This window comes from Erythranthe guttata, chromosome 8, assembly GCF_056151865.1.
Source record: "Erythranthe guttata isolate IM_541 chromosome 8, IM_541, whole genome shotgun sequence".
NCBI lineage: Eukaryota > Viridiplantae > Streptophyta > Magnoliopsida > Lamiales > Phrymaceae > Erythranthe > Erythranthe guttata.
In genome coordinates, this window is record NC_142540.1 from 24,481,247 (window position 1) to 24,553,335 (window position 72,089).

At 33.1% G+C, this 72,089-nt stretch overlaps 6 protein-coding genes and 1 pseudogene across 9 annotated transcripts; 3 read left to right on the forward strand and 4 right to left on the reverse strand.

The window, feature by feature from the left end:
* Positions 1-6,824: 6,824 nt before the first annotated feature.
* Positions 6,825-22,601, reverse strand: LOC148768892 (metal tolerance protein 9-like; annotated as a pseudogene).
* On the forward strand, positions 22,530-24,274 carry LOC148768893 (putative metal tolerance protein C3). Its single transcript, XM_088822499.1, has 3 exons — positions 22,530-23,276; positions 23,518-23,740; positions 23,834-24,274. Exons 2-3 carry the CDS (start codon positions 23,560-23,562, stop codon positions 24,121-24,123), a joined length of 471 nt encoding a protein of 156 aa, XP_088678625.1. The 5' UTR covers positions 22,530-23,276; positions 23,518-23,559; the 3' UTR covers positions 24,124-24,274.
* Positions 24,275-26,322: 2,048 nt separating this feature from the next.
* Positions 26,323-28,822, forward strand: LOC105965157 (homeobox-leucine zipper protein ATHB-16). 2 transcript variants are annotated; one of them, XM_088822500.1, is made up of 4 exons: positions 26,323-26,483; positions 26,588-26,866; positions 26,948-27,303; positions 28,035-28,822. In XM_088822500.1, exons 2-4 carry the CDS (start codon positions 26,836-26,838, stop codon positions 28,566-28,568), a joined length of 921 nt encoding a protein of 306 aa, XP_088678626.1. In that variant the 5' UTR covers positions 26,323-26,483; positions 26,588-26,835; the 3' UTR covers positions 28,569-28,822. The 2 variants fall into 2 exon arrangements, with proteins under 2 accessions (XP_088678626.1, XP_012845133.2); XM_012989679.2 differs by having other exon boundaries at positions 26,330-26,483; positions 26,755-26,866.
* Positions 28,823-48,090: 19,268 nt separating this feature from the next.
* LOC105964952 (E3 ubiquitin-protein ligase RING1-like) lies at positions 48,091-48,522 on the reverse strand. The gene has a single exon (XM_012989458.2). It carries the CDS (start codon positions 48,520-48,522, stop codon positions 48,091-48,093), a length of 432 nt encoding a protein of 143 aa, XP_012844912.2.
* A 128-nt stretch (positions 48,523-48,650) lies between these two features.
* Positions 48,651-51,285, forward strand: LOC148768894 (uncharacterized). Of its 3 annotated transcripts, none has more exons than XR_016033298.1 (4): positions 48,651-49,283; positions 49,511-49,824; positions 50,343-50,405; positions 51,066-51,285. XR_016033298.1 is itself a non-coding variant. In XM_088822501.1 (4 exons), exons 1-2 carry the CDS (start codon positions 48,976-48,978, stop codon positions 49,740-49,742), a joined length of 618 nt encoding a protein of 205 aa, XP_088678627.1. In that variant the 5' UTR covers positions 48,651-48,975; the 3' UTR covers positions 49,743-49,824; positions 50,343-50,405; positions 51,066-51,285. The 3 variants fall into 3 exon arrangements, 2 of the variants coding, with proteins under 2 accessions (XP_088678627.1, XP_088678628.1); XM_088822501.1 differs by having other exon boundaries at positions 49,433-49,824; XM_088822502.1 differs by lacking the exon at positions 50,343-50,405 and having other exon boundaries at positions 49,433-49,824.
* A 2,545-nt stretch (positions 51,286-53,830) lies between these two features.
* On the reverse strand, positions 53,831-54,322 carry LOC105964955 (E3 ubiquitin-protein ligase SDIR1). Its single transcript, XM_012989460.1, has one exon. It carries the CDS (start codon positions 54,320-54,322, stop codon positions 53,831-53,833), a length of 492 nt encoding a protein of 163 aa, XP_012844914.1.
* A 1,346-nt stretch (positions 54,323-55,668) lies between these two features.
* Positions 55,669-56,121, reverse strand: LOC105964956 (S-protein homolog 29). The gene has a single exon (XM_012989461.1). It carries the CDS (start codon positions 56,119-56,121, stop codon positions 55,669-55,671), a length of 453 nt encoding a protein of 150 aa, XP_012844915.1.
* Between the last annotated feature and the right edge of the window lie 15,968 nt (positions 56,122-72,089).

Here is a 72,089-nt window from a genome sequence, read left to right on the forward strand (position 1 = left end):
TTGCGCTGATCTCTTCTAACTTCACCTATCCCTGATGCAGTGGGGAACTTAAGCTTCATGTGATAGGTTGAAGAGATGGCCTTGAATGTGTTTATAAACGGTCGCCCTAGGATAATGTTATAAGGAGACGGTGCTTTGGTTAGAGTAGATGACCAACAAGCCAACTTGTGGCAGTGGTCTTTCATTTATTCTTGTAATAAATAATCATTTTTCGTATTAATGATAAAACACATTGGCATTCTATATATTTGTCCCTTGAATAAGCATAGATATGGTCCTTACCGTTATTATAATTACTTATATTTGATATGTTAGGATCATGAGATATTTACTTAAGAATTATAACTGTTAAACCGTGTTCCTAGTTGAAGGGTTACACCACCAATGAGGATTTCGGTCTTTCCCATTAAGAGACTAGCACTTAGTGTATGTGTGCTGTGGCTCATCAGTAAACGGTATTGTGATATCGGCATACATAAGTGGGTGCTCGTAAGTTGACGAGTTCACTAAACTCCCTCATCCTAGAAATCTCTAAGTGGTTCTCAATAATCGAGTAGAGATCTCTATGATATAGTTGTACACCATTAGTCCTTAAGACCTAGACATCACTGTGACTTCCCTAGAGGACCAGTTGTATAGTGACCTGTCCCTGAGTTCTACCGAGGACCACCTCAAGGTCCAGTGTTCGTGTAGTCTGAAATCTAGTGGGAGGTCTGTACATTGTAGTTGGGGATTCGATCGCTAGAATAGTCTTGGATGTCTTGTGTATTCTCATAGTTTGTAATCTTTAAGTCTTTGGCCAGAGCTGACTAAGTGATGATTAGGGAATTTGATTATCTAAGTCATGCACGTACCGATTACATCACATAGAACGATCGCACTGTTATCAAACTATAAAGGAGGTATCGATGAACCAATACCTCTAGTTCAATCAGGACATATGCATCGAAGGGATCGTACTGTACGTTAACTATATCACACGGTTCTTGCAGACACTTTATTTGTATCTAGGGAATCATGATGCGTAGTTGCTAGACGCCAATCTTGATTCATTGGGTGATAAAGTTGAAACGAGCTTCATCTTAATTATAACTCTAGGGACGAGTTTGAAGCACAAAGAGTTGTAAGCCCACGACTAGCTTACACCTGAACTATCGAGGGTCACACTGCTCCTGTACTCGAGTTCTTTGAATAAACGGTCAAAGATAAAACTGTTTAATCTTTGCATAATTGGAAGTCAATACAATTGAGTCCAACATTCATGATTGGGATAATTCCCAATTATGAATGAGAATGAGAAAAGGAAAGAACTAGGCGAACATCTCAGTGAACTTTCTAAATTGTGAAGTTTCCAATTTTAGCAGGTCCACTGAATTAGGGTTTCCAGTTTTAGAAATTGGAAACCGAGAATTGGTATTCGTAATGACTAGGATGTTTCAATGATTCTGAAAATGTAATTGTTATAATTCGCGGCTGGAGGTGTGTGCTTATCTTCCCTCCTTTTATTATCGGGCCGATCATCCTCCCTCTTTCTTTTGTGTGATCTAAGTTCGGACGTTTCCTTGATGCGTACGTACTTTTCGGCGCGCTGCAATAGTTCCTCCAGACTGGCCAGTGGTCTACCAGCTATCGATTCTTTGAACCTGGAGTGCCTTAGGTTCTGCTGGATAATGCTCGTCGCTACCTCGTGGCCAATGTTTGGCACTTCATGGACTGTTTGCACAAAACGTTGAACATAGCGACGTAGCAATTCTCTTTCTTTATGGACAATGGAGGATAAATGGGCAGTGGTTTTCGCGTACTTTTTATTGATGGCGAACTGGTTAAGAAAGCGATCGGTGAGTTGTCCGAAAGAGTCGACTGACCTCACCGGCAGTTGATTGAACCACTTCATGGCGTTGCTCGTTAGAGTAGTGCGGAATACTTTATAGTAGGCTGCGTCTCACTTGGGGTAGAGGTCTGCCGTGGCATAAAAAATTTCGATGTGCTCTCTGGGGTCGCTAGCAGATCGTGTCTCTCACTCGCGGAATGTGCGATTTTTTATTCTATTTTCAGGGTGAAATGACATAAATATCCCTTTATAAGAGGAAAAAAATAAAACCCGGTAATCCTGCATTTACCATCGGTGCCTCATTTATCTATTTCCACGTCAATATGGTTGTTGGAATAGCTAATCAAATGAACCGCTGCATCCTTTTTCCAAAGCAGCGCTGACCCTCCCGATCGACCCACACAATCAACCGCAAAACCAAACAAATTCCATCTCTTCTTCAGTTTCTCAATCATCGGCTGCCCTCGTTTCGCAGAGAAACACTAGGGTGGGGTCTGTTTTACGAATGATATCTCCGAGGGTGTGAATTGTTAAGGGAGCCCCGATCCCCTAACAGTTCCGAAATAAGCAATTCATAGCAACGAGAAGAGGAAAACCGCGGGTAGTAGATCTGGAGAGAGAGAGAGGATCCGACTTAGTCTATCACGGGAAAGATCTACAGAGAACGGAAAGAGGGATAGAGAAAGATTAGAATAAGGCAAGAAACAAAGAAAATGACAAGCGCCGTCAAAATCTAACCGAAACCCTAAACGAGAAGAAACCAGATTAAGCAAGGCAATAAAAACAAAAGTAAAGCCGACGATCGGAGATCCTAGAACATCTACTGACTCAAGCACCGAAAGCAATTGAAATCGAGGTACTGTAGCCTACTGGGATGATGAAAAAAGGCCTCTCACATAAAGAGAAAAGTGCCTCTCACATAGAGAGAAAAACACAAGAACTCCAATTACAATTTTTTTTATTGATCATATATTGTAATTTTATTTTAGAACTAATGTTCCAAAATATTGTACATAATAAATTTTAAAAAATAAGTATTAATATATAAAGTGTATGTAAAATAGTTTGGGGACCCTAAACTTTCGTAAAAATCCGGGGGCCCTTGGCGACTGCTTACTTCGCATCCCCTCAGAACATGCCTGAATTAGAGTCATCGTTATGCCCAGTAAAAAGATGTGACAAAGTTCGACGTAGCCAGCAGTAAGCGAAGACCGTTCATAATATAATTAACATGAATATCACAATGCAAAAAAGATATATATTTAAAAAAAAAATACATGCGTAGTAAATTGCAGCCTGATCACTACTATAATGAGTAATCGTACTGAAGAGGTTCGTGTTGTAAGCCTGATACACCTAAATGGGCCAGATTGGGCCATTTGCGCCGTATATAACCATGTGGGTCGAAATATTGGGGCCCTAAGCACGCCAGTTAAAGGGAAACGAGATTAATACTCTAATTAGGAGTCTACTATATGAATTAAGTATAAATAACACCTCAACTTGATAAAAAATGTACGTTCTAACAAATCTCTAGAGTCCTATTGATCTAGTGCTTTCTACCCTATCTTGTATGCTAGCATCTAACTAAAGCGTCGGAGGGGTTTTCGCCGGATCAACCCCCGACTTAGTTCACGTGTTTTGGTTTTACAGGTTTAATAGTCAAGTCTTTCTCTTTGCGTGTTTGGATCATCTACTCGCGTGTAAGAAACCTACCCCGTGTTACTGTCAAATCTATCAAGGTGATCTATACATCATCATTCTGACGCCGTCTTTGGGAATGCTAACTAGGTCCACTCCAAAATAACATCAGTCCGGCCCCACACCCCATCGTCCAGATGACGGAAGAGACCCTAAAGTTATTGATTGAGGATATCTACCCGCGCGACTGCTGAAGCCGTAGTTCGTTACATCACCACAGGAGACTGGGTTGACCTACCTAATCCCCCCATGAGAGGAGTCACGCCCTTGGAAATCAAGATTCACACTCCACCACCAATACTTAAACCAAAGAACCCACGGGCGAAATAGAAACCCCGCGCTCCCTCGCCAACAAGATGAGGGATCTCGCGATCGGATCCCCCAACCCCTCGGCCGCCACCAGCGAAGAGAGGAGCATCCCGATGCAGTGGATAGTCGTGCTTCTCACCATGGAAATGGAGGTAGGCAACAAGTACATGGTGATCGAGCCGCCCCACCCCACCCGACCGGATTGGGCTCAACGCGACTCAAAATATCGAGTTTGCTGGCAATCTAAGCAGAGACGTTACCGCGAGGTATCAAAATATCGAGTTTGCTGCAATTCGACGGAACTCTTTCATCAGTTGTTCTATAGCTTGTACGAATACTTCGAATCCTGAAAAATGAAGTTCATATAAACTTTCTTAAAAATCTCTAAGGAAGATTTTTTTTTAATAGGTATATTGATTATCTCTACATATTAAAAATATAGGATATTGTAGATATTTATGTTTTTCATAGACAAGTGAGTAAACCATAAAATTCCACCGACTATGAGATCGAGTAAAGAATCCAGGGTCAACGTTGTAACAACCAACGAGCCACTCCGAACCGTGGTCGGTTACATCGGACGACGAACCAAGCGAATCAACTAGCTCGAAGGACTTCAAGAGGGCAAATTGCGTCTCATAAATATTATTTCTCACCTAATTAACATATATGATAAATATTATTACAGCTTAAACATTAATATTTACAAGATCAACTTTCTTCCATTTTCTTCTCTTAAGTATATTATATCTTTCTTAAGAATATATTAGAATATTAACTAACAAAGATATATACAATATTCTAATAGTATTTAATTGCTTTATATAATATAATAAAATATATGATTTCCTATATGTAAACAGTATATAGAGAGAGACATATAATTTTAGAGAGAATCTTACCTTTAGTTTAACAACAATGGCGTCTCTGCATCCATACTCGATGACCAAGTGAATTTCTCTCTCTAAATTTCTTTCCTTTTTATTTCATTGAATTTTTATGAACAAGAGAAATAAATGCTAACAGTTTGAATAGATAGCTCTTGAAGAAGAACTTTGGTTTGAGCTCTTGAAGAAAGAGAGAGCAGAACTTTGCTCTATTTATTATTGGTGTTTACATGTAGTGCTGTTAAAATAAAGAAAATATAATAATTAATAACACGGTCAATTTTCTTGAAAGAAAATAAATAAATGAAAATAACATGGTAAATTTACAAATATAATAAAAAGAGGGCGAATTGCAAAATAACTCCTATATACTAAAATTACCCCCGACAAATTGACCGCCGTCTCCGCGTTGACTTTTTATTTACTTAATGTTTTTTTATTTTTCTGAATTTTTTTATTCGACCGGCTTGTGACGTTACCTTTTTTTTTCTCTCGAAAACTGTTTCCCGCAATCGTTGTTGACCGGCTGTTCACTAATTATTTGATTTTGACCCTTAACCCAACTTTGACTCCAATTTCCACCTTCGCCCCTGCCGGTTTCCGACGTTAACTTTCGTGTCCCCACACTTCCCCTCAAAACGGACACGCAAAACGAATGATCCGCACTATAACCAACATGATTCGATCCCTCATCTTTCAAGCTCATCTTCCTTCTACTTATCGGGTCGAAGCCATTCATATGGCCACCCACCTACTCAATATTTTACCTACCAAAACCACACAAAATCGGACCCCTCACGAAGCTCTTTACCTCAACAAACCTACATACTCTCATCTTCGAGTATTCTGATGTCTCTGTTATCCCAACCTCACCACCACCACACCACATAAACTCGCCCCTTGTTCTACTCCTTGTGTCTATCTCGATCACCCTTTCTCTCACAAAGGCTATCGTTGCCTTGATAGATCCACTGTCTACTGCGAGCAACCTCCCGGATTCGTCGATCCGTCTCGCCCCACTCACGTGTGTCGTCTCAACAAAGTCCTCTACGGTCTCAATCATGCACCCCGTGCTTGGTATAAGCGTTTTGCCTCTCACATTACCACCATGGGGTTCAGAGAATGCAAGTCCGACACTTCACTCTTTGTGTACTGTCGCAACAATTCACGCGACTGTCGCAACAGTTCATGCGCCTACCTTCTACTGTATGTTGATGACATTGTACTTATGGCCTCCACACCTGAATTGCTCCGCTGTATCATCGCTGCCCTTAATCAGGAGTTCGCATTAAAGGATCTTGGTGATCTTCACTATTTTCTCGGCATCTTAGTCACTCGCTCGTCGAATGGGCTATTTCTCTCTCAACGCAAGTACACCGACGAGATACTAGAGCGTGCACACATGGCTTCCTGCAAACCTTGTCTTACGCCGGCTGACACAGAGCAAGTTGTCTTCGACCACTAGACCCCCCGTTGTTGACCCTACACTCTATCGCAGCCTTGCCGGTGCACTGCAATACCTCACTTCTACTCGTCCCCACATTTTCTTTGTTGTGCAACAAATATGTCTATTCATGCATGATCCGAGGGAACCTCATATGGCTACTCTCAAGCGTATCCTTCGCTACATTTGTGGCACTCTCGACCACGGCCTTCTCCTCTCCCCCAATCCGGACCTCTCTCTTATCACTTACTCCGACGATGATTGGGGTGGCTGTCCTAACACTCGTCGTTCGACATCGGGCTATTGTATTTTCCTCGGCAACAACCTCATTTGTTGGTCCTCCAAACGACAGGTCACTACTTCTCGATCTAGTGTGGAGGCTGAATATCGAGTTATCGCAAACGCCGTCGCCGAAACGAATTGGTTAAGCAACCTACTTTCTGAGTTGCTCTGCCCACTTTCGAAAGCCACCATTGTCTACTGTGACAACGTCAGTGCCGTCGACCTATCCAGCAATCCTATTCAACACTCTCGTACGAAACATATGGATATTGATATCCACTTTGTCCGAGACAAAGTTGCTTTGGGACACGTTCGAGTTCGTCACGTTCCATCCGCCTACCAGTTACCGATATCTTCATGAAAGGACACCCTACTCAACTGTTTCAACAGTTTGTCTCCAGTCTCCACGTCCACTGTGGGGGTGTATTAGTGTATATATTATATTATTACTTATTATAGTATATATCTCTTAGTTACCTTGTGTAATAAGTTAGGTTTTCCTATATGTAACTATATATATATATATATATATATATATATATATATATATATATATATATATGATTAATATACATGAGAGACATACTTCTCTCTTTCTCCAACTCTATTTCTCTTATAGCTTCTATCAACAGCAAATCCTCAAGAAGCTCTATATTAACCTGTATCAATCAACACCAAATTAGCCAATTTATCTGCTCAATGAAGTTAGTACACATAACACATACATACATACATTAATTGTAGACAAAGTTAATTACCTCAACAAAGTAAAGAGCACCAACTGTGTAAGCACGAACCGTATCGACACGCTTGATCTTAGAATCGTGACTCAGAACAAGATAAGTAAGTTTCTGCAGTACTTCTAGAGCAGCTGATTGTCAAACTAGGGAAACTATAAAAACTATAGGGTAAATTGCATTTAACCCCCCTGTGGTTTCACCGTTTGGCAATTTACCCCCCTCTCATATCGATTTGGGCACTTAAACCCCCTGGGGTTGTCAAATTGTAGCGGCCGTCTAATAAAGTAACGGAAAACACTAAATGTCTGAAATGCCCTTTTTTATATACTATTTGTTGGTCCAAACCATGACTAAAACTCTTTTATTTTCTTTTAATAAATAAATATAATTCAAAAAGATTTAATTATAAATAACACAAATTTATAGGAGTAAACTACAATTTTCATAACTTCTTATTTCCATAATATCTTCTTTCCCTCACCATCAAATCGGTCATTACAGCATCTTCAAGAAAAGAAGAATAGGGAAAAAAAATCAAAAAATCCTCCAAAATATTCATAAACACTTCCCAAAAACAATCAGAAAACCCGATCAAAAATAAAGAAAGCGGCCCAGATTTTCACCTCAAAACCCATTGCTCGCAATTTTTTTCTTCTTCAGCTACATCTCTGCAACTTTCGGTTTTTCTTCGTGGTGGTTCATCCCCTTATCGTTTCTACGAATTTTTGATGTCTTTGTGAAGTGGTTGAATAGTATTTTGATAGTGAAAATTGAAACGGCGGCGTTTTGATGGTGGGCTAGTGGTGGTGGTCGGCAGCGTTTTGATAGTGGGCTATTGGTGTTGGTCAGCGGCGGTTTGATGGTGGGCTATTGGTGGTGGTCGGCGGCGTTTTGATGGTGGGCTATTGGTGGTGGTCGGCGGCGGCTTGATGGTGGGCTATTGGTGGTGGTCGGTGGTGTTTTGATGGTGGGCTATTGGTGGTGGTCGGCGGCGGTTTGATGGTGGGCTATTGGTGGTGGTCGGCAGCGGGTGGATGTTTCAATATCCAAAACCCTCATCTTCTACATCCACATTTCTTCGGCCCTGGTTTTTTTTTTTCGATTTTTGTCCTTTTTTTTTATTTATTTAGTAGATTTTGGTGGATAAATCCTTCAGCCCTTAACAAGTCTTTGTTTTAATTTTCTTCTGTAATTTTTAATTTATATACAGGTATATTTTTTATTTAAAAATAAAAGGTTTAATGAATATATGATTATTGAAGAAAAATATAAAGTCAGATATGTAATTTTGAAAAATAATTAATTTAGAATAAAAAAATATGTCATATAAATTTAAAACATAATTTTAATAAGAAAAAAATGAAAGATTGGTGTAATAATTTTTATTAAAGGCAAGACAAAAGGATAACATAGGTATTTTAAAAAAATAACCTTGGAAAATCTTCAACCACTTCAATTTTGGGCGAGTGAGATGCACTCACGGTTAACTTTAACGGATTTTTAGACGGCCGCTACAATTTGACAACCCCAAGGGGGTTAAGTGCCCAAATTGATATTAGAGGGGGGTAAAGTGTCAAACAGTGAAACCACAGGGGGGTTAAATGCAATTTACCCAAAACTATAATAATAAAATTGGAGATCACGGTCGAACTAATTAAACAGATGAATATGGTTCTTTAGTAACTACTTATTCTTAATTATGGTTCTTAATAACTTAATAGACTTGAAAGTATATGAGAAGATGAAACCTGCATTTTCGAGCATTGACCGTGACCAGTTCGTGATTGTGTACAAGGCTAAGATTATCGCCCCAGCCGAATCAACCACCAACAAAATTTGTTCGCACCAGCAAAATCTGTCCGCAAGAGCAGCAACAACCAATCCCACAACATTTGTCACCCATCGAAGTAATGGTCCTATGATCGATTGGGCATACGTAATTGGTGAGTTTCTGAAATAAATAAATAAAAAAAGATTCCTTAAAATCTTGAAACAGGGTGTTTTGTGTAAAAAAACAAAGATAATTAACCTTTGCATAGGCACGGACAATATCGTTCTCGGAGCTTCCGCAGTAAACCCAAAGAACAAGTTTCACCACGGTTGCAGTGAGCATAATAATGTACACCCACAACAATTGATTCGAATCCATCTTTCCCGGAGGGTCGTTTTTAATCAATTGTTCTACAGCTTGCAGGAATACTTCAAATCCTGAAAAATGAAGTCCATATATACTTGTTTTGAAAATCTCTAAGGAAGATCTTATGTTTTTTTTAATATATGAGGAGATAAAACTCACCGAGAGTGGCCATAACTGCGGCACATACAATGATGCCTACCGGTTGAACTCTCAGTTTTCCGATAAGATACTTATGAAAATTGATGTTTTTCAGGGACAAGTGAGTAAACCACATAATTCCACCGGCTATGAGATCCAATACAGAATCCAGGGTCGACGCTGCAATGGCCATTGAGCCACTCCGAACCGTGGCATAAATCTGAAATATTTTTAACCGATATATGTTATTGCTCGTAAATTGGGATGGTAACTTCAACAAGCAAGAATGATACTATATATTATATATACCTTAACTTCAACAAGCAAGAATAATAATAATAATAATAATAATAATAATAATAATAATAATAATAATAATAATAATAATAATAATAATAATAATAATAATAATAATAATAATAATAATAATAATAATAATAATAATAATAATAATAATAATAATAATAATAATAATAATAATAATAATAATAATAATAATAATAATAATAATAATAATAATAATAATAATAATAATAATAATAATAATAATAATAATAATAATAATAATAATAATAATAATAATAATAATAATAATAATAATAATAATAATAATTAAGAACCATGTATATTAATCATATATATATATATATATATATATATATATATATATATATATATATATATATATATATATATATATATATATATATATATATATATAATTAATATACATGAGAGACATACTTCTCTCTTTCTCCAATTCTATTTCTCTTATAGCTTCTATAAACAGCAAATCCTCAAGAAGCTCTATATTAACCTATATCAATCAACACCAAATTAGCCAATTGATATGCTCAATGAAGTTAATACACATAACACATACATACATACATACATTAATTGTAGACAAAGTTAATTACCTCAACAAAGTAAAGAGCACCAACTGTGTAAGCACGAACCGTATCGACACGCTTGATCTTAGAATCGTGACTCAGAACAAGATAAGTAAGTTTCTGCAGTTCTTCTGGAGCAGCTGATTGTCAAACTAGGGTAACTATAAAAAAAAATATAATAATAAAATTGGAGATCACGGTCGAACTAATTAAACAGATGAATATGGTTCTTAATTATTATTATAATTATTATTATTATTATTATTATAATTATTATTATTATTATTATTATTATTATTATTATTATTATTATTATTATTATTATTATTATTATTATTATTATTATTATTATTATAATTATTATTATTATTATAATTATTATTATTATTATTATTATTATTATTATTATAATAATTATTATTATTATTATTATTATTATTATTATTATTATTATTATTATTATTATTATTATTATTATTATTATTATTATTATTATTATTATTATTATTATTATTATTCGGGGGCATCAATGTCAAGCTCAATCTTCATCTTCTCCGGCAAGTTAGAGATGAACTGGTTTTTGAGTTTGTTTGCGGGATATCCGTTTGTAGGATTTGCGTTTTCGCTCAACAACAATGGCGTCTTTGCATCCACACTCGACGACCAAGTGGATTTCGCTCTCTCAATTCCAATTTTTTTTTTATCAATGAGTCTTTATGAACAAGGTTTGAGCTCTTGAAGAAAAAGAGAGCAGAACTTTGTTCAATTTATAATTGGTGTTTACAGGTAGGTACTCCTGTTAAAAGAAAAGAAAGATAATAATTAATAACACAGTCAATTTTTTCAAAAAAGAAAAAAAAAACTAAATAATAATACATACGTAACATGGTAAATTTATTTATAACTGGCAAGTAATAATGAAAAACCAAAATATAATTTTAACACGGTCAATTTTCTCAAAAAAAGAAAAAAAAACTAAATAATAATAATACATACGTAACATGGTAAATTTATTTATAACTGGCAAGTAATAATGAGAAACCAAAATATAATTTTACAAATATAATAAAAAACAGGATGAATTGCTAAATAACTCCTATATACCAAAATAGCTAGCGGACTCGAGCTATAGTTCAAAATAATAGGATATTTTGACCCGAAACGTGCAATGCACGTGCACATTTCTAATTTTATTAAATATTATTTGCTTATTTGAATGATCTAATAGCTCTAAATAAAAATTTTACTCTATTTGTCTCTTTAATGATCATCAATAACATTTTATGCATAGTTCACAAGAAATTTGCACGTGATTTGCACATGACACGCACGTGATTCTGATTTTGATAAAATCGTCAAGTTATTATTAAGAAAACATTATCTGTAAAGAAATTAAACAAAAAATTAAATTCAACCATCATCGTAATCGAACAAAGAAGAATTCAAACAAGTAGGACCTCATGCGCAACATATATAAGTAGGACTTTCGTAGTAGTGGTCTCTAAATCTGACTTGTGCCCAGTAGATAAAGAAATTGTAGGCCTATTGGGTTGGCCCAATTAGACATATCACTATATTAAGCAAGTAAATACTATTAATTAGAATATTGTATATATTTTCTTAATATTCTAATATATTCTGAAGAAAGATATATACTTAAAAGAAGAAAATGGAAGAAAGTTGATTTTGTAAATATTAATGTTTGCCATAATATTTATCATATGTTAGGTGAGAAAGAATATTATGACACACAATTTGCCCTCTTGAAGTCCTTCGAGCAAGTTGATTCGCTTAGTTCGTCGTCCAATGTAACCGGCAAAGAGCCGGATATTCATGACGAACAATCTGAAAGAGCCCTGGAGATTTCTAATTGGGTCAACTTCTTGCTCTCACACTTAAGGTACACAATATAGTATATCATTCTTGCTAGTTCCCATTTAACAAGCAATAACATTGCCTAAATTGACAAAAACACCGAAAAAAAAAATCAGATTTATGCCAAGGTTCGGAGTAGCTCGACGGCCATTGCAGCGTCGACCTTGTGTAAATTTGACAACATGAGGGTGAACACATAAGGAAAATACATAGTTCAGGGGTATTCAGTTGCACTGCACACCCTTGCGCGCAGCTGACTCCGCCATAATGAATATAAGAAGAGGCTTAATAAAAGATGAAAATAAGAATGGCCGCCATAATAATAATAATGAGGGGGACGAGATTTTTACAACTATGGCAAACCACGGAGGTTGAACCGGTCGTGGCCCCATTCCCAATGGCACGAAACGAAAAGGATCAACGCATACACTATTAGAATTATTCCTCCTATTCCCCTGTAGCTTCGTTGATATTTGTTTTCTCCGCTCTTTTCATGATCGAATTTTTTTGTTACATTCATATATATATATATATATATATATATATATATATATATATATATTGTTTTTGTTTTAATTTTCTAGCCTATCTAATAAGATTATTTATATTCATTTATTTTTACTCTACTTAAGCCTACTTATTCAAATTTAATAGCCGCCTCACTTCTCAAAGCCCCTTCACGTCTGATATGTCCTCATCTTCTATTACCCAACTTCGTTCTCATTCTTTGAAAAAGAAAAAAAAACTTTGTTCTATCGCATAGTCGCACTAATGGCGATTAAATTGCTACCCACCGGCGATCAATTACTTTTTATAATGAATATTAATTAGAAGTCCATTGTATATTTTTTTATATATTGACGTGGAGGAAAAAAAAAATAAAAAAAAAACCAGCTATAAAATGGAATGTTTGAGCTTCTTCTTTTCTTTTCATTAAAAACAGCTGCGAGAGAAAATATACTGTGGGACAAACATTTTAAATTTTGGGGCACAAAAGGAGAACTCAATGCTTATTGTCCCACGGCCGGTTTCAGAAGGTCACCACCAAATTCTCATCGACGAGGAGACGAACATGATAAACAATCCAGTCCTGCTACATGAGAGTGGAAAACATGCATCATTTCCTTTCGAAAAACCATCAAAATCAGTACTAATTCTCGCAAGAAGAAGGCTATGGAAGTGGTATTCAGGACGGAGAGATTGCCGGAAAATGACAGTTGTTTGGTGCTCGTAAGAAGAACTTAGTTCAATGGCGGAGACTGCGACGCAGTCCCGCCTGGATCAATGAGTTGTTTATTCTGGAATTGTCAAGGGCTTGGGGCACCCTTGAAAATTTATATTCTCGGAGACATTCTCCGGGATTATCAGCCCCTGCTTGTGTTTCTTTCGGAAACGAAAGCAACACCCTGTTTGAGAAAAGCTTAAACGACGATGGAATTTAAATGGATTTGGTGTGGATAAGGTTGGCAACTCGGGGGGTTTAGCTCTGTTTTGGTAGAAAGAGATGGTGGTAGAACTTATCAGTTACTTGAACAACCATATCGATGCGGAGGTTCTAGAGAGGAACTACAACAACAAATGGCGAGTGACTGGATTCTACGGTTTTCTGAAATATCCCGCATACATGCTTCTTGGGCTCTTCTCCGCCATCTTAGTAACCACAGAGACTTACCATGGGTAATCGGCGGCGATTATAACGAATTCTTAGCAATAATGAAAAAGAATGAGGTCTCGCTCGACTACCATCGCAAATTGCATTTTTCGTGATGCTCTCGACGATTGGGGATTAGTGGATCTAGGTTTCCAAGGGCCCCGATTCACTTGGTCCAATAACCGGAGCTACCCTTATTTTGTACGATGTCGACTCGATCGTGTATGCGGCCAATACAAGTTGGTCTCTTAAATTTTCGAGAGCTACGGTCCACCATATGGCATACCCAGGGTCGGATCATATTCCTCTTCAACTTGTCCTTGACACCCCCCAAGCGGGCTACGACAGAAGGCAACGCCGTCCCTTTCGATTTGAAGCTACATGGCTTCGACGAGATGATTGTGAAGCTCTCGTTCAAAACCAGGGGTCGGGGAACTCGATTGACTCTGTCTTGAGGAAGAAAGAGGGTTAACGCCTGACACTAATCCACTAGAGTAAATCTGTGGTTAAGGCACCACAGAAACGAATTGAGCAGCTGAATAAACGTCTCCACCGATTACACGCGGCCATGCAAATCGAAGCCACCATTATTCACGTGAAAGATTAACAAATTTTGAGTGAATTGGAAAAAATCATCATAGAAAAAAGTTAGAGAGAATATAAGTAGAGAGATTTTTTTTTTTTAATTTATGTGTGGGATTTAGTAAATTTTAGTGTGGGATTTAGGATGCCCCTTTCTTTAATTTTACAAAAATTTATTATTTAATATAAAATTTGAATTTCAAAATGAAAAGAAATATTGATAAATTAATTATAGGTCTCAAGAGTAAATAAAAAATTAAAGTCTTCTTTTTCTAAATAATATTTACCGTGTGTTATTTGGAAATAATTTCAGTTTGTTTTTGTTACCCCGGTTTTGCTTGATAATTTTTTTAAGGGTTAATATGCCATAAGTCCCTCAAAGGAAACCTAATTGAACTAAATGACAAATCAATATTCAATCTTTTAATTAAATCCTTAATTTGAAATAATATATGAGCCACATCCCTATATTTTTTTTAATCCCTATCTTGCCCTTATACCCTAGATTATATAAATCTAGACATTCACGTCAGTTTAGATTTATTTTTCTTCTTTTTGTTTTCTCTCTGTCACACGTTCTCTCTCTCTCCATCTTCCTCTCACATGTTTTTTCTCTATCTCCCTTTCTCTCTCGTTCTTTGCTCTCGTCTCTCTATATTTCTCTTGTTCTTCAGTAGTTACACGAAGACGACCACCGCCGGCGATGGACGGAGCAGGGGGCGGTGGATCGAGAGAGTATGGTGGAGACGGTGGCGGCGGGAGGAGGCAGCGGCGGCGTCGGGTGGAGGCGGGGGCGACGGCGGCCGCGGCGTCGGGCGGCGACGGCGGCCGCGGCGGGTGGAGGTGGCAGCGGCGGGTGGAGGCGTGGTGGGGGTTGTGATTATTGTTGAGATGTTATGGAAAGTATATTTTTTACTAATAAATTGGATTTGATTTCCTTGTGTTTTGAAAGATTTTTTCTTGATTTGGGTTCAAATGTCAGATCTAGGTTTTCCCAAAGTTGGTAGGTGACTATATTCGCGGCGGCTGCGAGCGTGGGTTGCTAGGGTTGGCGGCGGCTGCGTTCGCTGCTAGGTTTTGCGACGGCTTGGTGGCTAGGGTTTCGTAGTAAAGTATAGTATACCGTAGTATACTATACTACACCGTAGTATACTACCGTACTTCCTACACTATAGTATACAGCAGTACATTGTAATATACCATAGTATACTACACAAAAATTGAAAAATATGTAAATTGAAATTAAAAAAAAAAAAAAAGCACGTTTTTTTTATTGTAATTCTTAATATTAAGTAGAAAAAAAAGGATAAAAATAAAGAAATTTTTATAATAGTGTATAAAATGCTAAAATGAATAAAGAAAAAAAGGAAGACAAATCGATATTCTGAAGAAAAAAAATATTAGATGGAAATATGAAAATATTAAAAGCATAATATATTAAATGATAAATGCAGTTTGGAATTTAATTAATGAATATTTCGAATTTGTGAGTGGAGGGGCATTTTTGGAATGAATTTTGTAAAGGATGTGAAGCAAATGTTTAATTAGACTTGTCATTTAGTTCAAATACGGTTTGTCATGAGGGACATATATCCTAAGGGCCCTTTTTTTAATAGTAATTATGTGCTTAAATTAAAAAATAAACAACCTAAAATGATAAATGTCAAATTTGGACACTTGTCACAAATTTAGTGGGATCCGATTTTTGTAGAAAAACGGAGAGTCTAAAAATATTAACTCAAGAACATTCGTATAAGTTTTGTTGTCTAAAAATATTTTTATAAATAAAGTGAGCACTATCCTTGACCAATTCGTAATTGTGTACAAGGCTAGGACTATCGTGCCAACCGAATCAAACCACCAGTAAAATCTGTCGCCAAGAGCCGCAGCAACCAATCCCACAACATTTGTCACCACATCAGTGTAATGATCCTATGATCGATTGGGCATAGGTACTAGGTGAGTGTCCGAAATTAAAAAAATAAGACCAAATTACGGTCACCCTACATATTAAAAATATAGGAGGAGATAAAACTCACCGAGAGCCGCCATTATTGCCGCAAAGATAATGATGCCTACCGGTTGAACTCTGAGTTTTCCGATAGGATATTTGTAGATATTGATGTTTTTCAACGACAAGTGAGTAAACCACATAATTCCACCGGCTATGAGATCCAGTACACAATCCAGGGTCGACGCTGCAGTGGCCGTTGTGCCACTCCGAACCGTGGCATAAATCTGAAATATTTTTCCGGTATTTTGTCAATTTAGATGATGTTATTGCTCGTAAAATGGGAACAAGCAAAAATGATATATTATATTGTTAGGTGATGGAATTTATGCCACGGTGGTGATCGGAATTTGATGGTTCAACCACCGTTGGATTCCTATCATCATGCTCTTTTGAATGTCTTTTCACGTTTTTTGCCCTTGTGGTTGTGGAGTTATGTATTTTCCATTTTTCACCATTGTTGTAATTTTTTGCAACTCTTGATTAGATGAGGTTGTCATTTAGTTTTAATAAATTTTGTTATGCAAGAATATTTCATTTTGGCCCTTTCCAAAGTAGGGTAAATAAGAATATTCTTATTTTTGTTTGTCTTAATTCCCTTTTGTTTGAAAATACGTATACGAGTACTTGTGATAAAAACCATGAAGAAAGGCTTATGAATCACATAAAATTTAAAATGGGCTATGATCACGAATGGGAACAAATGTGTTTAAAATTAAACTTTTGAGGTGTATTTTGTTCACTTGGAAACAGCGGGGATCAAAAGTGGAATCGAGTGAAACATGAGGGGCGAAAAATATAATTCTCCAGACCTTTTGCTTACTGCAAAATAAAGAAGTCTTATGGGCTTTAAAACCCAATATCCAGGCCCAAACGGCAACCACTAGGCCCAAATAAAATCATAGTTCGAATTCACCTATAAATAGTTAAATATATCAAAATGTCATAACTTCGGTATGCTATTTATTATGGAGAGTTTTTCTTGTCCCGGATTATTTGTCACTTCCAATAAAGTATTAATTCGTGTTTTTTCAATTTTATACTTTACAACTCTTAATTAGCTAGTTGATAAATAATTAACGACGAGGGTCACTTAGTGATTTTTTTTTATGTTTTTTGCTATAATCTATGCATAAATTTTTTTCTTAATATGTGCACAGCAATAAAAAAACGTTATATAATATGGGACGGAAGGAGTATTTCTTTATTGAATAATTGAAGTCCGTGAATTTATCTCCTACATAATGCTTGGTATAAGAATATTTGAAGGTCTTTTTGTGATTAGACATTAGTTTAGGGGATTTTTGGTAATTACACAAATCAAAATTTCGGTACGCCAATATTTCATACCGTTTACAGAACTAAATATGCGATTTGGTTCGGAAAATAACCGAATTACATACATTTTATATAAAAATATTTAAAAGAAGGGGGCTGACTGTAATTACCCAAATAAGAAGAATATTTTCTTAATTTTGTCATACCTCAGGGGTGGCTATAATTTGCCCTTTTTAAATAGCAAGTCAATAAGAGCCGTAGGGAAGTGAAGTAGTAGAAAATAGCACGTACCTTGTAAATGTAAGCCGGAGTAGTACGGTTATTTATAATTAAAAAATTAGGGAAAACTTTGTTAAATAATATCTCTAATTAGGATTAAGGATCAAAATGGGTCCAAACCCTTAATTCAACATGCTTGCCATTATATTAAGGGTGAATGGCAAATAGGCCCATGACAAGGGACTTAAATACACATTGGTTCACAAAAGAAAAGACAGTCTTTCAAATAAACTAATCCCCATGTTTTTAGTCTAAAATATCCTTCATAATATATTTTTTATCAATTTCATCAATTATACTCTAACTTTCTTAATATTACACATTAAACCCATTTTAATAATTTTTTGAAAAAATATTATTTTTTTTCAGAAAAAAAATTCTGAATTTTTTTTTTTGGGTAATATGCTAGGAGCCCCTCAAATGAAACTTAATTTGAACTAAATGACAAGTTCAAATCCAATCTTTTAATTAAATCCTTTGTTTGAATTAATATATGAGCCACATCCATATTTATTTATTTATTCCTATTCTGCCCTTATACCCTAAATTATCTAACTTATACATTTACGTTTCTTCAATTTCAGATTTATTTATCTTTATTTTTATTTTTTCTCCCACGTTCTCTCTCTCTCACACACACACGTTTTCTCTGTGTCTCATATTTTGTTCAGTCTTCACAGATCACAGTTTCAATGGCGGCTTCACTAATCTAGTCACAGTAATTCGTACTGTATAACTTTTAGTTTTTCGAAAGTGTTTTATGGATGCATATAAATTCCTAATATCAGCTCTTGGGAGGTTTGAAACAATGCTGCAGTTCAATTGGTTCAATTCTCGCTTTCTCTCTCTCTCAAAACTCTCTATTCTCGTCCTCGTTTTTGACTAATTAATTGGATCTGATTTCCTTGTATCTTGAAAGATTTTTGCTTGATTTGGATTTAAATGTCAGATCTAGGTTTTTCCAAAGTTGGTAGGTGACTACAATCGCGGCGGCTACTATCGTTGGTTGCTAGGGTTGGCGGCGGCTGCTAGGGTTGGCGACGGCTGTGATTTTTTTGGTGGCTAGGGTTTGATAGTAAAGTATAGTACATCATAGTATACTATAGTCATCGTAGTATACCATATAGTACACCACTACACTGTAGTATACTATAGTATATCGTAATATACCATAGTCTACTACAAAAAATTGAAAAATATGTAAATTGAAATAAAAAAAATAAAAAAAAATAGCATGCGTTTGTTTGTTTGTTTTTGTTTTTTTTTTTTTCTTTTTTGTAATTCTCAATATTATGTAGGAAAAAAGGAAAAAAAGTAAAGAGATTTTTATAATAGTGTATAAAATGCTAAAATGAATGAAGAAGAAAAAAAGGAAGACAGACGGATATTCCGAAGGAAAAAAATGGGTGCATTAATTTAGATTTTGAGTTACTAATTAATAAAAATAAATGGAGTTTCTTTTGCATTCATAGAAAATTTGGATGAATTAATTAATAAAATTTGATTGGGCTAAATAGATATATAGTATAATATGTGGGGGAAATTGTAAATTGAGGTAGTGGTTGAGTCCACCCTTGCCTAAGGGTGGACTCTCCCTGCACATATGTCTCATTTGAAAATAAATATTTTTGTAACATATATTGTTAAAATTTTATGATTTATGGTTTCAATACGAATCGATTTTTACATCATCGGATCTAATTCGTAACATGCATAATATTTCTACGATTTTCGATTCGGTTTATGGTTTCAATACGAAATGAAAATGGGTGCATCTATGTTGTCCTCACACGAAATCCCTAATTAGTTAACAATGACATTTGACCGTACATCTAATTATAATGCAAGTACAAGTATTATGATTAAGGAAGACTATTGTCGGTTAACACAACTCAATAATTCTTAAACACTACAATTTAGATTTTTAATCCACATCAACTATCACGATCGGGACCTTAGTTTTAGCACCGTTTTAATGAATAGGTTATTATATCAAGGGTAAATTGCAAAAAAGCCAATTAGAAAGGCACTTAATTAAAAAAGAATATACTTTTTTTTTTTCTTGCAAATATATCCACTCCATTAAAATTACAAAAACTCCCTGTAATTAGACTAAATAACGAAAAACACCCTCATCTATCCGTAATCATCAAAATCCTCCTCTGATTAACTGTTGATCGGATTTTTTAACAGAAAATGTGTAGAGTATATTATACGTTATGTTAAACAGGTGAGAAATAAAAGAAAAAAATCAGGAATTGTGTAAAGTCTATTTCCTGGAATATAAACAAAAAATCCGTGAAAAATCACACTATAAGGAGGTTGGTGTAAGACGAAAACAAACATCATGGGGTTTTTAGTAATTACGAATATGTGGGTTTTTTTGTGTTATTTAGCTTATGTTTAGGGGGTTTTTCGTAATCTACCCTGCATAATAAGATGGAATATGAGTGAAGTAAAACGTGAAATATATGGAATAAATTTGAGAATGCGGAGCCCGCCGAAACAGAGTTTGGTGGGCTTTTACTCAAACTTTTTTGGGGAAACGTAATTTTACTCGTTTTAGTGTATCTTTTTTACATCTTGTACCACCTTAGTTTACTTTATTTTCTATTTCCAGCAAACCAAACTAAATTGAGCCTTACAAAATTCTCATATTCATCTCCGTAGTGAACTGAACAAAATATATACAAAGTCTGAAAGGGAGAATTACACTTTTTGTCCCTCATGTTTGGCCTGATTTCACTTTTGGTCCCCTTGTTTCAAAGTGAACAAAGTTCACCTCCAAGTTTCAATTTTAAACATTTTGGTCCCCGCTTTTACATGTTTGTTAGAAAGTAACGGAAAACACTATTTTGGGGCGAAAATTAAAATTTTAAATTTTTTTGGGGCTGAAAAATAATAAAAAATTTAAAATGGACTACTTATAATTAAATTTTTAATAATATTAAGTATAATGAAATTTATTTAGTTAATTTATTTTTTTATTATTAAAAAATAATCATAAGTAGTATAATGAAAACTAATATTAAGTATAATGCACAATAATTTATTTAGTTAATTTCTTTTTTATTATTAGAAAATTTAGTTGTAAGTAGTATAATTAAATAATTTGTTTCGTTGTTTTCTTTTATTATTATTAAAAAAATATAAGTAATCTATTTTAAATTTATAATTATTTTCAGCACCAAAAGATTTTAAAATTTCAATTTTTACCCCAAAATAGTGTTTTCCGTTACTTGCTAACGGATATGTAACGGCGGGGACCAAAAGTGTTTAAAATAGAAACTTAGAGGTGAACTTTGTTCACTTTGGAACAAGGAGGACCAAAAGTGAATTCGGACCAAACATGAGGGACCAAAAGTGTAATTATTCCAAGTCTGAAATGATGATTTTTTTAAAAGAATAAAAAATAATAAATAATAAATAAAAAGTCCGAATGATGATTTTGAAAGTATTCATTGGGTTTTTTTGATGATTAATGGTCCTACGTACATATTCCATATTTTGCAAGACATGCATTGAAAATTTTACTACATGCATCATTTAAACGATGATAAATCATAAATATATGTAGAGCATCCCATGTGCGTGAATATTCTCAGTAATTATTTTCACAAAAAAAAAAAAGAGAATATTCTCAATTATTTAAAGTTTTCTGATCTAAGGCATGACATGGATCGGTTTTATCCGTCAACCGACTACTTTCTATCCACTTTTCATGGTCGATAATCGATACTTAAACGAGTCATTTGGCCAACCCGATAATTCTAACCGACCGACCAACTTTTATAATAATAAAAATTTATTATGCATGTTTAATTGTATTCATTTAATAAAAATCTGAAATATTTTTTAGGAAAAAAACAAAATTTAAAATTCGAATAATATATAAAAGAAGTTAACGTCGGAAACAGGGGTAAAAAATAAAACAAAAAAATTAACGGTAGCGACGGTCAAAATTGGAGTCAAAGTTGGGTTAAGCATCAAAATTAAATAATTAGTGAACAGCCGGTTAACAACGATTGCCGGAAAGAGTTTTCGAGAAAAAAAAGTTCACGTGAGAAGCCGGGCAGATAAAAAAATTCAAAAAAGAAAAAAAATAAGTAAATAAAAAGTCAACATCGGAGACCGATGTCAATTAGGTAAAGGTAATTTTGGTATACAGGAGTTATTTTGCAATTCACCCTTTTTTATTATATTTGTAAAATTATATTTTGCTTTCTCATTATTACTTGTCAGTTATAAATAAATTTACCATGTTATTGTTATTTATTTATTTTCTTTTTAAGAAAATTGACCGTGTTATTAACTATTTATTATATTTCCCAATGTTCCGGACACAAAACCGGCAAGGTATTCGGGTCACGGTTGGACCGGTTCAAAACCGGAATCAACCCTGGTTTTTATCTTTTAATTTTTTTTCAATTATTTTATTAATTTTAAAACATTAATAAAACTAAAATTATACATACCCGGGTCATTGACCGGTCAATCTTTTATACTCATTTTTTTTCCTCTCTCCTCACTCTCCACCTTCTCTGCTGTCGTCACTACAGCCATTATCTTCTTCACCAGTCCACTCTTTCTCTCTCCACAGTTCACTTCCAAGCCTCTCTCTCTCTCCCTTTTCTATTAATTTCTTTTGCTTCTTTTCAATCTTCTTATTTTTTCTTTCTCCACACACACAACCTTTTCCGGCAAACCAGGACTAAATCCGTCGAAATTCGCAAATCCGGCCGATTTCCGGCCACCCCCAACAAATTCCGACCGTACCCCGCCACCAACACCCACCGGCCGGGGTCGTTGACCGGTTTCCGGGTTCACCGGTTTTGGCCGGTCGAACCGGATTTTCTATGTTTGGATCGGGTTTTTGATTTTCCCGGTTTTAGGGGTCAGATCGGACCGCTTTCATCACGGGTCGCGGTCGGACCGCTTTCATCCCGGGTCGCGGTCGGACCGGCCGGTCCGGTCCGGTTCGAAAAACATTGATATTATTTCCTTTATTTTAACACCAGTATACCTGTAAACACCAATAAATAGAGCAAAGTTCTGCTCTCTCTTTCTTCAAGAAGCTCAAACCAAATTCTTCAAGAGCTATCTATTCAAACTGTTAGCATTTATTTCTTTTGTTCATAAAGATTCAATGAAAAAAAAAAAAAAAAAAAATTTAGAGAAAGAAATACACTTGGCATCGAGTATGAATGCAGCTGAGACGCCATTGTTGTTAAACAAGAGGTAAGATTCTCTGTAAAATTCTCTGTCTCTCTCTCTATATATACTGTATCTATATTAAGGAAATCATATAGTTTATTATATTATATTAAGCAATTAAATAATGTTAGAATATTTATATATCTTTCTTAATTAATATTCTAATATATTCTTAAGAAACATATAATATACTTACGAGAAGAAAATGGATCTTGTAATTATTAATGTTTAAGCCATAATAATATTTATCATATATCTTCATTAGGTGAAAAAGAATATTATGAGTCACGACGTTGGGTGAAGATTTATGCGTTCGTGTGGCTCGTTGGCCGTCACAACGTCGACCCTCGATTCTTTACTCGATCTTATAGCCCGTGGAATTCTATGGTTTACTCACTTGTCTATGAAAAACATAAATATCTACAAATACCCTATCGGAAAATTGAGAGTTCAACCCGTAGGCATCATTATCTTTATGGCCACTCTCGGTGAGTTTTATCTCCTATATTATCGATTGAAAAAAAAAAAATGATCTTCCTTAGAAATTTTCAAGACAAGTATATATTGACTTCATTTTTCAGGATTCGAAGTATTCGTACAAGCTGTAGAACAACTGATTAAAGACGACCCTCCGGAAAAGATGGATTTCAATCAATTGTTGTGGCTGTACATTATTATGCTCATTTCAACCGGAGTGAAACTTGTTCTTTGGATTTACTGCAGAAGCTCCGAGAACGATATTGTCCGTGCCTATGCAACGGTTAATCTGTTTCCACACAAAGATAATGATGCCTACCGGTTGAACTCTCAGTTTTCCGATAGGATATTTGTAGATATTGATGTTTTTCAAGGACAAGTGAGTAAACCATAGAATTCCACCGGCTATGAGATCGAGTACAAAATCCAGGGTCAAGGCTGCAATAACATGTCTTATTTGATGTTAGATTTGTGTAATAACTTTTTGGACTGTAACTATAGAAAAATAAACTTTAATCTTACTTATTGGAAAATTATTTATTGTACGTGCGCAAATAATCGTGGTTTTGTGGGCATTGGGATTGGGAATTATCGGGCATATACTATTTGATCAGCACAACATTTGTGGACTGGCTAATACACAACAGTTTGCCAAAAGTTAGGAATGTGTTCATTGGAATCTTAGTATTTCCATTAATGATAGTTTATGTCGGATCAGTGATCTATCTCATGTTTCGGAAGGATAACGTTATCACTTACATTGACCCGACAAAGCCCGACCCGAATAATGCCCAGGCCCGGATGGAGGATGAAGGTGGAGTTGAATCGCACCAGCATAATCCATATCGAGAGGATCTTGCCGATATTCCATTGCCCCAATAATCATTTAACTTTTTTCTCTTATCAAAAAATGTTTTTGATTATTTTCTTTATCTTTCAAGAAATGCTTCATCTTTTCACAATGTGGGAAGTTTATATTTATTTTAAACCTTTATAACTGCGTTCCATTGTGACATGTATTGAATTTCATTTAAACTTGTATAATTGTGTTCTGTTCCACCGGATTTTCATTTTTCACCCACAGAGGGTGCTTCTTGGCGCCGTTTCTCCCTCACCAGTGATCGGAATTTGATGGTTCAACTATTGTTGGATGCCTCTAGTCGTGCTCTTTCTTTTTGCTGTCACTCTACGCTTTTTGGCCCTTTGGTTGTGGAGTTATGATTTTGTTTTCGTGCGCGCCTTTATTTTCTATTTTTCACCCACAAAGGGTTCTTCTTGGCTTCGATTCTCCCTCAGTGGTGATCGGAATTTGATGGTTCAACCACCGTTGGATTCCTTTCATCATGCCCTTCCTTTTGAATGTCTTTTCACGTTTTTTGCCCTTGTGGTTATGGAGTTATGTATTTTCCATTTTTCACTATTGTTGGAATTTTTTTTAACTCTTGATTAGATGAGGTTGTCATTTAGTTCTAGTAAATTTTGTTATGCAATAATATTTCAGTTTGCCCCTTTCCAAAGTAGGGTAAATAAGAATATTCTTATTTTTGTTTGTCTTAATTCCCTTTTGTTTGAAAATACGTATACGAGTACTTGTGATAAAAACCCGAAAGAAAGGCTTATGAATCACATAAATTTAAAAATGGGCTATGATCACGAATGGGACCAAATGAGTTTAAAATTGAACTTTTGAGGCGTATTTTGTTCACATGGAAACATCGGTGACCAAAAGTAGAATCGAGTGAAACATGAGGGGCGAAAAATGTAATTCTCCAGACCTTTTGCTTACTGCAAAATAAAGAAGTCTTATGGGCTTTAAAACCCAATATACAGGCCCAAACGGCAACCACTAGGCCCAAATAAAATCTTAGTTCGAATTCACCTATAAATAGTTAAATATATCAAAATGTCATAACTTCGGTATGCTATTTATTATGGAGAGTTTTTCTTGTCCCGGATTATTTGTCACTTCCAATAAAGTATTAATTACGTGTTTTTTCAATTTTATACTTTACAACTCTTAATTAGCTAGTTGATAAATAATTAACGACGAGGGTCACTTAGTAATTTTTTTTTATGTTTTTTGCTATAATCTATGCATAATTATTATTTTTTTTAATATGTGCACAGCAATAAAAAAACATTATATAATATGGAACGGAAGGAGTATTTCTTCACTGAATTCAGTTAATTTATCTCCTACATGATGCTTGGTATAAGAATATTTGAAGGTCTTTTTGTAATTAGACATTAGTTTAGGGGATTTTTGGTAATTACACAAATCAAGATTTATTGACTACGGGGAGTGCCTGCACCTTTCCACACCATAGTGAAACTTAATAATCCGCTGACGGCAGCCAAATCTCCCCAACGGCTCCACCAAGCCGAATCCACAAGCCGCGCCGCCACTTACTCCACTACCACATCCAAAAATTACCGGCATAGCCGGTGACCAAAGAAATTTGCATTTGGTCTGAATTTGGGGTTCATTTCATTTAGTGACAAAAAAACCCAAACCCAACCCAAAAATGTAAAAAACAATCGTACCTTAACCACAGTCAGATTCTAACCAGATTTAAGTCCCAATTTGGTTTTATTTAAAGACAAATGAAAACAGAGCAAAGGCCAAACTCAAAAGTAACTCTTCTCAGTTCTCCCCATCACTCACCCCACCACCTGTTTGATAAAATGCCTCAAAGAGACAGGTTCTTGAATTTGTTCATCATGTCAAAACAAAGATTGTGATAAAAGAAAAAGGTTGCAGCTTTTTTCTTTTTTTTCTTTTAATTACCTGAAATTTATAAAGTGTTATTTATTGGGTTTTGGGTGTTCTTGATTTTTCGATTTTTTGATGGGTGCAGAAGTAAAGGAACTGATAAAAAATGAAGTGAAAAAAGGCTGCACAATCATAGTTTCAATTTCATATATTACTGTGCCCTCTTGGGATTTGTTTGTTGTCATGGGAAGAAGGAAAAAAATCTGTTCTTGAACTTCAACATAACTCTCTCTCTCTTCTTTCTCTCTCTAGTTTCTCTCTCTAAGAAAGAAAAAAAAAACTGTGGTTGCAAGTTTCAAGAGATCTGATATACTAAACTAGAAGAATTCGAGCATGAAGATGTCCATTTGTCCCAATTCTACAGGTGTGTTTAAATTTGATTTAAATTAATATTTTCCATTATTTTTTTTCCAAATTTAATAGTAATTAATTTAAATTGATGTAGAAGAAAATAATCCGATGTACACGAGGGATTTTCAGACGATGTTGGATGAGGAAGGTTGCGTAGAGGAATATTCCGGCCATGTTTCCGACAAGAAAAGGAGGCTGAGCCTCCATCAAGTGAAGGCTTTGGAGAAGAATTTCGAGGTTGAAAATAAGCTCGAGCCGGAGAGAAAAGTGAAGCTCGCCGGAGAACTGGGGTTGCAGCCTAGGCAGGTGGCGGTTTGGTTCCAGAACCGCCGCGCGCGGTGGAAGACGAAGCAGCTGGAGAGAGATTACGGCCTTCTTAAGGCGGATAGAGATGCACTTAAGCATAAGTACGAAAAACTCCGGCAGGATAATGAATCTTTGATGAATGAGGTACTCTATAATTATGCATTTAAACCTTTTTAAATTAATACTCGAGACTAATAAAATTCTATTAATTTAGCGAAATGTTAAATTATCGAACTAATAATTATTCGACATGTTTTTTACCGAGTTGGGACCGGAAGAAAGTATTATTTAAGCGAGACTGTTAATTTATTATTTAAGCGAGACTGTTAATTTATCGAGGTTCTACTGTATAAAGTCTGTATAAAGTCTCTGTTAAGATCTAAATTAGCAATTTCGAAATTAAAAAAAAATCATTTTTTTTTGTCGGAAGTGAAAGACCAAGTCGAATTTTATTCAATAAAAGAATCGGAAATATCTGAAATCGGAATTCTGGAAATTGGAATGGAAAAACTTGTACTAAAATCAGAAATGTTCGGATCGTATTTGGCACTTTCCGAAAAAAAAAATCAATTCTTTTTTAGAGTGAAAAACTAATTCCAATTTTGTTCAATCAAAGAATCGGAAATATCTGAAATCAGAATTTTGGAAATTGGAATGAAAAAACTTGTACTAAAATTGGAAATGTTCGGATCGTATTTAGCGGAATTGGAAATTTATATTATTAATTTGTTAGTGTAAGTTTCCGGAAAAGGAAAAGTAACCGGAATTTTTGGAAAATATTTTCTGCATAATGTGTATTCCAATTCGGTTCCGGAAAAAAAAAAAAAGGAAAGCCTAACTTAATATGGCAATTTTGATTTGTTTTTTTTTTTTAGATTAAGGAGCTGAAAATGAAGCTCAATGAAGACGGCAAACCCGACACCAAAGTTTCGGTAAAAGACGAGAATTTGGTGGTGTCCGAAACCGAAGAAAAAAGCAAACTCGAAACCGAATACGACTCAGAAGCCGCCATGGAAGTCAATTTCGAAAGCTTCAACGGCGACGAGAACGAAGAAATCGGGTGCGCCTCGTTTTTCTGCGATTTAAAAGACGGATCATCCGACAGTGATTCGAGTGCGATACTGAATGATTACAACAGTCCACGTCATCAGTTCTTGGATATTCACAGTGGTTCATCGTCTTCAATGAATACGATCATGAGTTTCCAGTTTTCCAACAGTGGCAATAAGGAAATTAGTGCGAGTATTCTTGGAGATGGGCAGAAGATGTGCCAGCTGGCACAGGCGCAGTTTGTGAAGATCGAGGAGCACGACTTTTTCGGGGAAGAAGAATCGGATAACTGCAGCAATCTGTTCTGTGATGATCAAGCTCCGACCCTCCATTGGTACTCTTCGCATGACTGGAATTGATCGATTTCTTGCCCGGAACAACTACGTCATAAATAAGGATACCACTTTTTAAATTTAAAAAAAAAAAAAAAAAGAAAAAAAAGGAATTCCGAATTTTGTATAGTGAAAATGAAGGGAATCAAGATTTCATGCAAAAAAAAAATAGTTTCTTTTCGAGTTTTTTTGCATTCGAAATCGCACCCGTTTGTGTAGTCTAATTGTCTGGGAAAAAAACCCGGACAAAATGGAATTGCACCCCAGACAAATTTTCTAAATTTGCACTTTTCCCCATAAAAATACTAAAAAGAGATGACTCCCCTTCAAAATATTTACAGTTAAATCTCTATAAATTAATACAGTCGGGACTAGCAAAATTCTATTAATTTAATGAAATATTAAATTACCGAACTATAATTTAGTACATTTTTAGTTAATGGAATCGGAATCAAAATAAATTATTATTTAAACAAGGTTATTAATTTAGTTTATCGAGTTCTACTGTATTTCGGTTACACTTTGGCCTAAAACCAATATTTTTTTATGGGCGACATGCAACAAAATAATATTTTAAAGGGGTTACGTGCATACAAAATAACATTTTAGAGGGGGCGTGCAACAAAAATAACACTTTTAAGAGAACACGTGCGATAAGAACATTCAATTCCAGTGAATTATTGAAATTTGGCTAACAGGGCAACGTGCAAAAAACATATAGGGGGGCGGACACTCATTTTCGAAATTCAAGGGGGGAAATTGCGTTATTTTGAAATTTATAAGGGGTTAATGCAATTTTGCCAAAAAAAACTCTTCGTGTTTTTCTCGTGTGACTATCTCTTCAATTTTGGCATAAAATAACACAATTTCCCTTCCTCCGAGACCTCCCACAGAAGGTTCATGTGTTGAATGAGTAGGTCTTGAATCCAAAATACAATGGTTGCCCGAAAAGCCACTGATTTTCAACCTTTTTTCGACCGTACTCCTTCCATGTTTCAAGCATAGTTTTACCATCCAATATATTTTACCCGAAAAGCCACAAATTATACTTCTTCTACTTTGTCAATATTACATTAAGTAGATCAAAATTATGGACACATTAGTAGCATATGGTCGATGCTATGCCCAGTGAAATACACTGGGTGATCTTGAATCTTTGATCTACACATAATAATACAAATATATATATGCGTGTTCAGTTACTGAATAATTATTTATATAGATCTATGGTTCAAGATCATCCGATGTGTTATACCGAGCGTAGCATCTCATAGACCACCGATTAATTATGTGTCTAAATCAACTTTTGGCAAGTTAATGGCCACTTCCATTTTCGAAAGGACAGCTGTGGTTCCTTTTTTGTGGTTAAAGGTGCAACCTTTTTTAGATGGTGTTTGTAACATATTGTGGAAGTAAGATTATGAGTTTTCTTTTTTAGATTATAATGTGTTTTTTAGTATTTGTAGATGTATTTTTGCATTTGTTTCTCTTAAATTAAGATACTTTCAAGCTATAAATACCAAATTATATTTCCAACACTTCTTTTTGTGTTGAAAGTTGTATTAAACAATTTTGCCATTTGAAATCAAATCAAGCTGAAAAAGTTAAATGTTGTTTCAATTTTATAAATATCGTTTTGACTTTAAATGTGATTTTGATCATTTTCTAACCTAATTTTGGTAAAATTCAAAACGTGGAAATTATAGTCCATTGGTGAATTAAATTTCTAATGCAAATTGAATTAGTTGGATTGAATGTAAGCTTACACATGAAAGCAAGATATAACACAAACAACATTGGGTAGCACAAAAAGAGTATATAAAATTAAAATATGATTCAAGTGCCCCACAAGGGTTTTTGCATTTTTAACTAATATATCATTTTGCTTAATTAATTAAATTTAAATAAAAGAAAATGATAACTTTATCAACTTTATTTATTCATTGAGCCATTCAATTGTTTTATTTCTAATAATTACAATAAAACTTTAGTGTTTTAACTTTTAATTGATAGTTCGAGGCAGCTTTCAAATAAGGTGGCATGCTCCACTTTCTTCACTCATAGTATTTACTTAGGCCAATAGGCATCATGAAAGTTGCTTCTCTCTTTTTCTATTTTTGTCCTTTTTCATTTTGTTGATTTGTACTCTAAATCTTGGAACATGCAAAAAATAATATTTTTCTTTGTGTAGTGATATATAAAAAACAAAAACAAAAAAGATTAATAATAATAAAATATAGGTTAATCTATATTATTTCGTGTCTTAAAAAAATAAATTTTATTTTCGAAGATAAATCGACATAATTGGTTTAGCCTTAATCGTCTCCTACGGGTGTTTATTGAATGTTGCATTCGCCTAATTTTTCTTACTTTTTATGTAAATATTCGGATACTTCGTTAATAACTCTACTTCGTTAATGCACGGTGCATATACTTCGTGAGATGCATGGTATATATACATAAGTAGATTCATAGTACAAATTATATATAAACATTAATATAACCTTGATTTTATCTCTTAAGCTTATATTATCCATTCTTAATTAAGTACAATAGAATCTCGATATATTAATATTCAATAAATTAATAACATTGTTTAAATAATACCTTTTCTGATTCCGACTCGATGAAAATGTATTAATTAGTTTGATAATTTAATATTTTTATAAATTAATAAAATTTATTGATTATAAATTAATTAATTTATAGATGTTTAACTGTATTATTTCTATTTTTATTTCAAACAAATTAAATAATGTGTTAGGTAAGGCATGGGGAATCGTACTCACATGTTCTTGCAAAATTAGAATACTTGTACGTTATGTACTACATTTGACAATTTAATATTATTTCTTTCACTTGCGAATGAGATATTTCGCATATTTAAAACATAGTGTGTGGCACACTTTATTCTTCAAATTTAAGTAGATAAATTGCAGAAGCATCTACGAACAATAGAAGATGATTTTTGTATTAAAAACATATTTAAAAGCTTATAAGCTTTTCTATAGATTTTGGTAAAAAAATTATTAGAAGATCTTAAAATTCGAAAATAAGTCATTGTAGAGAAAATAAGTTTTTTTTATTTTATTTTATTTATTTATTTACATCTACTCCAACTTATCATTTAAGATCTTATGATGAGTAAGAATATCTAATAAGTGCATCATCGAAACATTTTAAAAAGTAATTGTAAACATAAGATATAGCAGCTTACCATACGTAAGTGCTTATCAGTTGTTTAAAATACGTTTAGTCAAACGAACCCTTAAAACAACTTGTTTTCCGACAAGTAAGATAAAAGTTTAATTACTACACTCAACAAGTGATTACGAGCAAAAGCAAAATCATTTTTTGTTTCTTTTTAAAAACTTTTTCAAGCACCACACATAATTATTAATTAACAAATAATTGGTAGATGTAGTGTAGCCATTTTAGTGGAAGATTTCTTAAAGTGGCAAAATCGAGGATTTGATTATTGGATGTTAATGTGTTACCATCCAAAGATATGGTCTAATAAATAGATTATCATAGATGTGTTAAATAAAGCTTTACATAAACCGAAAAATAACACATTAATTTATCTAGATATAATGGATTTTAAGAAAGTTCAAATTAGGGGGAAATGGTTATGAAATTTTCGAATTTCGCCAAACCCCTATAAAAATATGTCCGAATTTGGAATTGTCTCCTTCATTCCAATTTCTGAAACTCCGATATCTTAAATTTCGATATCATATTTTCCGAATTCTTTTGGAACGAAAATTGGAATTGTATATAAAATCACCGAAAATTCATTTTTCCAATCTGATTTTAGTTTCAAAGATTTCGATTGTTCTTCAAAATATATAATATAGATTAATACATATTTTGTAATTTCATAATATAATTTATGATGTATTTCATACTAATATCCGCAAAACCAAGTGAATTGGATCCGTAAAAAAAAATTAGTTGGTATTAGAAACTCTTGGTTGCATTTTTTTTTTTTATCACAAACTCCCTAATGCATTTTGTTGTTCCCTCAAATTGTTTATGTTCTTGATATAATCTTTTGAATTTTCTTTGCATTTTGCTAGAAAACTCAGAAACAATAGAAAAAAAATTCTGCAATTTCCTATTATATCCGGATTAGGAACAAAAGATTACAATCATCGTTATTTCTAAAATTTTCGAAATTCCATCAAATCCAAAGCATTCTGATTTCGCTCTGGATTATTGAATTCGGGTTTCATCGGAACACCCATCTTATGATTATGCCAAAATATTGATTTTTTCCCGGAAAAACTCATGTACCCCTTTCGACTGATTTCCGCTCCTTGTTAAAATTATTGTGGACTAAGTCCAAGATTTCAAACAATGTATAATACATTTAGGGGTTTTTGTGCATACGTCATAACCAACCATCTTCATTATTCTAGGTTTAGGGGTTATATCTCTTTCACTAATAAGTTCATTCATTTAATATTTATTATAAATAAAGGAAAAACTCATGTATATGACAAAATTACCCCCAACCCTTTACACCAAATTCTTAATTGTAACCTAAATTTAATCAATTTTGACCACAAAAATCCAATTGAACTTTTTTTTTACTTTTCTTTTTCAAAAACCTTTTTTTTTTCAAAAGAAAAAATTTTTGCCACCAATTTCCAACGCTGACTTTACGATTTTTTTTTCTGGTCCGTTTTTTCCGCCGCCGGATACCGGCGTTGACTTTTTTTTTTAATAACGTCCGCCGCTAAACGTTGACCGCAATTGTGCTGCCATTAACGGTAATTACACTGTCACTGACAATAAATTAACGTAATTATACTGCTGTTGACAATATATTTATGTAATTATATTGTACTGCAGTTGACAGTACAATTAGAGTTAATGACAACATTATTATTATTTTTGTTGTTAATTTTTTTTTTTTAATTTTGTTTGATTTGTTGACAAGTCAACGTAATATATATTACTGTCGTTGACAGTGAAATAACTGTAAACACAATAATATTACTGTCAACCACATCAATATTATTATTTTTTTGGTTTTTTTTGTTTTGTTTGAGTTATTCACGGAGTAACATAATAATATTACTGTCTATTATTGTAATATTACTGTGATTGACGGTAATATTACTGTTATTATAGTAATATTACTGTGAGTGACAGTAATATTAATTCTTTTGGCTTTTTATAATATTTACCTTTGTTGCATGGTCAACATATTAATATTACTCTATTGCACAATAATAATAATGAGTTTTGTTGTGTTAATATTAGTGAGCTAAAAATTAATATAACAATATTACTGTGTTAAACTGTAGTATAGTTAATTTTACTGTGTTTAATAGTAATATATTTAATATTACTGTCAATCACAACAATATTGTTGTTTAAACGAGGGGCAAAAAGATGTTAAAGAAAAAACAAATCGAAAAAATCAACGCCGGAAACCGATAGCGGAAAAATCAGGAAGAAAGAAAAAAAAAAGTCAACGTCGGAGACCGGCGGTGAATGACGAAATTGTCCATAAAATGTGTTTTGAGTCAAAATTGAATAATTTGTGAAATTTAGGGTCAAATTGAGGTTAGATTAAATTAAATGATGAAATTGGAGCATATTAAAGTATGATGGGCTATTTAAGTCTTTTACAAACATCTGTACCATGTGTGGACATTTTTATAAAAAAAATTATTGTTTGGACCTCTTTATGAATAACTACTACCCATTGAGGGCTTATTTATAGATTTCTAACAATGTATGATACATTTAAGGGTAAATAACACTTAACCCCCTGTGATTACAAGTTTTTGCAGATGACCACTTTGTGCTCGTAATATCACCACATAACTCCTTTGAGTTTAGGGGGCTAACTTCCGTTAGTTTTTCTGTCAAATTTAATCGTATGCGTCAAACTTCAAGGGGATAATCTTAAAAAAATGCTTTGAAATTTGACACAGACAATTAAGTTTGACGGAAAAACTAATGGAAACTATGTCCACTAAACCACAAGGGAGTTATATGCCGATATTACGAGCACAAATTAATTCTCTGCAAAAACTTATATCAAGAGGGGTTAAGTGCTATTTACCCATATTTAATACTTGAATAAAAAAGAATTAAAAATTAAAGAGTCGTTTTCCTAGAGGGAATTGCTTGGAAGGAAAAGCAGTGTTTGATGTGGACAGTGGAGCACACTTTCGTGTTTCACATTGAGACGAAATTACGAAAATGACACCATTGTTCATTCATTTTTTATTTCTTATTTTTTATTTTTTTATTGGTTTTTTGGACAATCGTCTGTATGCTATATGCATCGGACAAGGCAAGTTAGTATATTATATTCTTGCACCATAGTATATTATATTCTTATTATTATTATTAATTGGACAAGTTGAGTTTTTTGTTTACTATAATAAGTAAACACAATTAGCCTTTTTTTTTAAGCCTAGAGTAATATTATTTTCTGCATTTTTCAAATCAAAATTGTTTTTTTTTTTTTTCCGAAATCAAAATATGTGCATAGTTTGACTTGGTGTTTGGAAATTGAATCTGATACATACAAAATTGGTATATTTCGAAGACAATCAATTCAAGAAAAAAATTCAGTACCAAAAATTGAAAAAAAAAAAAATTGTGTCTTTAAAATAAATTAGAAGGGTGAATTAGTATTTCTGACTGGCTGGTAATTTTAAATGCATTTTAATGCAGTGTGATGAAAAATTTAGTGGGAGTCGAAATAGCGACACCACTTTATTATATGTATGATGTGCAATAAATATAAAAAAATATAAGTAACATACACAAAATTTCCTTAGAATTTGCTCTATTTGTTAAGTATTCATTTAAGTAGATATTTATAATTTTATACTTATTTTACAAATTATAACTACAAGTAGATTAGAAAACTTGCAACCTTTGTAAGGGAAAAAAAATGAAAGTAATGTTTTAATAAGCAAGTCAACGATGGTTATATATATTTTAATTTAATAAAAGGATTTTATTTTAAATAAGGGTAAATTACAACCACCCCCTTGAGGTATGGTCAATTTACAAAAAAACCGTTCTTGTTTGGATAATTACATTTACCCCCTCAACTATGAATTTTTTTTACGCTTCCACCCTTATGGTGTAAAATTCAATATAATCATCTAGATTTTGCGGAATGTGCTCTAGTTTGTACTCGTTTTGTGTAAAAATACAGTTTCTGATGCACCACAATCTGATATATATACAAGCCAAAAAAACACATATTATGATTATCTTGCTTCAAAATGTGGAGTTCGAAAGGGATAAAACGGGTACAAAAGTGATAATATTCCATATAATCTCGAATATTCCACTAAATTTGAAACCACAAGAGTGAACGTGTAAGAACATATATAGTTGAGGTGGGTGGTTGTAATTACCCAAACAGAAGGGGGATTTTCGTAATTGAACCATACCTCAGGGGTAATTGTAATTTATCCTTTAAATAAAAATGAGATATTTACACGTTGGATTGAGAAAAAATAAAAAAATAAAATAAAAAACACTAATGGGTGGCAAGATTCGCTGGGCTGGGCCCATCTTAAATCAAAAATATGAAAAAAGAAAAATAGATCGTGGTGGGCCCAATCATGAGAGCGTCAGCATAGCGACTTTTTTGGTTTAAATTATTTAAAAAATAGATATACCTTAATTATTTTAATAATGCCTTATTTTATGAGCTTTCCCTCTCATTAAATTTGTAGTTTAAAATTCCAAATTCATATTTTACTGATTTTAGTTTTGTGATAAAAAAACCAAACTGAAACCAAAACCGGAACCAAAATCGAAAAATTAATAAAAAATACGAAAGTTGAACAATCAATTTGAAGTAAACAAAAAAAATCACTAAATAAATCTCTCGACACCTCATTTGGTTGTCAAGATAAAATTAAATAATCTAATGAAAATTAAATTATTTTATCAGATCTCGGAACATACATCCAATAAAAACACTCCTAAAATTAAGATGAGATAAAGTCAGATAAATTATGATAACATAATTTTGTTCGAGTCGACTCAACAAGTTATCCGGAATATCAAACATGAAACAAAGTTCAATTATTTAGTTAATAGTGCGTAATCTTCCCAACCAAACGAGGCCTTATACAATCGAGTAGAAGTCACATGCATGCATGTAACTTCTCCTTTTTACTCTTGTGAAGTTTGAAGAATAACTTTTTTAGTTGTTGGAAATGTACTCATCACTTATATATATAGTAGTCATTTTCAAATGAAAATGAAAGAATAATAAAGATTAGACATTTTAAATCACAAGACTGGCACAAACAAGTGACCCACATCCAAACAGCCCCCTCTTGTTGAAGTGGGTCCCACACATTGATAAGTCGTCACCCATTTTTGACTCACTCTATCTCTAGATGCATCTCTGTCACACTCCTCACACACGGTGCCTAAACTAGAAATTTGTTAGAGAGTTAGCTTAATTTGAACTTTTAATATATACTATATTCGATGAAATATATTGATCGGTCTTACACCATTGATCACATAACAATACATGTATTTATGTGTATGTATGCTTCGTCTGTGGTTATCTTTTTAGATTTATTGTACAAATTCACCTGGATGATTTTCACCCGATATACAGAGTTACAAGTCTTTTTGTATTTTTCATTTTATGAAAAGTATTGATTAGTAATTGTGTCGTGGTTAATTTATTGTGATCTCATTCAATAAAAATAAGTACGAACAATGTTTTTGAAATTGTTTTAGAAGTTTTTTTCAATTTACTTTAAGGTAATAATTTGAGACTGAACGTAATGTTTGTTTATATTTAGCAGACAATGCATGTTTAAAAGTGTTGGAAAAAAAGATATTTTAGAAGAAGTTGAAGAATAAAGTGATATTTGTCTGTGATAGTCAAATCATGTCTCAATAAAGAGATGAACTTTTGAAATTATTTTGAGAAATTTTATTAAAAAGTTTAAGAAACACGAATTCATATCGAAAAGAGAATAAATGTGAGATGGGAAGGAAACCAAACAAAGCATTACTTAACATTCATCCCAATCTACACTTTTTGATATGTGATCGATATAACTGAAAATACAGCAAGTGATAACATTAATCTAATTTCAAAATCAATTAAAACAAAGAATACACATTGTTACTCCTAGTTTCTACTATTTTGTGAGTAAGATCACTAAATTTCAACATGAAATTCACTAGATTTCATTGCTTAATTTATAATTGTAGTTCACATCTTTCATCTCTTTTGATTTTTTCTTGCAACAATTTAATTATTTTCTCTTTTCTTTCAAATATAATATTATATTTGTCATAGTAGATGGTAGTTTACACGTATGAAAGGTTCGAGCCAAGTTTTGAGCCGGTCAGCCAACCCTATACGGCTTGGCTTGAACTAGAAACATTTCTTTATTAATAATATTGGTCATATTTATAATTTATATACTCGTTCAAGAATATCTCATAATAACAATTTTTTTTTTCTATGCAAAATACAAAAGATTCCAATTTTATTAAAATCTCATTCGGAATCAAAATAGCAAAAGAATCGATAGCCCCACAGCCTTCTGTCTTTACTTTGCGGCGACGTGATTAACGTTTATTTTTAACTGTAGCAGTCAAATTTATGTCGAATAAACGAATAAATAAATTTTCAGAATCGTCTTAAACAAATATTTTAATAAGCTAAACAAACACAAATTCGTTTTAAAGAATTAGTGTAAACAAAACCATGGGCGAATCTTTATCTTCCTTCAAAAGATAATATGGTACCAATTTTAGTTTGAGAATGGTCCCTTCTGCAAAGCTTAAGGTACAACAAACTGACAAACATGAAACACCCATCAATACCGTTGACCTTTGACCGAGAATGAATTTGAAGTATTGCCCATGTGCACTCTTCATAATAATATTTTGATAAAAGGATAAAGTAAATAATAATATTTTAAAGGAAAAATAATAGAGTATTTCAATTATTTTTATTATTAAATTAACTATTTTATTTTATTTATAAAAATAAAATTATTAAACTTATAAGGATGAATTCAAATCTTTGGAATTTTGGAGTTATAATTGGAGTAATTGTAATTAATTTCAATTCATTGAGAGAGTTATTTCTTTTACCGGATTATTAGTTCAATTATTTATATACATATTATTTCGCAGATGTTATACTCGGTGAAACACACTGACTGATGTTTACAATTTTGATTCATAAAATTGCAACATATAAATGTAGATATGTGTTAATATATATATATATATATATTCAAAAAAAAAAAAAAAAAAAATTCACTACTATATTAGCATATGAACAAAATCTAAATCACACGTGTAAATATTAACTCACGTGGGCTTTAAGATGGGCCGAGTTAATTCTTGTACTTATAATCTTCAATTATTGTGGTGTTGGGTCAAAATATGTGGATCTGCATTTGCAGTTTGGCCCACTAGCAGAGTAAATAATTTTTTTAACATAACTAGTTAGCTGAAAAATTAAATACCAATATTCTAAATATCAGTTGTACGGTCGTAAACCTTTTTACGATATTAGTGAGATGGTTTGCAAAATCGACTTTTGGATGGTTAGGCAGTTTGACGCGGGTCAAATTGATATATCGGATCAATAAATCGGAAAAAAAAATCAGTTTTTTTTTTTTCTAATTAAAAGGAAACTAGGTGGAAAAACCCAATTTCTTTTAGTCAAAATCAAACCAAGTCACCACCTCCGTAAGAAAAAAGAATATGGGCAAGACTTACTAACCCAAAACAAACCACACTCGGCCGACGACTGCTACAGAGACTGAGACAACGCTCGACGACGGTGGGATAAAATCATGCTTAAATATCATTTTATATACGTTTTGAATATTTACACATAATATTTAAAAATGTATTATGCTAAATCTAAAAATCGATTTATTTTATATTTATCTCCGATTATTACCAGCCCGCCAATTTATCGTATGGCAGTCCCTAATCGCCTCCAACCTGATAACCACTTTTTAGAAACCTAACTAATACCACCTTGAGTTCTTATTGATAAAAAAAAAAATATTCCCCAAGTTCAATTTATTTGAGTTCTTATTCAAGTTAATTGATTAAATTTTCAATATATGCAAGTCTTGGTCGTTTTTTTTTTTTTTTTTTTGACAAGTCTTGGTCGTTTGTTTCTTGGACAGTCCCACGTGCATATATTAGAAAATTACCCACGTGGGTATATAGCTCAAAACAAAAGACTTTACTACACTTTCCTATCAGGCCCATATATTCAGCTGTTTAGTCAGTCGCACAACCCAATTAGCTGCCGGTGAATGAGTGGTTGACATTTTCTCCACATATATTTATTTATTTATTTATTTATTAATATATTAAAGGGTAAAATTGGTAGAATAATTTAATTATGCCTCAAACTTTAGAGCATACAGGAAAGTTATGGCTCGACGCGCACTTAAATAGAAATGAAGGGAATAATTATTGTGTACGATGATTCAGAATTTTTGAATCATCCCAATTCTGCAAGCGAGGGGTGTTTTTATAATTAATAAATAAGAGTATCTTGGTCTAACATATTTATTTTTCTAAAATCAAGACATATTTATTGAGTTTCTTAAAATTTGTGCAAATATAAAAAAGACTCTTATTTAAGAACAAATGGAGTACTTGAATTGGACCTACTAGAAACCCGATGACTCGACCCAATTATACTTGAGTCGAGCCGGGTTAATTTGAGTCATTCTATTTAACTCGAAAAGTTCATGAGCTGCATTTAAGCTTAGTATGGGTGGAACCAAGATAAGCTCAATCAAATAAGTAATTAAAATATTTCAACTATATCACTTTTTCCCCTACAAGGAGATCTTAGTTAAAATATTTCGACTATATCACTTTTTCCCCTACAAGGAGATCTTAGTTATGGGATTAATAGACAAAGAATTATACATGCATGAAAAATACACGGTGTAGATTAGAGCTTAGTTACAGATCTTAGTTACGTGCAGTATACGACCCTTTTCCATCGGCCGGATACTTACATATTCACAATCATCTCTCTCTCAAGTCCTGTAGATAAGCAAAGTGATCAATAACTAATGTTATCCATTCAAATATGCATTTACAAAATATGTGGATCTAATTTTCCAACGACTGTTGTGTATGAATACATGTGTAATTGTGTGTGCATTCATGTTTTGTTCGTGTGGGTAAGTGTGTATATGTGCGCATCACTGCGTGTGTGTGTGCTAGTCAATTCTTATTCAACGACGACATCGAAAAGGGACGACGACGGTGGTGCACGAAATTGTTGAAGTTGTGGTCGAATCTGAAATGGAAGAGAAAATGGGAAGATAGAAGAAATGAATGGGGAGGGTTAGAAAGAGACGACGGGTGTAAAAAGAGACTTTTCAATTTTAAACTTTAAGTTGGATAAACGAATCTCCGTCTGAAATTGTAAATAATCTGGTGTAACATCTAATTACCGATTATGAATAATCCATTGCCACAGTCTTGATTAGGAAGATGTCACACTTGAACCGTAAAATTTGACTTATTCACAATAGAATTCAAACTTATCTTTTCCATGTAAGAAAAATAATACCATCTTGCGTAGCTTATCATGCTGAAAAGTCCAAATCAAACATCATCAAAAACCTGGTTTTATGTTCACAATTATTAGTGTAAATTATAACCACCTCCGTAAGGTAAGGTGTAAATACAATTTACACCCTTAAAGTATACTATATACCCTTTAAAGTATTATTTGTAACACTTACCCCCTCAGTACAATTTAATTTGTATTTTAAATTATAATACTTTTAAGTTTTTCTCTTATATAGACATGAATAACTAAAAGAATAATTAAATTATGCAATGAAAATATATTTGTTTAAAAATGCAATATTTTAAAATTGAAAAATATAACGTTGGCTACTTATTTAATAAATAACATCTAATTGTTGTTGGACCAATTAATCGAATATATTCATATTGATAAATTTTAAGAAATCAATACATAACTAATAGTAATATTAAGTATTTAAATTTATTTTAGCTCATTAATTTCTTAAAATGTATTTAGTTATTTTTCATTTTTTTTTTTGTGATCCAATAATAATTAGATTGTTATGTTTATTGTGTTTTAAATTTTAAAAATATAAAATAATTGATGTTGAGGGGATAAGTGTTACAAATGATACTTTAAGGTCTAAGTGTTACATAGACTATACGTCAGGCGTCACAAGTGTATTTAACCCATACAAAAAAGCCCCTAAATTTTAACAAATTACATCTAGCCCCCTGTTGTTTGTAAATTTTCACCTCCACCCCATACGAAAGAGTGTTAATGTAAGAAAATTAAAAAAATACAGGGGATATACGTAATTATGATACAATGAAGATTTTTTGTAAATAGACCTTATCTGACTGGACGTCTGTAATTTATCCCAATTATTATTATTAATAATAATTAATTAATTGGTTTATGGCATGCCCGTGAGGCTACATACCCCACACAAGTATATGATTAAAACCCAAACCAAACAATGAACTAAGAAGTCGGTTGTTTGCGTGTCTACTTTGTCCACACACACACACACACAACGCGGTCCCAATAATTTTTTTATTTCCAATTCACACCTTCAAATAAAAATAAATAAAACCCCACGTAAAATACAACAGAACAAACACGTGTGCTGTCTCATCCAAATCCATATATAAATCCATGCATGCACCAACATTATCATTATTATTCCCATTAATTAAATAATAAAAAAAATCCTAAATTAAATGGCTTTTTCAGAATTAAATTGCAGGAAACACCCAAATCAAAATCCACAGCCAGGTATTTGTCCATCTTGTCTGAGAGATAAGCTCTCAGGAATATTAATTGCTGGTAATAATAATAATTATAATTATAATTATTATTATTCGTCTTCTCCTCCTCCTGTATATTACTACTACTCCTCCTCCGGCTCCGCTTCTTCCTCCGCCGGCTCTTCTCCGGCCAACCGCCGCCGCGGCCGCGGGCATCAGCGGTTCGCTTCAGATATAATGGATTCGATTTATTTGGCGGTAAGTGGGAACAGTAGTACGGCTGGGTTGAAGAAGAGTAGATCCATAGCTTTTGCTTCAAGAAATATTAATGGCGGTGGTGGTGAAAGTGTGGATCTGAAGAAGAAGAAGAAAGGAGGGTTTTGGAATAAGCTGCTTCTTCGGTCCAGTGTCAATAAAGCTTATAAGTTCTAATGGAGGGTTTTTTTTTTATTTTTTATTATTATTATTATTATTTTTTTTAAATATTTTTTTTTTCAAGAATGAAGATTTTTGAAAATTCTTGGGTGGATCTGATGCAAATATTCAAGATTTTTAACAAAAATTGAATCACGGCCGGGCAGCCATATTTCAATTATGTTCAAGAAATGGGTGTTAATTAATCAATTAATTAATTAAATAACTAAAAGTAGTAATATAAGTTGTTTAGGTTTTGATTGAGTGTAAATAATTGATTATATATATATATGTTATGATTTTTTTCGCTTTTGATAGGAGATGTGTTTTAGGTGATGTTTGCAAAAGCTTTTTGAAAATGATTATGAGCTTTTTTTTGCTCATAATTTGTTTTCAGGTGTTTGCAAAATCAACTTTTGCTTTTGTTTTTCTTAAAATAATCTATTATAAGCTATTTTTTTAAAAGCACCCCTAGCCCCGCTTTTTCTATTTAAGTTCATTTTCCGAAAAATTTGCAAACACCCCAAACTTTTAGAAATAAGCACTTAAATCTGACTTAACTCACAATCAATAACTTCTGCTTTTAAATAATCATTTGCAAACACCGCCTTAATGTATATGTGAGCCAATTAGCAGGGGCGGACCTAGACCTTCTTATTAGGGCGACGAATTCTTTATGAAAAAAAATTTAACAAAAGATAAGTTAAAAAATTGGGATTTTACGGACAATTAATGTCGACGATTTTTTTAGATTTAATCCTTAAATATTGCTAAAAACATGTGAATATTTAAAGTTTTTAATTAAGAATGTGAAGATGATTTTTTTTTTTTGAGGAGGGAGGGGCGACAACACATATGAAATTTTATTATAAATCGTACATTAGAAAGTAATTCAATTTTTTTGGGGTGGCTCCCCCCTTGGCGGGATGGCAATGAGTATGGGTTTTGCGGGTCTTAGACCCGGAACTGACTCACTGGGGTGGATTTGGGTCAGCTAAATGGTTCTGGGTTGGGTAATGGGTTTAAGTTTCTAGAACCGGATGGTTCTGGGTCGGGTTACGGGTCTTATTGGAACCGACCCAGAACCGACCCGTATATATATATAGTATATATATAATTTCGGATTTCATTTATCAAGCCATCAATTTCCATCTTGTCTATTCTCATTTACCTATTTTCACTGTTTATTTTTCGAATCTCATTTATCGTGAGTAATATTTATCACTCGTCGACCACCACTAATTGTCTTGCATTTTGAATTTTACTTATTATTGAAGTTAAATATAATTAATTTTAATTTTATTGTTCATGTTATATCACTTTTAGAGATTTTTTAAATATTTTATTTTAATATTGGGATTATTTCGTAAAAATATATAAGCAAAATGTTATGAATGTTAAAAAATATTAAACTTTTTGTATGTTAAAGGGTCTGGGGGGTCAGAACCGTTTAGTTAGGGTCTGGGTTGGGGCGGGTCTGGGTCTAAGCTAAAACGGATTGGCGCGGATCTTGGGTTTATATATTTTTCGTGGGTCAGATCTTGGGTTTAGGCAACCCCGACCGAGAACTGACCTGTTGCCATCCCTACCCTTGGCATAGCATAGGTACGCCCCTGGCGGCAAGATTAGTTGTCTGGAGAATTTTCTAAGATGTCTGTGTAGATTGTACGTATACGTATTGTGAGATGCATCTATATTTATTTTAATTAACTTTTTTCTTCAGTTTATATATGTCAATTAAGCCGTTGCTTATTAATATAATTAAGTTGTGCAAATCACTATATCGTTATTATTATAAGTTTCATAAACAATTATGTTAGAGAGCCTCCAGATCAAACACCGGATCCAGAGCGAAAAATGACACAAGGACTTTTATTTTAATAAAAAAGCAAAAGCCACGTATCCTTAAAGCTATAGAAAATATATTTGAGGGGTCTCTAGTTAATTTTCCTACATAATATTGATCATAAGATAAGTATCACTAGAATAAAAGGAGCAAAATGAAAATACTGCTTCAAATATTATTATTGACCTTAGTACGTTCGAATAGAAATATTGATAAAAAAAAAGAAAGAGAAATCATTGACTATTTGAATTGTTGAAGCATTAATAAATTTTTAATATCATTGAGAAATCATTATCCTTGTATAATGAGCTGTAAAATTACTAATCATACTAGATTCAATTAAATCCAACTTTGAGAGACAACTATAACTTGTATTTTGTTAGATTAACACATATGTAGCATTGAAACGGAAATGGCGATACATGAAACGGACACGGGAATGGAATGTTCCAAAAATAAGGATACCTAAATTTGGGGGAAACATGTAAATATTAAAAGTATATATATATATATATATATATATATATATATATATATATATTATTTTCATATATTTCCAAATAAATATTATTATCAACTCTCTATTTGCAATTGATTATTTACATGTGAATAATTAGGGAAACAACAAAAATCTTTACAAATTTGCTATTCAAATATGTTTCTAACTTTTCAAAAATTGCAAATTAGTCAATAAGGTGTCCACATATGTCCGAAACACGAATACATTAAAAAATTGAGTTTTTGTGCAACATAGATTGATGTAATGCTAATACTAACATATAAATAGTATAAAAGAAAAATATTTCAGGAGCCATATAGAATCTAACAAACCATCTATCTATATATCTATCTATCTATCAACCTATAGATACATACATCCATATACTAATGTATCTAACTCAACGGAAATCTCGACCGGCAAATCGGGCAAAACGGATTATTCCTCAGCCATTTTCCGATGCAACTCCCGTGAAAGATATGCGAACACGGCATTCCCAACGGCTCTTCACCGGAGAATCCTTCCAAGCAAATCGAGCAACAATCACTAGTAACATTCCGGCGTCCGGAATCCGGCGCCCGCTCGACAACCTCTCTCGAGAAAACGAGCTTCCGCTCCACAACTACATCAAAGTGGAGATCCAAAACCTCGTGGCCCTTCATATGTCCGAGAGCCCTCTCGAGAGCTTTCGTCCACGCGTACTCGACCAACTCCCGGCGCGGGCCGTCTTCGTCCAACGGGGGCCCAAGACACGGGCCCACCACGTCTAGGGTTTCTTCGAAACACGACAGCTGGCGGAAGCTGATTCGGGCGTGGTAACTACTCGTCCTTGTGGGTGGGAAACCCACGCGCTTGATGCACTGCAGCTCGGTCGGATTATCTTGATGGAGAATCCACACCGACGATTCGATCTTGCAAGAGAAGAAGAAGTTGATGCGGGAGAGTTTCGGAAGCGAAAATCGGGGTTTGAAACGACGAGTCGGGGTGCTGAATATAACACCCGAAAGCTCGAGTTTTTGGATGTTTTGTAGGCTGTGGAATCGTACTTGTTCCATGTTCTTCTTCTTCAGCATAATTTTTTACCAAGAAAAAATATTTATATATATATATGCATGGATGATTTAGAAGAGCAACTCTACGAGGATTAGGAGTCCTGGGACGATTAGGAAGTATTGTTTAATAAAATAAAAATATTGATTATGGGAGGATTAATTAGGATAAACAGCCCGTGAGTCTTCTACGACACGTGTAATATTTAATTATTTATTATATATTTTGTGTTCAATAATTACAGTTTTCATCCCTTAAGTTTGCACCGATTTTACGTTTGGTCATTCGTGTTCACAAAACACACATTTAGTCTTTCATGTTCAATAATCTAACATTTTTGGTCATTTTCGTCAATTTACCATTAGTCCGTCAATTAAGTTGGTGATGGGCACACGCTTGGTTCCGTTAATTTTAACGGAAAATTTACATAAAGGACTAAAAATGTTGATTTTTTGAAACATGAGGGATCATATGTGGTTTTTGTGAATATAAGGGACTAAATGTGTTGATTATTAGCAAACACTATACTACTGATATTTTTAAGGATTATAACATATTGATACACCTAAATGGGCCACATTGGGCCATTCAGATTATGGAACCATGTGGGCCGAAATACTAGAGCCCTATGCTCGTCAGATAAAGGAATTAAGCCCATTCTCCTAGTTGGGCCCAAATAGGCCCACTACTCATGTCCGTATTAATAAAACACCTAATTAGAGTCCTAATCGAAGAGAAACTAGATTACTACTATAATTCGGAGTTTTCTATTAATTAAGTATAAATAACACCTCAACCTGAGGAGAAAGGTACGTTCGAACAAATCCCTCGAGTATTATTGATCTCGTGATCTCTACTCTATTTTATGTGCTAGCATCTGACTTGAGCGTCTATCGATCTCGTGTTCTCTACTCTATTATCTGACTTGACTTGAGCGTCTATTGATCTCGTGTTCTCTACTCTATTCTTTGTGCTAGCATCTGAGTTGAGCGTCGGAGGGGTTTCCACGGATCAACCCCCGGCACGTGACGAATAACCAACCCGCAATGAATAGGGAAGGTATAGTAATGCTATCAATGACCCAATATCGAATACTCGTAATAATATCAACAACGTTCTCCTGTGCTTACAGACATGCTCAGTTCCACATATTCTTGTACAATCAAAGGCAATCGATTCCGTAAAAGATGAGATCAGTAAAAGGCAATTACTGAAATTCGATCTTTGTAAGACCATCAATATTGCACCGAGGGCATCTTTGGAGTATACCGAATCAGTATAGCTATCCTTCTTCTAACACGTGTTTTGATTTTACAGGTTTTCGCCGGACCAACTCCCGGCTTAGTTCACGTGCTTTGATTTTGCAGGTTGGGCAATCAAGCGTCTCCATCTGCCGGATCAACCCCGACTTAGTTCACGTGCTTTGATTTTACAGGTTGGACAATCAAGCGTCTCTTTCTGCCGGATCAACCCCGACTTAATTCACGAGCTTTGATTTTACAGGTTGGGCAATTAAGCGTCTCTCTCTGCGTGGTTGGATCATCTACTCGCGCGCAATAAACCAACCCTGTGTTCCCAATTAAATCCATCTGCGTGGTTGGATCATCTACTCACGTGCAAGAAACCTACCCCGTATTCCCAATTAAATCCAAAAGGTGATATACATATCATCGCATATCCAGATTATTAATAAAATTTTCTATTTAAAAAAAACAAAATATATAACAAATTCCATTCAAAAAAAACCTAATTCAAATAGCAGAGTTCCCCAATGCATATATTTTGTATGACCATTACATTATTATAGAAAATCAAGCAGCAAAATTTACATTAATACATGGTCTAAGATTTCAAAAATCAATTACATATATAGCATAACGTAACAAAATCCGATCCCTAATTTAATTATACGTGTCGTCTAACTAGTCGATCGGAATCTCGAATCGGCAAAGCGGGCAATAATGGCTAGTCCTCAGCCATTTCTTGATGCAATCGCTGTGAAAAATATGTGCGCACGGCATGCTCAACAATTCTTCTCGATAATAATCATCTCCCGACAAGCTTTCCAAGCAGACGGAGCAATTCATCTCGGGAATATCGAGAGAATATTCCACCGTCTTCAACGCGTGATCAATCGACGAATCCTCGGCCGGAACCATATGACGAGTAGATTCATCATAATTACTAATATCACGGAGATAAATATATTCGTGCTCCAAAAGTACATCGAAGTGGAGATTCAAAACTCGGTGGGCCCCGCCGCCTGCGGTGTATTTGCCGGCTTCGCGCAACGCGTAATCGACCAACTCTCGACGGTTACTGGATTTCACACTACAAGAAAATTGATTTTTCATAGCACATTTTTATAGCGCTTTTACCATAAATGCTATTACTCATTTTCGGTAATTTCGATAATTAGTAATTGGAATGAAAAAACGCTATAGTAATATACAATATTTAGTGGGCCGTGAAAACAGAACATATTTTGGGAAAAATAAATCAATTTCCTCGCCGTTTCTTATAATATCAATCGGCAGATATCTCTCCTATCGGCGCCACAAAATCCTCTCTTTCTAGACCCTCGTCTCCCTTGCGTCGAATTTGCCGATGTGCCATCTCGCCATTTCTCTCTTTTCTAGGGATAGTTAGTGTCTCCCAATCTCTGTTTCTCCATTTATTTATTTAATTTGACTGCTTTGCTAAATGCAGGCAAATATCTGCTAGTTTTCCCACCTACAAGAAACCCTCACCCCCAAAACCCCCAACTGCACGCCAATAACCTATATCCACTTCTCGCTTCCACCACCATGGACGACGGCGGCGGCGGTGGAGGAGGAAATGAGTCGCGGGCGGGATTGTACCCCGTCCTGCTGGATCGGTTCCAGAGCCTTGAGGCAGGCCAGCAGAAACTCCGGCAGCAATTCGAAGTCATCCTGCAAGAGGAGACCACGAAGAAGGGGTCGGCTTCTGATTCCGGCGGCGTGACGTCATTTCCCGACTTGGGGTCTCTCCCCGGGGCCTATTTCTCAGGGAGTCCGTACAGAAACGTGCTGGAGTACATGGGTCATGCTGTTCATGTCTGCAGCACAATTCGCTCTTGGGAGATCACTTATTGGTATGTGTATTCATTTATCAATCAATGGAAAAATTTCTAGCTTCAATAGTTAATTCATTCTTTTAATTCGTCGTTTTTAGGGCTTTGAACAAAACAAATTTGGGCGGGGCTACTGCAATTATGTTTACGTATAGTTTAATTTGGATCAGGGCAAATTGGGATAGAGAATTCCTCTGTGCATTTTTGAAGATTATTTGTGTTACAGGAATCGTGCGGTTGAAATACAGATATAAAGACCACGAAGTAGTCGGACAAAAAGATGTTAAACTCATTTTCAGCGAAGAACACCATCTTTCAGCTCTGGCGATCATGGAGAGGTTGACCAACGGGGAGTCTTGGTCTGGTCAACTCCCCATCAACAAGAGGTCCGGTCAAACTTTCATGGCGATGGTCACAATGAGCCCGTTGTACAATATCAGTTTTTTGCTAGAGAAATCAGGAATCAGTGATGGAGGTTAGCCAGGTAGAAGTCGTTTGGAGCAAATTAATGTGTCCAACTGCCTACTCTTCTTCCACAACCCTCCAAGAAACTCCTCAATTTGTAAACTTCCTATCTCCTTAATTTTACATTAAATTATTCTTGTTCGTTATTCTAGTTTTAAAATAGTTTAATCTTATTTATATATGGTTTGTTATTCTCAAGTTGCAATATGTATTCATAGACTTATTTATATAGTTTAATCCATTTTTATTTATTTCATTCTGTTTCGTGCTTTTGAGGGTTGGACAGGGGTGAAACGTATAAGCATTAGTTAATGTGTACTCTGTGTGTGGAATTTAATTGTGGGTAAAAATAATAGTAGTGTGAAAAAGAGAGTTACATCTTATAATTTTTGTAATGCATATTCCCTTGTATTTATATGACTAATAGGTGCGTGGAATACCTTTAAATTTATTATTATTGTATGGTCATCACATCTTTATTATGTTAAATTATTGTTTTTATTTGTTTTTATATACTGTAAGTTAGAATATGTATTTTATCTTTGCTCTATAGATTCAACTGATATTGAACACCTTCGATTTCAATTTATTTTGCTTTATCATAATTCTTAACAGGTATTGGGCAACACAAATGCATGTTGATGATCATTGATTTGATATTGCTTCTTTTTTCATAAGGTCAGGTACTTTTTTCTTTCATCGGAATGGAAGTAGTAGGTTAGTTGGTATATATATGCCTTCATGAATTCGCCTTATTTGATAGTGATTCTAAATGACTCATAATTTTAATTATCTATCTAGTTATCGGGATGTTGTAAATGTATATGGTGGTGCAGTTGGAAGTGAGACGGCCACAGTTGCATTCTCATCTATACAGTATGTGGTTGATCTTTTAGATTGTATAATGATATTAAGGAACTTTTTAAAGGTTATATATACAGTGATAGACATGACAATGCCTCATATTTTATATTATTGAAGTTGAAAATTCTTATTTTTAAAGGATCTTGTTTGATTATTTTAATGAGTGTGAGAATTTGATTGAATTTACTTAGTAATCCATGAATATATATGAAGCTGGAGTGTTGTAATGCTTGATTCCAGTTAATTTGTACATTATCTTATCTATGTTCTTACAAGTTGTGAAGTTCTTCTTATCATACATTGGGCTTGTAGAAGATTAAATAGGCAAGACTAAACTGGCATGGCTAGCAGATACAGTAATTATACGTTAGAACTTGATTAAATAGTGCGACTTAGAAATTTATTGTAATTTTTTTCTCAATATATTACTACTGTTATTCCTTACTAACAGATGTTTTCTTCTTTTTTTAACAGGTCAAAAATTGTAAAACAGAATTGCAGAACAATAATGAATTTCAGAAGAAATGGCTTCATGTAGTCGCAAGTTATTCATTGAGATCCATTAGATTTTTTTCGTGATATTATCGCATGTATTTTATTTACTGTGTATTGTAGTAGTATGACTTCAAGTAGACAACTTTATGTGTTTTTTGTATAAATTTGATCGATATTAATAAAAATTGTTGATTTTTAATATACTTCGGTTTCATGTGTTTGATAATTTTATTTTAGCTGATAGTTATTGAAAGAAAAACATGGGGACAAGCATTAAAAGACTAATATAGCACTTTAAAATGATATATTAGAAAATAATAGCAATAAAAAAGGATTTTCTTTAATCTACAATAGCATTTCAAAAATGATGTAGAAGAACAATAATAGCGAGAAAAAGATGTTATCATAATTTACAATAGCGTGTTTTTGTTGATGTTCAAAACTATACAATAGCACATAATCAACGCTATAGTTGGCAAACATACTATAGCGTGTGCAAAACGCTATAATAGGACTAGGACCTATTATAGCTCCGGCGGACATAGCGTTTGTAAAAGCGCTATGGTAGCATATAATAGCGTTTCTGAAACGCTATGAATGACGATATGTGTTGTAGTGTCAGTCGCGATAATCCACTACTCGTCGTCGTCAGTTTTTCTTCCATGTATTTTTGTGATTCTTCGAAACTCGAGAACTGAGCGGAACTCATGGAGACGAGGCAATCGACGACGGGATGATGAGACTGGCTCACGAGCTGCGACTCGTCGTCTTCCGATAAAATCCACTCAGAAACATCCAATTCGAAAGAAAAGTTGAAGTTGATTTGGAATTTACGTACCGAACTCGGAATTACGGATGTGGTTTCCGATTTTACGAGTTTGTAGGAGAAGGATTCTTGAAAATCATATAAATCATCCATGGTGTCGTCAAAAGATTTCAAGGAAAAAGAAAATTTTATTTGTGAAGAGGGTTCTGTTTTAAGGTTGATGTGAATAGATTTTTAAGATAATATATATTAGGTTAGAAGAGGTGTAATAGGATTAGACTTTGTATTAGGTTAGAAGTGGTGTAATAGGATTAGACTTTCGCACGTGTCAAAATCCATAAGTGCATTGTAATATAATTAGTTTTATCAATTTCAACGGTTTTATTAATTTTAAAAATAAAAAGTAATAATATTCAACTTATAAAAACGTGTTTTAAATTAGTAATTAAGTAACTTTTAAATAAGTGTTTTATAAATATTGGAGCATTACGTTTTATTTTTGTTTTTTTATTATTATGATGAATTTATTTTTGAATATACTTGTACATATTTAACATGTATGCTTTTAGTATTTAATAACACTTTGCATCCTCGAAACACAATAAATAGTTTATAATGCACCCTAAATTGAATAATTAAAATTAGTGAGAGCAATTTCATATTTTGTAAACCATAGTATGATATATGATATTCTTGATGCTTTGTTTTTATAGACATAGTATATATTGTGAAAACGACTTCTTCAAAAAGTATTAAAAATCTCATATAAATTATTTAATTGAGAGTATAGATCACAAAATGTATTACTTGTGAAAAACACAATTGAGTAATAGAACTTATATTATTTGTGAACTTATATATATAAAGTTAATCAATGCGTTTCACTAGATGTGTCATCTACAAAATACAATTACTGCCAGTCGTATCTTTTCTGTGGGACTCCAACGGGACCCACATGAGTTACCTCGTTCGGACTAAAATAAATGCCATCCGCCCTAGCTATCCAACTGCAAATATTACCACCAATCCCAGTTTGGCAGTCTCCAGACAAATGCTTACTGAACACATCAAACGTTTGTTGCTTCCCATTCCACCACAAGTGACAGAAGTATAGAGTTCTCTTAAACAGATCTTGATGAAAAGCCCATTGTTGATATTGGTTCACATAAAGCGTACGATTTCCGAAATCATCGTTCCCAGATTGACAATGAGTTACTAACTTAGAATTGTCTTTGGGAAGATTATTGTACACATTAACCTCAAACCTTTTTGTAAGAGGATCGGCATCAATTATTCGGACAATGGCAATCAATGGTACGAGCGCGGAGAAAACGAGGCTTTTGATTATCATAGCCATGATATGTTGTATAAGAACAGATTAATTAATATTGCACTTTTTTTTTATTTTTTGTGTATCTAGTTTTCATATATAGTGGAAATTGGTTTGGATAGAGATTGCATATTCTTGTGATTTATGAAAAAAATTTAATGAATATTGCACTTTTCTCTTTTCGTGTATCTGGTTTATATAGAGGAAATTAATTTGGATGGAGATGCATATTCATGTAAAAGAATTTGAGATTATACCATATATTACCAGAAACCCAAAACCCGAGACCCGAATCTGGCATCACATCGATCAATGTACTTATAATAATATTCCTATTTCAAATTGAGTTAGAAGGCAAAAAGATCTAACAATTATTCCATTTTAAGTTAAACACTTTTCACAATCTTTTCTTTTCACTTTACAATAGTATGACTGATAATTCAATTGTAAACGAGTTGACTTACATCAACAAATTGATTAAAACAAAAGGGTTTACCGACTCTCCTGATGAGGGTCTTTGGTTATTCCTATAGACATTATATTGCGAATATAATAACTTATTCAAAAAGTATTAAACATCTCTCATAGATTATAATTGACAATATAAATCACAAAATTTACAAAAAAAAGAGTACTTATTTCATACATTTATATATCTAACTCCGATCGGTCGAAGCGGCAAAGTGGGCAATAATGACTAGTCCTCAGCCAATTCTTGATACAATCTCCGTGAAAAATATGCGAACACGGCATCGATAATAATAATACTTCTTCACCGCCGGATAAGTCTTCCAAGCAAACCGAGCAACAACTCATCTCCGCCATATTCCGACGAGAATCAACCGTCTTCAGCCCCTCGATCGACGAATACTCCGCCGGAACCATACGAAAAGAATAATCACGAGCATCCTCTTCAAGTATAACGTATCGATGCTCGTACAAAGCGTTGAAGTGGTGGCGATTCAGATAAACACTACTTCTAGAAGCTTCTCTCCATGCATAATCCACCAATCTTGTAAGGTTGACTTCTTCCAAAGTCAAAACTCTAATAAGTTCTTGTTCAATGTATATTCGCGACAGTGGTTCACTGCTCAGACAAAAATCGTGGTTTATTCGGGTGAATCTTGGCGTAGAATCCATTTCGAAAATTCGACCCGCAAAGAAAAGTGGAAGTGGATCTTCGGATCAGTATTTTCGGTAGTAATAAATTCTTCTTTGATTAGATGATTGAAGGAGAAAAATCGATGGTATTCACAATAATTGGAATCCATGGTTGAAAGGTTTGAAGAAAAAAAAAAAGTGGGTTAAAAATTAAACGACGTAGTTTTGATTTGAATTAGGTCAATTGTTGGGGAAGAGAAATATATATAGGAATTTGTGAACACCAAAATAATAGGTTAAACGATTTGTTCCTACTTGAGTTAGGCCTTGTTTCCTTCACTGTATTGCATTAGATCCGATTGGATTAACTTCCTACTGGTTAATTAATTAATTGATTAATAATATATTTACTTCTTTAGATTACATGTTGTATTAAATTTGTTAAATTATTTTATTATTTGTAAATTGTCTATAAAGTCTTTTATTTAACAAAATTAAATTATTATTATAAGGATAAATTAGTAATTTTCATTTTAGTCACTCCTTGCAAAATTAATCGCAGGGGGAGGGGTGTTACTAATTTCATGACGCAATAACATTTAATTGCGGACTTCAACTTTAGTAGCAGGCTTCACTAATATTGAATTCTACCAATTACCAAACATCTTATTAACTCTATCTAGTTAATATAACCTAATAGGGGTGCAATTCAGAACAATTTTTTCGAATTATGCCTATCTCAATTTGCGATTTTCCAGCTTTGGAACAAATATCTTCATTCCGATATTCGATATTTCGATTTTACATTTTCTCGAATTAAACACTTCGTGGATTGGAATTGAAATTTTATTTTTCTTTCCAAACATCAATTTCAACATATATTCATCTATAACAAAAACTAAAAGTTCAAATATTTTAGTACTTAATCAGCTCAAATAGAGAAATTAAGCAAATATATGCTAATTGTTTTTCCTTGTAGAATTTGATTGATATAAATAGAGAGATTGTTTCTTGTAAGATTTGGTTTACATAAATAAAGAGAGAGATTGTTGATTAAGTGCAATTCTATCTGTAGCTATTGTTAATCTCTCTAACAGTGATTAAGTTGATATTATATTCTATTACCATAAAAACTATTATGCCAAAATTTATTTTAATGTTGCTAATAATAATATTTCTAACCACAACTCTTTAGATAATTATAAACATGCAAAAATAACATACTGAAGCATATTCTTTATTCTTTAGGGTGATATATATATATATATATATATATATATATATATATATATATATATATATATATATATATATATATATATATATATATATATATATATATATATATATATATATAATCAATGTGTAGCATCTACAAAAAACAATTACTGCCAGTCGTATCTTTTCTGCGGGACACCAATGGGACCCGCAGAAGTTACTCTGTCCGGACTAAAATAAATGCCATCCGCCTTAGCTATCCAACTGCAAATATTACCACCAATTCCAGTTTGGCAGTCTCCGGACAAATGCTTACTAAACACATCGAACGTCTGTTGCTTGCCGTTCCACCACAAGTGACAGAAGTAAAGAGTTTTCTTAAACACGTCTTGATGAAAAGCCCATTGTTGATATTGGTTCAGATAAAGCGTATGATTTCCAAAATCGTCGTTCTTAGACTGGCAATGAGTTATTAACTTAGAATTTTCTTTGGGGAGAAAATCGTACACATTAACCTCAAATCTCTTTGTAAAAGGATCGGCACCGACGATTATTTGGACGATGTTGATTGATAGTACGATGGAGAGGAAAACGAGGGGTTTGATTATCATATGAGCCATGATCATATGTATGAGAAAAAGATTATTTAATTTAATATTGCATTTTTCTTTTTTGTTTACGTAGTTTTTATACATGAGATTAATTTGGATAGAGATGTATGTTATTGTAATTTTCTAAGATTATGTACTATGTTACTATTTTATGGTTACATATTGGGTATCATATTAACGTACTGGGAATATATTTTATTGGGACTTACTAAGTATTATTTATTGGATTGTTCGAAATCTTTAATTTAAGGGGTAATTTGAGATGATTTCTTGCAACTCCAAAATATGGTCGTAAATACTTACCTAGAAAAAAAATCTTCTTTTATAATCCTGGGTATCAAATAATCTAGGGATAAATTCAAGCCAAAAAGAGTATTTGACATACGGCTTGGTGAGAAGAAAGTACTATACTATCTTTATATGCAATTTTCGGCCAAATTGCATTCAACATTTCTGGTCCTGCATTTATCCTTTTCACTAATTTATTTATTATTATTATTTTTTTAATAAATCTGTTTGTTTGATTTATATATTTTTTTATTAACTTTTTAATTAACATTTATTTAATTTTTTTTTTATTTTTTTATTATTATTATTTTTTTTTGTAAAATCAATATGTTTACTGTACTAAAAATAACTACATGTAACTGTAGTAAACTATAGTCATACGTAGTTATGCCTTTTTTTTACCCCATGTTTTTGGTCGATCAATTATGTATACACCTGAATACTGCTTATACAAAAGAAATTCATAAACACCAACAACAAAAATTTACAAATTTCAATATTTATATTATAAATTATCTCAGAATCACTAAAATAAAAATCGAAAATACACAAATATATGCATATATAACTACAAGTTATTGTAGTAAGCTGTACAGAAAATAATTACATGTAATTGTAGTAAAGTATAGTCATTCGTAGTTATGTTCTTTTTTTTGGCCCCATATTTTTAGTGGATCAATTATGTATGTACATACTCAAATATTGGCTTATACAAAAGAGATTCATAAGCCCCAACAATAAAAGTTTACAAATTTCAATATCTATATTATAAATCACATCAGAACCAATAAAATACATATCGAAAACACACAAATATATGCATATGTTGTTAGAGTAGGTGACCAACAAGCCAACATGTGGCTGTGGTCTTTCGTATTTATTATGGTAATAAACGAACCTTTATTCGTATTAATGATAAAACAACTTGGCATTCTATATCTTTGTCCCTTTGTCACAAGCATAGATATAGTCCTTACAGTTATTACAAGTACTAGTAATTGATCGTTAGGATCGTGAGATATTTACTTAAGTATTATAACTGTTAAACATGTTCCTAGTCGAAGGGTTACGCCACCAATGAGGATATCGGCCTTTCCCATTAAGAGACTAGCACTTAGTGTATGTGTACTGCATCTCATCAGTAAACGGTATTGTGATATCGGCATGCTTAAGGGGTGCTCGTAAGTTGACGAGTTCACTGAACTCCCTCACCCTAGAAATCTCTAAGTGGTTCCCAATAATCGAGTAGAGATATCTATGGTATAGTTGTACACCATTAGTCCTTATGACCTAGACATCACTGTGACTTCACTAGAGGACCAGCTGTATCGTGACCTGTCCATGAGTTCCACCGAGGACCATCCCAAGGGCCAGTGTTCGTGCAGTCTGAAATCTAGTGGGAGGTCTGTGCATTGTAGTCGAGGATTCGATCGCTAGAATAGTCTTGGATGTCCTGTGTGTTCTGATAGTTTGTAATCATTGTAAGTCTCTGGCCAGAGCTGACTAAGTGATGATTAAAGAATACGATTCTCTAAGTCATGCACGTAACGATTACAACACTTAGAACGATCGCACCGTCATTGAACAAATAAAGAGGTCTCGACGAACCAATGCATCTAGTTCAATCGGGACATATGAATCGAAGGGATCGTACTGTACGTTAACTATATCTGAAGGTTCTTGCAGGCACTTCATTTTTATCTAGGGAATCATGACGCGTAGTTGCTAGACGCCAATCTTGATTCGTTGGGTGATTAAGATGAAACAAGCTTCATCTTAATCGTAACTCTAAGGGACGAGTTTTGACCACAAAGGGTTGTGGGCCCACGGCTAGCTTACACCTGAACCATCGAGGGTCACACTGCTCGTGCACATGAGATTTTTGAATAAACGGTCAAAGGTAAAAATGGTTTATCTTTGCATGATTGGAAGTCAATATGATTGGGTCCAACATTCGTAATTTGGAATTATGAATGAGAATAAGAAAAGGAAAAGAATATGCGAACATCTTAGTGGACTTTCTAAATCGGGAAGTTTCCAAATTTAGAAAGTGTACTGAATTAGGGTTTCCACTTTTAGAAAATTGGAAATTGAGAATTGGAACTCGTAATGACGAGGACATTATAATGATTCCGAAAATATAATTGTTACAATTTTCCGATCATCGAATTGAGATAGACGAGCGAGTAAAAGAACTAACGAACTTAAGCTCTTGGGCCCGGTCCAACTTAAGCCCGTTAGGGTTTTATGCAAGACACTATAAATACTTAATTTATAGGTCTTGCACACACACAATACACGAACTAACCCTAGCCGCTCCCTCTCTCGTTCGGCCATCTTCTCCCGCGGCCGGGAATCTAGCCCAACATATGTAACTACATGTTACTATATGTAACTAGTAATGTATAGTATTGTAGAGTAATGCACAATAATGTATACAATGTGTTGAACACTGTAACTTGACGCAGATGTAACTTCAACCAATTATTTTGACACCTTCAAGGAGAGGATCAATGGCTTCCATTAAGCTGCAATAGCAAAATCAAAACAAAACAAAAAAGTTATTTTAGTGAAAATCTACAAAAATTGAAGAAACATCAAAACATTCAAAATCAACAAACACTAGAGAGAGAGAGAGAGAGAGAGAGAGAGAGAGAGAGAGAGAGAGAGAGAGAGAGAGAGAGAGAGAGAGAGAGAGAGAGAGAGAGAGAGAGATGCCATAGCTACAAAATGTTACGAATTTTAGACCAAACCGCCAATGACTCCTTACCCAAGCGCCTCCTACCAAAACGCAACCGTCGTTAACCGTCCAAGGTTTCGCGCCCACAAATGAAAAAAACATACATAAATAAATATGAAAATTAAAAATGAAAGAAATTGTCATCAAAATAGCGATCTCGATGAGAGGAATCTAACGGTGGGTAGCCCGTCAAATTTCGACTACCAGAATACAAATTACACCTCCGGCAAGACCCACCATCGTCGAAATACGCACCGACTGTAAAACGATTGCAGAAATAGACCGGTTGCTTCAAATTGAATGAAATTACCACCAAGAGAAAGAGCTTGACAAGAGGAATCTAACGGTAGTTCAACCATCGAATTCCGATCACCAGAGAGAGAGTTATGACTCCGGGAAGCAACTTCGCTGGTTCGAGATCTATGGGAGCGAGATTTGAATATGGGAGTTGAGAGATGAAGAGAGAGACGACTGTGAGTGACTAGGGTTTAAAACAAATTTTTAAAAGGACATTTTAAGTACTTTAGGGTGGGCGAGGGGAGTCTGTCAAATTAATTTCAAATTGGAGGATATATGCATAAGAATATAATTAGTTTGGTGATTAATTATATATAATTTTCATATGGAGGGGTCTCTAACATAATTCTATAAAAAAAGAAAGGATTATGGCTAACCCGCTCCGATATGGTCAACCGTTCAAACAAAGTCAGGTGCACTAGGTCAAACAAAGTCAGGTATACTGGGTAAAGCTACACTAGGCTAATCATGTGTGACAAGTTCCACCTAGTGACCGTTGGCAAAGGAATTCAAACCTGGGTCAATTGACACAGACTCACTTGTTCCAACCGTTAGGTCATCCCTTGCGATATTGTTTTAAAATTCAAATTTAGTGTTTTGTGATAAATGAGTATCCAATTCCAACTGGATACTAATTAGTTGTAACCTATGTAGCACAGAAATTTCAACTTTTTAACGTTTCTGTCGGCCACATTTCGTGTCGGAAACTTGAAGACTACTATCGAATACCTTATGGGTCATTTTGCAATTTTCAAAAAGATATAAAAACATGTTTGAATAGCAATTTTATAAATATTTTTGATGTATCCATAATTATGTACATGGTTTATTGTTCAATTATACATTGACAGATTATAGTAAAAAAATTATTTTTAATATGTTTGTATGAAAATATATAAAAATAATTTATATATAAATAAAAACTTATATATATTTATACTGCACATTTATAAGCATATCTATATACTTTTAATATTTACATGTTTCTCCCAATTTTTTGTATCTACATTTTCGGGACATACCATTTCTCGTGTCCGTTTTCCCGTATCGCCGTTCCTTCGTGTAACTATTGTTATCTCAGATTCTATATTATCTTAGTTCTATCGTACGAACTCTAATTGCACTGATTTCAAGTTGCGCTGAAAAACCGACATAAAAAATACAAATTTTGTGTTTTTCAATTTTGAGGTTCGTCTCAAATAAAGAGCTTACGCAAACAAGTACCTTTCTATCTGTAATTATCTTAAATTTCTCTATTATGCCAAAATTAATTTTAATGTTGTTAATTATAATTTATAATTCTAACACAGCTCTTTAAATTATAAACATGTAAATAAAGACGTTGCAAAGTCCCCAAAAATATCATCGCTGTAGAATATTCTTTATGGTGAATTCAATATATAATATATACATACATACACAAAAGTTTAAAAATTGTGAGAAAAAAATCATCCAAATTTAAAAACTATTTAATGAACTTTCAAAATCGATTTAATGATCTATATAACCTCTCCACCACCACGACAAAGTGGAGATCAAGATCAAGAACCCGGTGACCCAAATCCACCAAGTGTAGCATCTAATTTCCAGTATGTATCATATGAAAAAGAAAAGTTAAGATTGTTCAGAAAAACATAAATTATAATTATCTAAAAGCTCGTATAAAATAAACTTAAGCTTCAATGAAATTACCATATATATAAAATAATTCAAAACATAATAGCAAATTCTATCGATCTCCACGTGAGTCTCCAAAACAAAATAAAAAAAAAAAAAATTATAATTGCTTAAAATAGGTTTAGCTATCTACCTATCTATATATATCTAACTCAATAGTAACTTACCTCAAAAAAAAAAAAAAAAAAAAAAAAAACTCAATAATAACTACGAGCACGTACGACATGATTAACGCCGCACCTTCACAATCGCCAATCTCCAAAGCATCTCGGGCAACTCATATTCCAATGCGGCAACCTCGTCTTCAAACTCCAGTCGCCGGAATATTCCCCCGCCACCGTCTTCAATTCCTCAACCGATGAATCGTCCGCCAAACAAGGACTAGATTCATTAAAAATATTTCGTGGTCGATGTTCTAACGATAAATAAAAGTCGATCTTCATAGCTTTGTCTTCGTTTATTTCATCAGCGGAGTGGAGAGCTTTTACCGCTTCCCTCCACGCGTACTCCACCAACTTTCTACGAGTACCGGAATCCACTAGAAGATCCCAGAGTTTTTCTTCCATGAAATTCCGTGTTTCTTCAAAGCGGAAGATTTTCTCTCGGTCCACATGGACGATGTAAAGTGTAACAGATCTCGAATCGGGGAATATAGACGATGTGATTAAATTAAAGGTAAAGGTGATCATATCATCGTCGGGTTTCGTTCCGGTTCGGAATTCGTAAGAGTTTAGTTTACACGAAAAGATCTTTTTGCAATCCATACCGGTGAACAAGGAGAAGAAAGAACAAGAGATCTAGATGGTATTGCAAGATTTTAATTATCAACGCTGCTATGAATTGAAAAATAAAAGGATGCTTTGTATATATATAGAGATTGAGTCTTGAGACAAAATCTAGTAGGATTAGGAATTTAGGATATTCAATTATGGTAGGATTACGAAACTTGAACTATACATAAATTATTATAGCCCCCGGCGGTGTTAAAATATAGGGCAAATTACGGCCAACACCCTGAGGTATGGCCATATTACGAAAAAACTCCATTTGTTTGGGTAATTACAGTCACCCTCTTCCTTTTAAATATTTATACATAAAATTTATGCAATTCGGTTATTTAATGAATCGAATCGTATATTCAGTTCGTTTTCGATTTTACCGATCTAACATCCCTAAATTTCCCTCTGTAGGAGTTTTTTCGTAAAATAATGCATAGTTGAGGGTGGTGGTTGTAATTACCCAAACATAAGGAGTTTTCGTAATTTGACCATAACTCAGGAGTGGCCGTAACTTACCCTAAAATATATATTAGTTGTTTTAGTTTTTTTATCCCAGTGGAAAACCTTGTTTATGAAGTTCAAGAAATAATTCTAACTAAATTCAAGTGCAAGTGGATAAATTAATGGGCAAAATACTAAAAAAAAACCCAAATTGAACTAATTTATATCCAAAAAAAAATCCATGTGAAATTCTTCTATCAAAATTTTTATAATATCGAACTATTCATACTAAATTGCCATATTAATCAATTCAAATAATTTATTTTTTGCTTAATAAATTAGTTATTGTTCATAAAGTACCATCTACAATACACTAAATTATGGTTAAATAAGATACACTTATATAAAATATGGTTTTTTTCGTAGTTAATTTTCGAGTAATAGAACATACACAATATGAGAAAATTGTATTGTACTTATTAAACTAAAATATTATAATACCGTTAATGTTCTCATACGAACTCTGATTGCACTGATTCAAGTTGCGGTGAAAAGCCAACATAAAAAATACAAATTTTTTTTTTTTTTTTATTTCGAGGTTCGTCTCGAATAAACAAATTACACAAACATTCTAATTGTTTCACTTGTACAATTTAATTGATACAAATAAAATGAAAAATTACGACCACCTCATGAGGTCAGGTCAAATTATGAAGAAAAAAAACTTCTTGTTTGCATAATTACAAGCACCTCCTCAACTATGTATTATCTTACGAAAAAATCTCCCAAGATGATAAATATAGGGGAGTTCATTCAGTAAAATTGTACAGAAATTGTGGTACGCCAAAATTTATCCTACCGTTTAGCGTTTGGTTCGATAAATAACCAAATTACCAATAAAGTTTTGAATTTTTTTTATTTTTAATTAATTTTAGTTTAATAACTAATTTTACATATATAAAAAAATAAAATAAAACTGAATACCACACCGAATTAACGGTTTGGTAAACGACATGTACGAATTTTCGTTCGGTTCGATTCGATCGTTTTACCGATCGGATGAACACCCCTAGGTAAATTTGACATTGTAAGTAGGGGTGAGCAAGTCAGACCCATCAACCCGTTGAACCCGTCAAACTCGGTAAAAACCGCCACGCTAGGACCGGACGGATAGATCCATCCATAGAATTGGGTCTTGAAATTGACAAGATCCGCGGATTTGGGTGAAAGACGGGTTCAAAAAAAATTAATACCCGTAAAACCCCTTTCGCCCAGCTATACAAAAAGAAGTCCTTTTGTTTATATTATGTAACATAATAAATTAATATTGCATAGTACATGAATAAAGTATCTCTTACATGTCAAAATTTATATCTATAACGACCACATCGTCTCGTTTTGTCTATGGTTATATATTTTATAAATCTTGTCTTATAAATGTTTGAATTTAGTTACTTTTTTTTGGATTTATGGTTAACACGTATTAATTTTGATTTACTCGTGACGTTTACTATATCACTAGTAGAAAATTGTTTTTTACTACGATCATTAACCGTAGCAAAATGTATCAAATTCGTACTAAAAAGGTTTTTGCTACGCATTCGCTACGAATTTGGGCGTCACAAAAGCTTTGCTACAGTAAATGGCCGTACCAAATACTTTTTTGCTACGGTAAATCCTAGTATTTACTACGACTTCAAAATTGTTCCGTAACAAAAAATACCTTTATTACGGTTTTTTACCGTAACAAAAAATTTCGTAGTAATAAACAAATTTTCTACTAGTATATTGATGTTATTCTACGCTTGGTCATTCATTTTAATTTCTAAATAATTTTGCCTAAAACTTATAAATTCTTAAAGAAAATAGCTTTTTTAAATTACGACGGGTTTCGACCCGTGAAGGTTGGGTTCTACTTTAAATCCGCAATAGACTCGTCTATCCTAAACCCGCCGAAAACCCGCACTGGTTTACAACCCGCGCACACCCCTAATTGTAAGGGCACAAATACAAGACAATACATTATTGAGGGATGGTTGTAATTATGCAAACAAGAGGAGGGGATTCGTAATTATATCTTACCTCAGGGGCTGCCATAATACTTTTTTATATGTAACTATCTTAAATTTCTCTAACATTTAAATTATTTAGTATTCTAATTACCTTAAAAATTGTTATGTCAAAAAAAAATTCAATGTTGTTAATTATAATACCAACACAGACAGCTCTTTAAATTATAAAGATGCAGAAACAGAATAAAGACGTTGCAAAGTCCACCAATGTAGCATATTATTTATGGTGAATTCAATATATATATCTATATATATAAGTTTAAAAATTTTGAAAAAAAAAAAGCATCTAAGTTAGAAAAATATATGCAAATTGATAAATAAAGAGCTTTCAAAATCGATTTAATGATTTATATAACCTCTACTTCGATTGGCATCTCGAATCGGCAAAGCGGGCAATAATGACTAGTTCTTAGCCACTTTTCGATGCAATCGCCGTGAAATATATGCAAACACGGCATCCGTAATAATAATTCCCCACAACCATCGCCATCGCCGCCACCGGATAATTCCTCTAAGCAAATCGAGCAACTCGTTTCTTCCCCACAACTACCGCCACCTCCATCGCCGCCATCGGATAATTCATCCGAGCAAATCGAGCAACTCGTCGTTGAAGTCTCAACGCTCCGGCAATGATCCAGCACCGCCGCGTTTTTCAACGCCCGAACCGCCGATTCAGCAGCCGGAACCATACAAATAGTCGATAAATCCTCGTCATAACTACTATCCTCCGGATAAACGTGGTAGTGCTCTACCTCCACGTCAAAGTATAGATCAAGAACCTCGTGTCCCGAATCGTAATTGGAGGGAACAATCTCCGATGCTTTGTTCCACGAATACACAATCAACCGGCGGAGCTCGTCTGAGTCAACCGGCATCTCGCCGAGCTCTACCTCCATTAATACTTTTGCTTCTTCGAAATAAAAGTAAGTATCCCGGCTCTCGCATCTGACGTGGCAATTCACCGCCGGCTCGTTGACTTGTCTCAATAACTCCACATCGGAATCTTCGTCGAATAGAATATAGTCAAAGTATTTGACTTTGACAGAGAAGTAGAAGTTGATTTCATGCAATTGTTGTCTTCTATTAGTATTATTTACAGACATTGATCCTGGGGTTGTGAATTTTTCTGATATTAATTTGTAGTTGAAGACTTTGTTGCAGTCATAAAGAATATCCATGGTGTGTGTCTGTGTGTTTGTGAGAGAGAACAAATAAAAGTGTCTGAATTTGTTTTCTTTTGATTTGTTTTGATTTGTTTTGGTTTGTATAATATATATATATATAGGGTTTGCATGGGATGATAGATATACCTTAATTAATTTAGAGTTCCTAATAAGGAGAAGGTATAAAAGGAATAGACTTGTAGAGTTGTCCGACTTGTCAATTTATTACTCCGACAATGTTTGGATTCTGATTCGAAACATTACAATTGGGAAAAAAAAATATTAAAAACAAGGAATATTTAAATATTTTTAAGAATATTAATAAAATTCATAGTAAGTTAATTTTCGAAGATTTTTTACTCAATCATTATCATCATTTCATTAGCATTATATAAAGACAGTCGATGTCATAATATTGCGACATGCGGCAATTTTTAGGGTTTCAAAACCTTAAAGGTATTTTTTGTAATTATTTGATAACCTAGGACTATTTCTAGATTGAAAAAAAAACATCAATTTACGCAACGTTTTCAATTCGAATAACTGCTCTTGGACGGTTATTTATTTTTTCAACTTCGTCTTCGGACGGTTATTTATTTTCTCAACTTCGTCTTCCACTGATATAACTTCTTCTCTCCTTTGTCTTCGGTTTCTTCTGTTTCTAATTCCTAATCGTGTTCTTCATGTAAATCTCTATAATTTTTCTAATTTAATTTTACATCTTCATCTATGTTTTATATATTCCTAAACGGTGTTCAGCCGTAGGTAATAATTTTTCTAATTTAATTTTACATCTTCATCTATGTTTTATATATTCCTAAACGGTGTTCAGCCGTAGGTAATAGCGTTAATATTTGTCATGTCAGACTCAGCCCTATGTAATCGCGTTTATTATAATAAAATATTACACTGCGAAGATTTTTCTTCTCTCTCTAGAATTCTCCTTTTTTGTTCTTCGGTTAAACAGTTCTAAGTAGCGAAGATGAAGGACCACCAAATTCGATTCATCGTCGGCATCATTGGTTTGTAGTATGCAATGTGTAAGTATTTTGTATGTATAGCCATGGCGTGGTTTATGTGAAACAACGATTTGATTTTGTAAGGTACATATGATTAGGATTTTGGATTCCATTCTACTGGTTTACTGCATATTTATTCGTTCTCATGTAAATATATATGAATTAAATATTATCCCCATTAATAAATCTACAAAATAGTACTGCTTGATCGGATTGTTGGTTGCAGTATTTTCCAGTAAGACCAACATATCCTAAATATTAATCCCATTAATTCATCCTAACTAAGATTTATTAGAGGAAAATTACTAGCCTAAACCATGATTGTCATGATTGTAATTAAATTAAATTGAGTTGTTATATAAGGAACTTAACCATAGATTTATCTAATCACTGCAATTATAACTTTAATTCCTCTCTTATTTTGATATGACACGTGGCCCTTTAGGGTTTCAAAACCTCAGGGCAATTTTTATAATTTTTTGATAGTTGTAGGATTATTTTGCAAAATATAAAACACGTTTGTATAACTCCGTCCCGACTGCATCTGTAATCTACTGTAATCTCTTACAATTGTTTTTTCCCGTTACTTCTTTTCATCAGTTTCTCTAAAATTCTTCTTATAACTTCTCAATTCGAATTGCATATCACATCTGTATACCAACCCGAATTATAATTTAGTATTTCGTTCGCTTGAAAGAATCGCACACATAAATCTTTACAAAATTATTGATTCGCCAAAAATTGAAGCGCCACCCTAAATCTTTTAACTATTGAATTTGTCCACATGAATGTTTGAAACCTGTAGTTTTGGGGAAACAGAGTTTCATTTTTCTACATCTTTTGCAACATGCATGTGTTCCATTATTTTTAAATGTCCAACGGGTTTTGCAAAAATAAAAGTTCTTTATTTTATGCAAATGTACTATATAATCTTCACTTTTTACCTCTTTTCTTTTTTATCTTTTCTTTTTTCAATTACTCCATTTTATATTTAGATGTAGTTTTTTGATTTCATGCAATTTTACATGTTAAATATTTTGGTAATAGAATTATTTTTGTTGAACTGTGTAGTGGTTCAAGGAGTATTGGATTTTCACTAGATGTTTGTTTATATTGACAAAATGGCCATATGTGTTTTGGCCTGTCGCAAATATATGTGTGCAGTTTGTGAAGATGTTTTTTTCTACACAAGTTGTAATCTGTTCTTTTTTTTCTTTACGAGTAATAACAATGTTGTGATAGATATTTAAGATGATCTCCAATCTGCAAACAATAATGGATGGAGCTGTGGTTACTGTTCAAAATCTTGACTTTTCGCTATAATGAGAGATGTTTGTACTTTATACTAAAATTTGCTTATTAAAACAATGTGGTTCAAAGACATCTAATACAATTGCAAGTTCGTTGTAGGAAAAAAGTTAGTCTTTTGTATCAATGTCCAGTGTATTTTTCCTTGCAGGTGCAATATATGGGCCAGTCCAATTATTATTGTTTCAAATTCAGACTGTACATATTAAGCTCTACCATGAGGCTCGACCACCTTCTCTATCATGAGGCTCGACCACATTCTCTACTAAGTATATTTCAATATTATTTTACATATGTTTGGTGTTTAAAGATATTTATTTATTTATCGATAAGTTATGTTTTGAATTTTATTCTATATACGTGCATAAATAAATATAGCAACACACTTTAATAAAAATGCAAATTTTCCTTTTTTATATCAACATGCCCTCGCATGACAAATTTTACGACAGTTGTGTACAAATATAATTTATTCCATTGGGGAAATGATAATCTTGCAGGTTCTTTGAATCTCGATTGCTTGATTTCTCTACTATTGCGCCATTGTTATGACTCAGTTACTTTGGATAAGATTCATATGGTATATATTGGATTCTATGAAATACTTGCATAATCTATTTTAAATGATATCATATGGACTCCTAACGTGGTTTTCCCGTAAAGATAAAGTTTATATTTTTTTATTCCTTTTCGTTTCTATTTACTCCCCGTACATCGCACGGGTGAAGTACTAGTATATTATATTTAAGCCAATTAATTAGGGTTTTTTTCTCATTTTCTTTTTTTCAGAAATTCAAATTAGGTTACAAATTTTATTATATTTAAGCCAATTAATTAGGGTTTTTTTCTCATTTTCTTTTTTTCAGAAATTCAAATTAGGTTACAAATTAGGAAAATAAGGAAGGGACGAGATTTGAACCCTAGACATCTACTCTAATATTAGACGATAAAACAATATAATCTCACTTACTACATTACCCTATTAATTACTAGTATTTTTCCAAGTGCGATTCCCGTGAAATATATGTAAGTGGGCGCAAGTCTATTCCTATTGTATTTAGAAATGTCATTGAAAATTTCATCAGAATTATAATATATGACGTCGAAGTTTGCCAAAAATTCACTCAACGGTCTGTCGCTGACCACCGACTGGTGTCGTGGTCGTAATTTATAAGAAGTTGCCGAATTCTTCAAACTTTCAAAGACGATATTCAATTTTTGTTTAAAATTAAACATGTAAAGAACGTTGCTAGTCGCTAGAAAGCAATAGGAATGTCACTGAAAAATTCATCGTAATCATATAAAATAAGTCGGAGTTTGCCAAAAATTCACCGGACGCTCTCTTGCTGACCATCGATCGTTGTCGTTGTCCGAATCTGCAAGAAGCTGCCGAATTCTTCAAACCTTCAAAAATAATATTCATTTTTTGTCTAATATTAACCATAACCATGTAAGGAACGTTGCTCATTAGTTATGCCCAATATAATTATTTTTATTTGACACAACCACATAAGTTATGCCCAATATAATGGGTTCTCGTACGTGTAAAAAAATTTCGAACAATTTTAAAAAGTGTGCGTTACGTTTTACTATATTCTAGAATATGTTAAGTTCCACATTCAAAATCAATGAACCACAATCTTAAGATAAAACAGTGAGAACTAGTCATTCATTGTTAGCATATCTTTTATGATCCAATTATTATTACTTATTATGTTTTACATTTTAAAATACAAAATATAAAATAATTGATGTTGGGGTAAATGTTACATAAATTATACTTTAGGGGTGCAAAGTGTATTTAACCCTTCTTTTATGCCAAAAAATAAAATAAAAGAAAAGGTATAAGGGTTAATGGAAATCCATTGTTTTGTGGGCTTGAAATGGGTCAATGGGCTTCAAAATTTTGAGGTCTATGATTTTGTTTTATCCTAATATTCTTAATAACTTGTTTAACTTAACATTCTTAAGATTAAGATTGATGGATTAGGAGTAATTAAGTGTATTTTTGTCTCTTTTTAATTCAACTCTAAGTATTAATCGTTTCTTATCACATCGTTAAATGATCAAGATTATTTTAGTATTTTCTATAATGTATTTTTCTTAAATCAAGACATATTTACTGACATTTTTAATCTTAATACTTTGCAGAGATGAAAATTGGCAGTTAGTTAAGAACGGAGGAAAAGTAAGATTTAATTATTTAATATAAATAAAAACTTTAGGACATTTAATTTGTTAGAACCATACTCTGAAAGAGAAAACTCAGACAATATACCAAAGAAACCCATACTATGTAAATGTCATAAAAGCTATGATGGCCTTAGATTCAAATATTTCAAATCTTAGGGAATGTTAGAAAATAACATTTTCAACTTTATTTCTCGATCAAGACAGTCATCCCATATATATATATATATATATATATATATATATATATATATATATATATATATATATATATATATATATATATATATATATATATATATATATATATATATATATATATATATATATATATATATATATATATATATATATATATATATATATATATATATATATATATAATTTAAAACTGAATCAATCCAAAATGGACCACAATTCATCAAAGGACCACTGCAATAACTTGCAATGAATGGCTCGAAATTGTTAGAATGTAGTAGATGACATATTAAATATAGGGATTTTTATGACAAGTTTCCTTATCAACAATCTTTATTAATTTAGGTTCAGCTATTTTATTTCTTTTGTCAATAAACTCATCTCTTTAACATGTATAAAATAACATGTTTATGATAAAATTATTCCCAACCCCGTTAAACTCAATTCGTAATTGTAACTTCAATTTCATCAATTTTGACCACAAAAATTCGATTTTCACTTTGTCTTTTTTCCGCCATCGGAGACTGGTGTTGACTTGTTTTTTGTTTTTCTGCTTTTTTTTTTTCGGCGCCGCTGGACGGCATTGACTTATTGTCAATCATATTAATATTATTTATTTTTTTAGATTTTTTAATTTTATTTATTTTGTTGACCGATTAACGTAATAATATTACTATCTAATAGTGTAATATTATTGTTGTCGACAGTAATAGTAATATCAACCACAACAATATTATTTATTTTTTATTTTTTTATTTAATGAAACAATCAATTAAAGAAGTTACAAATACATATTAACGAAAACTAATGTGCAAAGGCTTTTTTATACTTAATTTGATTTTAGAAAGTTATCATAATTGCTTTTCTCAACTTTCACGAAAGAAGTCGCACTTCACTATTTACGCGGTCTGAATTAATCAGGAGATAAGTCGCGACTTTTGTGAAAATAAGCAACTTTTTTTATTTAATAACAATCATTACACATTGCATTATTAAGTCAATAGTCAACTTTTATATTTTTCTCCCTCTTTTGACCCTAATTTTAATGGGATACTTTAGAAGATTCTCAAAGAAGTTGCTAAAAAGCCCTTCCACTAATTTTGCACACGCTTTTTCAAAGAACTCTTCCCAAAATTTTAATTCCTTTTGTTTCTTTTTTAAATATTTTTTGATTGGACATTGCTAAATTGAGGGCCTTAATTGTAAATTACACCAATTAAGTCAACTTTGGGGTTAATTGATCATATTTTCTTTTTAGTAATAAAGGAATCCACAACACGAATATATTGATACAAATCCACTTACTCCAACCGTAACATCATTCTTTGCAGATAATTGATAATAATTTTGTTTGGCTGTCACATGAATGTTCCCTTTAATTGGAGTCCCATCATTATAAATTATTTCATGTAAAAAAAGAATTATTGATATAGGAAAAGCAAAGCATGTTCTCACTAAATATAGTATCAATTATTTCTCATTATTAATTCTTAAGCTCTAATTATTTCCTCTTTAGGAAAAATTTTGGTCTACATACTTTAGTTTACAATTTATTCTAATCAAATCACATTAGTAACTGGTTATTTTTTTAATTAAATCAAGTATCTTAAATTAGGATACATCAATCAGGGTAAACATTTTTCTTAATGTAAATCAAATTCCCAATATATTCAAACTTCTTAAATAGACCATGATGGATTTTAATTAAAAAAAATGATCAGCCATTATAACTTACCAAAAATATGCTCAAGTTAAAAAAATATTAAAATAAGCTAAATAATTGCTTACAAAATCATTCAAGTACT

Coding starts and splice junctions, on each gene's coding strand:
- LOC148768893 (XM_088822499.1), top strand. CDS start 23,560: ATGCGTTCGTGTGGCTCGTTGGCCGTCACAACGTCGACCCTCGATTCT. Junction 23,741..23,833: donor TATCTTTATGGCCACTCTCG/GTGAGTTTTATC, acceptor TTCATTTTTCAG/GATTCGAAGTATTCGTACAA.
- LOC105965157 (XM_088822500.1), top strand. CDS start 26,836: ATGAAGATGTCCATTTGTCCCAATTCTACAG. Junction 26,867..26,947: donor CATTTGTCCCAATTCTACAG/GTGTGTTTAAAT, acceptor AAATTGATGTAG/AAGAAAATAATCCGATGTAC. Junction 27,304..28,034: donor ATGAATCTTTGATGAATGAG/GTACTCTATAAT, acceptor TTTTTTTTTTAG/ATTAAGGAGCTGAAAATGAA.
- LOC105964952 (XM_012989458.2), bottom strand. CDS start 48,522: ATGAAAAATCAATTTTCTTGTAGTGTGAAATCCAGTAACCGTCGAGAG.
- LOC148768894 (XM_088822501.1), top strand. CDS start 48,976: ATGGACGACGGCGGCGGCGGTGGAGGAGGAAATGAGTCGCGGGCGGGA. Junction 49,284..49,432: donor TCTTGGGAGATCACTTATTG/GTATGTGTATTC, acceptor AATTTGGATCAG/GGCAAATTGGGATAGAGAAT.
- LOC105964955 (XM_012989460.1), bottom strand. CDS start 54,322: ATGGATTCTACGCCAAGATTCACCCGAATAAACCACGATTTTTGTCTG.
- LOC105964956 (XM_012989461.1), bottom strand. CDS start 56,121: ATGGCTCATATGATAATCAAACCCCTCGTTTTCCTCTCCATCGTACTA.